The 69,544-nt window shown below is 51.8% G+C and overlaps 1 protein-coding gene across 3 annotated transcripts; it reads left to right on the top strand.

The window, feature by feature from the left end:
- Positions 1 to 13,117: 13,117 nt before the first annotated feature.
- On the top strand, positions 13,118 to 52,654 carry CCDC63 (coiled-coil domain containing 63). Of its 3 annotated transcripts, none has more exons than XM_079151788.1 (11): positions 13,118 to 13,224; positions 17,686 to 17,774; positions 18,171 to 18,340; positions 20,451 to 20,640; positions 32,763 to 32,882; positions 36,969 to 37,150; positions 39,569 to 39,750; positions 41,515 to 41,735; positions 44,334 to 44,408; positions 46,922 to 47,114; positions 49,764 to 50,135. In XM_079151788.1, exons 2-11 carry the CDS (start codon positions 17,766 to 17,768, stop codon positions 50,108 to 50,110), a joined length of 1,689 nt encoding a protein of 562 aa, XP_079007914.1. In that variant the 5' UTR covers positions 13,118 to 13,224; positions 17,686 to 17,765; the 3' UTR covers positions 50,111 to 50,135. The 3 variants fall into 3 exon arrangements, with proteins under 3 accessions (XP_079007914.1, XP_079007915.1, XP_079007913.1); XM_079151789.1 differs by lacking the exon at positions 13,118 to 13,224 and adding an exon at positions 52,417 to 52,654 and having other exon boundaries at positions 17,507 to 17,774; positions 49,764 to 49,964; XM_079151787.1 differs by lacking the exon at positions 13,118 to 13,224 and having other exon boundaries at positions 17,507 to 17,774.
- The last annotated feature ends 16,890 nt before the right edge of the window (positions 52,655 to 69,544 follow it).

Below are 69,544 nucleotides of genomic sequence, written 5' to 3'. Positions count from 1 at the left end.
CCTGGTCTCTACTAGACTGCCCCCTGTAACTCTGACTTTTGCTGATTTTAATCTGTGTCCTGTCACCGCGATAGACCAGGGCCAAATCTAGTCGCTTCTCTGACTCTCCTGAGTCCTCTCGTGGAATCGCGACACCCGAGACTGGCCTTGGTGGTCATCTTCAGAGAATACCCACCACGCAGGAAGCGAAGGCAGGCAGTTTTCTGCTCAGGCTGCTCTCCTTTTTGGGGGGACCCTGTGCAGACTTCTCTTTGTGCCTCGATTTCCTGGAGGCTCTGCTTAGATCAGAATAACCCACCCCCTGGTGGGTGTACTAGGGCTGGAGCAAAAGCAGGCTACAGAGAGGCAAGCAGCTCGCCCAGGTCCCCTTCCCACGGGGTGGGTGTGGCCCTCCCTTGGCAGATGAAGAAACTGAGGCCCAGAGAGGTGAAGTGCCTCGCCCAGGCTCTCGCGCTCTCCCTGACTCCAGAGCCTGGTCCTGAGGCGGAAATGTCTACCTCTGCACCGGACGCCTACAGACGGAGCCCCTGTGGAAAGGAGTCAGGCACCCAGGCTGCACTACAGAAGGCCCACGGAGGCAGGGGAAGTGGCCCCCTTTCCTCAGAGCTAGGCCCGTGGAGGGCTGGAAAAATCTCATTCCTCAAGAGAAACGACTTTAATGCTTCACTTTTTAAAGCAAAATCAGGAGTAGAACGTTGTTTTCCAGGTTGCCTGTGATTTGAACTGGCATACAAAAGGATTCCTGTTAGGGTAGAAACCACTTTCTTATTGAGGAAACCCTCTGGATGGGGCTTTTTCCTCCCCTGGTTCTCCTTGGGCTGGTCGAGAAGGATGAGGAGACAAACCTGGTGTGTTTACCAGGAGTTTGACTGAGGGAGGGGTCCAGGAGAATGAGAAGTGAGGACTCACGCACCTTGTGAGTGCTCACCCTGAGGCTTAATGAATTATCGTGCCTGGAACATAGTAATTGTGCAACTAATGTGACTATTTTTTATTACTACCATCATTATATTATGGAGGAAAGAGATTCAAGGTTGCTGCGGAGCAAGAAGTTATAGGGGTACAAAGGGATTGTGGCCTAAGGAGGAAGAGATTCCAGGGAGCCGCGTCCTGCAGGGAGGCTGGCCACAGAGCTTCCTGGCCTCACTCAGGAGTGGTTATGGAGGCCGCTCCATCTCCAACCTGAAGGAGAGGCTCCGAGAGACTCACGGCTCCTCTCATGCGGGCCTTGTGCTCCTCGTGGTCAGCAGGGGCTCCAGCCATCACATCCACAATTCAGGCAGGAAGAGGGATAATGGCGAAGGAAGAGCAGCCTGCGTGGCCCCTGCATCAGCAGGGAAGCCCCCAAGCCACAGCTCCAGATGCAAGAGATTTATTCAGAAAAAGCCCCCACAGGAAACTGTCAGGCAGGAAAGGAAGAAGCCAGGGTCCACGTTCGGGTCAGCTCAGCCCTGCCCTGTGGAGCTCAAGGTACACAGGACAGCACAGAGGCCGTGGCAGGGCATGGGATGGGAGATGCCCAGGTGGCTGGGAAGAAGACCTCCAGGAACCCGTCCCCACGCAGGCCGGTGGCACCAGAGCCCCATTCCATCCGGCGGGTGCTGGAGTGTGGGACTAGTCGGGGGTCAAGGCGCGGAGGTCACCAGCGATCTGATGCTGCCTCCAGTCGGGTGGCCGATGGTTCCCTGTGCCTCTCAACGGACGATGCGTCTGGGGCTCCCTCACCTGCCCTCCCCAGCCCATGCGCCCTCCGGATCCCCACTCACCACGGCCGGGGAAGCGGGGCTGTGACAGGCAGGGGCGGAGGGCACGAAGCGGGGGAGGGGAGCCCAGTTCTTGACTTTCTCAAAAAGGCGGCAGCATGTGGCCTGGCCCCAGGTGCTCTCTCAAAATTACTGCTGGCTGCCCACCCGGGCTGGTGCCCAGCACCGGCCTCAGGCAGTGTCCACTGCGCCGTGTCCAGGAAGGTCACAGGGAAGGCGAGGAGAGGCCGCGGGGGTCAGGAGTCCCAGGAGGACATGGACTCTGGTTCAACTGGTCAAGAGACTTTCAAGGAGGGTCAGAGGGTGGGCAGGGAACAGAACCCAGAGGCCGAGGCACAGAGGGAGGCCATTGCCCTGACAGGGACCAGAGGCTGCAGAAGGCCCAGGCAGTGGAAGGCCAGTGCGGGGCTGGCCTGAGGGGAGGGGTCACCATGAAGGAGGCTGGAGCTGTGGAGGCCGTGACCGCCCCAGAGGCAGGATGCCCAGGCCCAGAGGGGCTTGGAAGGCAGGTCCCACACACTGCATGGCTCTGCATGGCTCCCTGCCGGTCCCTCCCGTCAGCCAAACCCCACTGGAAGCCACGAGGCCAGGGAGTCCCTCTGGGAAGGGCCTCATCAGAAGTGCCAGGGCTGCACTAGCAGGGAATATACCCCACCTGAAGGCCACCACCCCTAGAGAGGCAGCTTCCTTGTGGAGCACTGTGCTATCAACTTCCTCCAAGACTTCAGCCTACTGAAGGCTAAGGGGGGATATACTAGAAATCTCCAGGGACATTGTAAGTCAATGGAGGAAATCTGCAATATCTCTGCGGTCCACTGATACCTGAACAATATGAGAAAAGGGAAGAAAATGCCCCAAACAAATCTAGATGTTACATCAATAAAACCCAATGACAGCATGGCAGAAGAAATGACAGAAAAGGAGTTAAGAATGTACATAATTAAAATGATCAGGGAAGCAAACGATGAGATGAAAGAGCAAATGCAGGCATTGAATGATGAGATGAAAGAGCAAATGCAGGCATTGAATGATCGCACCAATTGACAGTTAAAAGAGCAAATACAGGAAGCAAAAGATCATTTCAATAAAGAGTTAGAGATATTGAAAAAAAAACCAAACAGAAATCCTTGAAATGAAGGAAACAATAAACCAAATTAAGAACTTCATAGAAAGCATATCCAATAGGATAGAACACCTGGAAGACAGAACCTCAGACATTGAAGACAAAATATTTAACCTTGAAAACAAAGTTGAACAAACAGAGAAGATGGTAAGAAATCATGAACAGAATCTCCAAGAACTATGGGACATCATGAAAAGACCAAATTTAAGAATTATTGGGACTGAGGAAGGCTTAGAGAAACAGACCAAAGGAATGAACAATCTATTCAATGAAATAATATCAGAAAATTTCCCAAATCTGAAGAATGAAATGGAAAACCAAGTACAAGAGGCTTATAGGACTTCAAATACACAAAATTACAACAGACCCACACCAAGGCACATTATAATGAAAATACCTAATATACAAAATAAAGACAGAATTTTAAAGGCTGTGAGAGAAAAGAACCAAATTACATTCAGGGGGAAACCAATACGGATATCAGTAGATTTTTCAATCCAGACCCTAAAAGCTAGAGGGCCTGGAACAACATTTTTCAAGCTCTGAAAGAAAATGGATGCCAACCAAGAATCTTATACCCAGCAAAACTTACCTTCAAATTTGACAATGAAATAAAATCCTTCCATGATAAACAAAAGCTAAAAGAATTTACAAAAAGAAAGCCAGCATTACAGAACATTCTCAGCAAAATATTCCATGAGGAAGAAATGAAAGACAAAGAAGCAAATCAGCAAAGGGAGGAATTATCCTAAAGGAATTGTCAAATAAAGGAGGAACCAAGTCATGTCAAATAAATAAATAAATAAATAAAATTTAAAAAATGAACCAAATGACTGGGAAACCAAATCATATCTCAATAATAACCCTGAATGTTAATGTCCTGAATTCATCAATCAAAAGACACAGACTGGCAGATTGGATTAAAAAGAAAGATCGAACAATATGTTGCCTGCAAGAGACTCACCTCATAGAAAAAGATACCCATAGACTAAAGGTGAAAGGATGGGGAAAAACATACCATGCACATGGACTCAGCAAAAAAGCTGGAGTATCCATCCTCATTTCAGATAATGTGGACTTCAAGCCAAAGTTAGTCAGAAGGGATAAAGAAGGACATTTCATACTGCTTAAGGGAAGCATAAATCAGCAAGATATAGCAATCATAAACATCTATGCCCCAAACAGTGGCTCATCCATGTATGTCAAACAAATCCTTCTCAATTTCAGAAACCAAATAGACCATAACACAATAATACTAGGTGATTTTAACACACCTCTCTCACCACTGGACAGATCTTCCAAACAAAAATTGAAAAAAGAAACCATAGATCTCAATAACACAATCAATAATTTAGACTTAACGGACATTTATAGAATATACCATCCAACCAAGAGTGAATACACTTTCTTCTCAGCAGCACATGGATCCTTCTCTAAAATAGACCATATATTATGCCACAAAGCTAATGTTAGCAAATACAAGAAGATAGAGACACTACCTTGTATTCTATCAGATCATAATGGATTGAAGTTAGAAATAAATGAAAGAGTAAAAAACAGAAACTATTCCAACACCTGGAGATTAAACAATATGCTATTATATGATGAATGGATAACAGAAGATATTAGGAAGGAAATTAAAAAATTCTTAGAGGTAAATGAGAACAAAGAAATATCATATCAAAATCTCTGGGACACTATGAAAGCAGTACTTAGAGGGAAATTTATTTCATGGAGCGCATTTAATAAAAGAAGTAAAACTCAACAAATAAACGACCTAACACTACAGCTCAAAACCCTAGAAAAAGAACAGACCAGCACCAAAAACAGTAGAAGACAGGAAATAGTTAAACTCAGAGCTGAAATCAACGAAATTGAAACAAAAGAAACAATACAAAAAATTGACAAAATAAATAGTTGGTTCTTTGAAAAAATAAACAAAATTTGTTAGTGTGGTTCTTTAGCCACACTAACAAAGAGAAGACGAGAGAAAACCCAAATCACTAAAATTCGGAATGAACGAGGAAATATCACAACAGACACGATTGAAATACAAAACATAATTAGAAGCTATTTTGAAAATCTATACTCCAACAAAATAGAAAATTTTGAAGACATCAACAGGTTTCTAGAGACATATGAATTGCCTAAACTGAACGAGGAGGACATACACAATTTAAATAGACCAATTTCAAGTAATGAAATAGAAGAGGTCATCAAAAGCCTACCAACAAAGAAAAGTCCAGGACCAGATGGGTTCTCAGCCGAGTTCTACAAAACGTTTAAAGAAGAGCTCACTCCAATACTTCTCAAAGTATTCCATAAAATAGAAGAGGAGGGAACCCTCCCAAACTCATTCTATGAAGCCAATATCACACTGATACCTAAACCAGACAGAGACACATCGAGGACAGAAAATTTCAGACCAATATCCTTAATGAACATCGACGCAAAAATTCTCAACAAAATTTTAGCAAATCGCATACAAAAACATATTAAAAAGATAGTGCACCATGATCAAGTGGGTTTCATCCCAGGGATGCAAGGTTGGTTCAACATCAGGAAATCAATAAATGTAATTCACCATATCAATAGACTTAAAGTCAAGAATCACATGATTATTTCAATAGATGCAGAAAAAGCATTTGATAAAATACAGCACCCCTTCATGCTCAAAACACTAGAAAAAATAGGGATAGTGGGAACATTCCTTAACATTGTAAAGGCCATTTATGCTAAGCCCATGGCTAATATCATTCTAAATGGTGAAAAACTGAAAGCATTCCCCCTAAAAACTGGAACAAGGCAGGGATGCCCTCTTTCACCACTTCTATTCAATATCGTCCTTGAAACTCTAGCCAGAGCAATTAGACAGACCAAAGAAATTAAAGGGATACGAATAGGAAAAGAAGAACTCAAACTATCCCTATTTGCTGATGATAAGATTATATACTTAGAGGAACCAGGAAATTCCACCAGAAAACTTTTAGAACTCATAGGTGAATTCAGTAAAGTAGCAGGATATAAGATCAATGCACATAAATCTAATGCATTTTTATACATAAGTGATGAATCTTTGGAAAGAATAATCAGGAAAACTACCCATTCACAATAGCCTCAAAAAAAAAAAAATACTTGGGAATCAATCTCACAAAAGAGGTGAAAGACCTCTACAATGAGAACTACAGTACACTAAAGAAAGAAATTAAAGAAAACCTTAGAAGATGGAAAGATCTCCCATGTTCTTGGATAGGCAGAATTAATATTGTCAAAATGGCCATACTACCTAAAGTGCTATACAGATTCAATGCAATTCCAATTAAAATCCCAATGATGTACCTTACAGAAATAGAGCAAGCAGTCATGAAATTCATCTGGAAGAATAAGAAACCCAGAATAGCTAAAGCAATCCTTAGCAGGAAGAATGAAGCAGGAGGTATCACAATACCAGAACTTCAACTATACTACAAAGCAACAGTAACAAAAACGGCATGGTATTGGCACCAAAATAGACAGGTAGATCAATGGTATAGAATAGAGGACACGGACACAAACCCAAATAAATACAATTTTCTCATACTAGACAAAGGGGCCAAAAATAAGCAATGGAGAAAAGATAGCCTCTTCAACAAATGGTGCTGGGAGAATTGGAAATCCATATGTAACAGAATGAAACTAAACCCATATCTCTCACCATGCATGAAACTAAACTCAAAATGGATTAAGGACCTCGGAATCAGACCAGAGATCCTGCAAATTATAGAAGAAAAAGTAGGTCCAGATCTTCAACATGTTGGCTTAGGACCAGACTTCCTCAACAGGACTCCCATAGCACAAGAAATAAAAGCAAGAATCAATAACTGGGATAGATTCAAACTAAAAAGTTTTCTCTCAGCCAAGGAAACTATCAGCAATGCGAAGAAAGAGCCTACAGAGTGGGAGAAAATCTTTGCCAATCATACTTCAGATAGAGCACTAATCTCCAGAATCTATAAAGAACTCAAAAAACTCTACACCAAGAATGCAAATAATCCAGTCGACAAATGGGCTAAGGAAATGAATAGACACTTCACAGAAGATCTACAAGCAATCAACAATCATATGGAAAAATGTTCAACATCTCTAGTAATAGGAGAAATGCAAATCAAAACCACCCTAAGATTCCATCTCACCCCAATTAGAATGGCGATTATCAAGAATACAAGCAACAACAGGTGTTGGCGAGGATGTGGGGAGAAAGGTACACTTATACATTGCTGGTGGGGCTGCAAATTAGTGCAGCCACTCTGGAAAGCAGTGTGGAGATTCCTTAGAAAGCTTGGAATGGAACCGCCATTTGACCCAGCTATCCCACTCCTTGGCCTATACCCAAAGGACTTAAAATCAGCATACTACAGAGATACAGCCACATCAATGTTCATAGCTGCTCAATTCACCATAGCCAGATTGTGGAACCAACCTAGATGTCCTTCAATTGATGAATGGATAAAGAAACTGTGGTATATATATACAATGGAATATTACTCAGCCATAAAGAATGATAAAATTATGGCATTTGCAGGCAAATGGATGAAATTGGAGAATATCATGTTAAGTGAGATAAGCCAATCTCAAAAAACCAAAGGTCGAATGATATCGCTAATAAGTGGATGAGGACACATAAAGGGGGGAGGGAGGGGTTAGTGTTAGGGTTAGAGTTAGGGTTAGGGAGGGGGGCAAGAATGGAGGAAGGAAGGACTGTATAGAGGGAAAAGAGGGGTGGGAGGGGTGGGGGGAAGGGAAAAAATAACAGAATGAATCAAACAGCATTACCCTATGTAAATGTATGATTACACAAATGGTATGCCTTTACGCCATGTACAAACAGAGAAACAACATGTATCCCATTTGTTTACAATAAAAAAAAAAAAAGAAGTGCCAGGGCTGATGGACAATCACCGGAGAACCTTGTCCCTCAGCCCGGTGAGGAGGCAGAAGCTTTGCTGAGCCCTCCTCTCCAGGAAAACGAGATTCTTCTTCTTCTTTTGTTTTTAGGAGGAAGAGTTTACTGAGTGGGGTCACCATCTGGGAGTCTCAGTTCATGAACAGGCAGGCCCACTCCTTGGGGACCGAGGTGACGGAGGACATGGTGGCAGAAGGGCGGGGAGGAGGACATGGCAACTAGGAAGCAGAGAGAAGCTCAGCTCAGCTGGCCACACGCACAGCCCACAGGCGCCCCGTGACCCTCCCTCCGGCCACACCCCACCTGCCTACGGTGGCCACCCAGTTAACTCCCGTCAGAGGAGGAAAACCTGTGTGCTGGCTTCTAAAAACATAGGCGCGTTTTCCCGATTCTCTGCTGGTATGTAAAGGGCACCTTTCCTGCGAGCTGTTTGGGGTTTGGCTGCTTCCTTTCCACACACAGATCTCCTTGGTTTTTCCTCATTTCCACTTTTGGCAGGAGAGAAAGGTCGCAACGGGCATCTTGGTGTACATAGACCCCCTTTGCCTTACCTAGGAAGAGGTTCCAGATTAGGTTTTCCCAGTTGAAGGGTACAGACATTTTTTATAGCTCTTGCTGAGGCCAAAACGCTTTCTGAAGGATGCATCCATCCTTGTCCCTGCTCATCTCAGAAGTCTGTCCCTGAGGTTATAAAGGGTGACTCAAGCTTTCACTGGGAAAGAGGCCCAGAGGGGCCCAGATCTAGATCCCTCGGGCAGGAACCTGAGACTCGATGCTGAGAATTCCCGTCTCTGGGTCTGACGGTTCTTGGTTGCAAACTACAGACTCCTCTGCTGGGTTAGGTGGACCCGCAGTTTACCAAAGGCCAGTCCATGGGTTCCCTGGTGGGTTGGTGACTATGTGGCAGGATCAGAACTCCAGTTTATGCCAGGGACTCTGAGCACTGGACGTTCAGACAGCACCTCTGTCCCTAGACCTCCCGACGCACTTCCTCCGGTGCCTCATTGGCCACTCAGGATCTTGGTGGCTTCCGAGACCTTCAGATCTGCGTGATTCAGGGTTCTCCACTCAGCCCTGGAACCGCACTAGGCTGCTGTTAGCAAGGAAGACAGGAGGGAAGTTCTGAGCGGGGCACACAGTCCTCTCTCAGTGTCCTGGGGGACCCGTCAAGGAACCACTCCCCCTTCAAACAGCAAAATTCGTGATCTCAAGTCCTTCGTATAAAACGGGACGACGTTTGCACAAAACCTAGCTGTCCTCTCAGGTACTCAAATCCTCTCGATGGTTCGTAAGCCCTAATACAACGTCGACACTGCACAAGGAGTTGCTCACGTACTGCATAGGGAACGAGGGTCAGAAAAGAGTCTGTGTGTGCTCAGTACACAGGGGATTATTTTCTAGAACGTTTCCATCCACAGTTGGTTGAATCCCTGGATGCAGAGGTCTGGGGAACTTGGTGAGAAGTGGCCACCCTGGCCCTGACCACCTGGTCTCAGCTACAGGCGCCTCCTTACCTGCTCATAGTCCTTTGTGCCCAGGGGAGTTGTGTCCAGTACCATTTCAGGGAAAGAAGCTCTGATTGCTCGAACCTGGTGAGACCTTCTCTTCTCATCCAATCAGTCGCACCAGGAGCACAGACTGAGTGACATCACGGCCAGGACCCTGGAGCATGGGCTCCTTCAGGGCCCTTTGCTCTCCAGATGACCCACCTGAAAGGCAAACCCCAGGTCCCCACGAAGGAGGAAGCGGGAGATTGTCTCCCTCCCTCCCTCTCTTTCTTTTAAAATGATTGGTCACTTCATTAGCAAACGAGAGGACAGAAGTCAGAATCCAGTCAGACTGCCCGACATTTGTGTAATAAATGAAATAGATCAGTATGGCTTTTATTTTGAATAACATAGCACCACCTGAGGAGGTCCAAGGAGTTGCCGAGGAGAGGGGCCTCGACTCAGGAGGATGGGTGAGTGTGTGCATGTGTGTGTTTTGGTTTTGGTCATGAGGACCGAAACCAGGGGGCCCTACCAATGAGCCACCACCTCAGCCCTTTTCACTATTTTGAGACAGAGTCTCACAAAGTTACAGAGGCTGGTCTCTAACTTGTGATCCTCCTGCCTCAGCCTCCGGAGCCGCTGGGATTACAGGCGTACACCACCGCACCCAGCAAGGAATACACTTTCAAGAGAGAACACAGTCATCTTGAGATTGAGAGACCCTTTTGGGGTCCCAGTCTGTTTTTCTAAGGAGACTTGGTGAGGGGTGGACCTGGGTAGATATGTGCGGATGACATCAGTCGGGTGATCACAAGATAGTTGTGGGGTCTGACATCTCTCAAGGTCCTTAGGTTGACATCTCCATTATCTGATAGATAATTTTGGGAAAGTACCTGATCATAGGTTTTGTATCTTTCTTTGCTCAACCTACTCTGAAAATACATCTGTTCGTGGGATAATTAAGAGTGCACAGGGGAATTTTCACAAGTGGGTGAATTTTCAGTAGATTTAAGATTTTGAGTGAGGATTTGTAGGTTTCCTAGAAATCTAGGAGTGACAGTTTGGGGAGAGAGAACTGGTTTGGGAGTGAAGGTAGGAGGGCCAGGCTTTTGGATTAGAGTCTCCTTATCCTTCCTTTTGTCTCCGTCCTGTCTTTTTATTTATTCCACCTACCTCAGTAGGGGGATGACATATTTCATCATCTTTGTAGGTTTTAAAGTTCCCAACCTGATGCTGGCAGACTTGAGAAATTGAGGCTCAGAGAGGTTTACCAGTTTTCCAAAGGCACACAGCAAATCAGCAGCTGACTGAGGACTCGGTGCCCTCACCTCTACACAGTGCCCTTTACCTGTGCCTCCTTTTCTGACAATTATTTTCACATCCCCTAGTGGGGAGCATTTATGCTACATCACTGCTGGCCCCACATAATTGGGCCAGAATGTCAAATCTAGGTTGGTACCATTATATTCTCTTTCCCAGCAAGTCATGATTAAAATATTGATTTTTCTTTTTTACAAACTGGGATTAGAATGAAACTCATAAGAAATAAGCTGGGAGGCAGAGGGAAGGGCAGAGAAGATAATCTTTTCAAAAAGAGGCCAAGCTGAGAGACCAGGGAGGGGAGCTGGAAAGAGTTGCTGCTTTGGTTTCAGACAGTGTTCTCGCTGCTCCTAGGAATCTGCTTCTGTTTACCAGATATAACTCTAGAATCCATAAAATTCAGCATGGTTTTGGCTGCAAGAGGAATATGTGATCCAGTCTGGCTCAAACAACAAAAAAAAAACTTAGTAATTCTCATAAGAATTACTGGTGTGATCAGGGTTCAAAATACATTGTTCTGTCCTTCTCTCTAAGCACTTTCTTTGGCTTTGATCACACACTGGTTTTCCTCATGGTTACAAGAGGGCTGCCAGCAACAACAGCCACCACATACATCCATGGAGCCAGGAGAGCCTCTCCCTCCAACCCTGGACTACGCATCGTCCCTCCTTTCTTGTTGAATTAGGCCACTGTCAGTAACGTGCCTCTCCTGGACCGATGGCAGTCTCCAGCAGAACTCGGTGCACTGATTGGCTTGCACTTGCGTCCTTGGTCCAATCGTGGGCAAGGAGGATGGCTGGAGGGGCCGCTGACCAATGGGTTCCTGCTGGAGCTGTGCGTCAGAATCAGCTCCTGGACACACAGGTTAAAGGGGAGAGGGATGGTCACCCCAACGAACTGGAATCTGCTAGAAAAGGAGGAGGGAGAAGAGGTGCTGGGGAGGTTGAAAAGCTCATTTTGTGTCAGTTTGTGTGAGTTTCGGTCCTGGCGGGCAGAGAGTGGCTTGGGCAGTTTCCTGGTCTGTGTCCAGCAGCCTCTGTGGGGCCCTCTGCAGCCTGGCTGTGGTCCCCTCCACCCGGTCGCCAGTATTTCTTGCCGCTGGCACCTGGTTCTGCTCCAGGCCCGGCTGATGGATTCTGGCATGTTCTGATTTAAAAAGCCTCGCACTCCCCTGCAGGAGGCTGAGAGCTGTACCCATGAAGACAGCGTGAACTCTCCCCAGGAAGGCCTATTTTTAACCATTCCTGAGCCTAACTGAACCTAGTCACCTTTCAGCCGTTGACACTTGAAACGGGTGTGTCACACGCAGGCAGCTGAGGCCTGGAGTGGCTCTTTGTTCACGGAAGACGGCAGAGACCAGCCTTCACAGGGCTGCTCACACCCGGAGCCATGGTCAAGCAAGGAGCTTTCAAGACAGATGGCCCTGGGTTCAAATCCTGCTGCTCCATTCACTGCCTCAGTTTCCTCATTTTTAAAATGATGGTAACAAGTATCCATAACACCTTGTTTGATTATTTGGAGGCAAAGCCTAATGGGGGACTGTTGCTAATCTTTATTTATCCCACTGGTGTGAGTATTCATATGTCTCTTGGAAGAATCATTTGTGTGCTTGATCTAAAACCCTAAACCCACACTATCACACTAACTTCCCTCATGGTGACAACATGGTTGCCAGCAACATCAGAGACACCGTGATTCCTTGTGTGCCATATTACCTTTCTGAAACCAAAATTCAATAAGTTCCAAAACACATCCTGTCCCAGGAGTGCAGGGACAAGAGAGTAGGGAACTTTACTATGGTCCAGCTACCATTCACTCAGGGGGCTGGGAAGTGAAATGGAAATCGCATGGACTCAAAAAGTGCCCTAGAAAACCAGGACCCTCCATTATCTCCTGACAGCTCTGTGGTTATTGAATGTAGCCCCCGAGGAAGTGTTTTGGGGCCAACTGTACGAAAAGTGTTCATCTCTAAACTACCAAACTCTGTTAGCACAGTGGAATGCTCATGATTAATCACCCTTGACCTTGATCAGACTGGGCTTCCCTGTGTCATACAGGGGGCAGCAGAGGGGTGGTCCCCAAGGACCCAGCACTGGTGAATTTCTTTCTTTATAATCGATTTTTAAATTTTTTGCAGAGGAGCGGGCCTGGGGCTGAGTTCACTGCGGGTGCAGTCTGCCCGGCGGGGTCGCTGAGAGCGCGCGAGTAGGAAGACAGCGAATGGAGAGGCGCGTGGCCAAGGGCTGGTGATCAGCAGCAGGAGTGGCCAAGGACCAAGGCGGGGTCACTCCGGGCCAGGAGCGCCCCTCTGGATGGCTAGCCTGGCGAGGGGTCGCCGCAGGTCGCGGAGGAGCGTGTCCCCCTCCCCTCCCTCGCCGCAGCTGCGGGTCGTGCCGGAGGCCCGCGCCCCGCAGCGCCTTCCGGGGAGAACGCCGGCTGTGCGCGTCACAAGGGCGCGCGCTCCGGGCCGAGGCGGCCGCACTGGGACCGGGCTGGCGCCGCGCCGCCGTGCAGCAAGCGCTCGCGTCGTCGGACCCGCGGCCGGAGCCGCGCGCAGACCGGCTGCAACCGGGCAGCCGGCTGCCGGTGAGTCCCCCGCCCCGCCGCGCCGCAGCGCCACCTGCCGGGCAAAAGCAACGCTGGCGGCCGCCCGCAACCCCTGCAGACCAAGCGGCCCTCAGCCTGGACCGCCCGTTCCCCATCAAACCCGAGTGAAATACAGTGTGTACAGTAACTCCTGAAAAGCCCAACGCATTTCCAGTTTCCTCCCATAACGACCTTTTTTTTTTTTTTTTTTAATATACGTATGTCTTTCTGCATCCCTGCTTAGCTAGTCCCCAGACACATATTTAATTCCTGAGTTGTGCAGCCATGTCTCAGTCTAATCCACAAAGCTGCCTGACCCAGGGTCCCTGCAGAACCCTCCACAGGCCAGGCTTATCCTTTAAAGTCAGATTGTCAAAATTTGGAAGCAGAGAAGGGGTCAGCTAACTAAATATTAGATGGTGAAGGCGGCCCCTGCCTGGAGGGAAGGTCATCCGTTCAAACAGCGTATTTGCCAAGAGTTTACCCTGTGCCGGGGACTATGGTTGCAGCCTGGGGCCGACTGAGCCCCAGGGAATGGGAGGCCCTGACTTCTCAGCACTTTCCTCGGTTGCACACACTGCTCCCCAGAAGTGTGCCAGCTTGGGTGCCTCCCAGGACCTGTTGGCTCCAGGCAGTTATAGGGCACAAGGGAAGTGGGGAAGGAGCCTTTAGGCAGCAGGGAAGAGTGGAGCTTGTGGCCAGGAGAGAGAGCGCGGCCCACATTCATGTTTTGAAACTGTGAAGGAAGGCTGGTTGGGTTGGACCCTGAGACTGTGAGTTTGAGAACCTTGAATGAGAGGGTGGTAAGACCGGGACCAGGACACCGGGGGCATTCTCCAAAGACCCAGCTCTGAGGACAAGGGAGGATCTATCCCCAGGGAGTGGAAGGACCCACCCTTCCGTACCTCCTTCTGGGTACTGACCAGAGGAGGCCTGTGTTGGCCTCTGGAAGCTGAAGAGAAGCCAGGATCCTTGAGGAGCTGGTTCTGTGGCTGCGAGTATGTCTCAGCAAACAGCACCAGCTCCCAGGGAACGCCACTCAGCACACAGCCAGTGAGCTCAGGGACCCGCAGAGCCTGGCAGACAAGCTCCATCCATCCATCTCTGATCGGGCGTGTGCTAAGTACACACTACCCCAGGCTGAGACGTGGGCGTGGGTGTTCCCATTCTACAGATGAGGAAACCGAAGCTCAGAGAGGCCGAAGCACACTGCCCGTGGAAGGCACGTGCACCCAGTCCCGCTTTTAAGTCAGTGCTTGGCAGAACCACTTAGGACCCAAAGAGCCCCGGGACACAGGTGGGCTCCGGGACAACGGGAAACCGAGGCTGCACAGAGTCCCAGAGCTGAAAGTGGTCCCAGAATGAGTTTCCTCTGCCCAGACATTATCAGTGAGGGGCCTCCTGCTCAGTCAGCTTCCACCCGCATCCAGGGCTCCTCCAGAGACAACTGAGACATGGCCCATTCACTGCCCTTACCCGGCCTCCCTGCCTGTGGGAGTGTCCCAACACTAGATATTTTCCTTTAAACACCATTTATCAAAATTCAGTTGGCTTCCAAGCCTTCTAGAACAGAGAAAAGTCAGAGGTTCTTGGATTGCCAGCCACTATTGTCCCATTACCTATCAGGCTGAAAGTCATTTTCAAGGCAGTGGATCATGTAAGTTAGGAAGGCGTTAGGCTGTAGTGGACACATTACTTGATGAGACTGCCTTAAACAATAGTGACACCTGTTTCACTCAACAAGAAGCCTGGAGGTAGGCAGTTCCCAGGAGGGGCAACCGCAGAGAGTGTTAATAAGGGCCGGAAACGTCCCCCATCTTTCTCCTTTGTGCTCCTCAGTTTTACAGTAATATTTCTTCTCATGGTCATTGGATCGTTGCCACAGCACCAACCTTCACCGAACTTTCCAAAAGTAGACAGAAAGAGAAACATGGATCAATTTCTATTCGGTCACAAACAAATAGGAACAGACTTCTCCTTATGTCTCATTGGCCAGAGCTGGGGGCACATGCCCATCCTTAAACCAATCATTGACAAAGAGGGGCGGAGTTACCATGATTACTGGGAACCAATCACAATTCATCTTCCAGTACATTGAGGGGGCACAAAATCAACGTTCTGTTAAGAAGGAAGATGTTAGCTATAGTTAGCTCAGGTCATTCTAGCTGCTGTGACAAATAAGTCTCCACATAACATTGGCATGGTGCACGGAAGTTAGTTTCTCACTTATATGAGTCCTTTAAGGGTGTTCATGGTTGGCAGGTGACTTCTTCCATAATTTGATTTGGGAATCTGTCCTGTGGCTCAGCCTCCCATAAATGTCCATTGGGGAAGAGAGAATGGAAAAGTCACCTCATTTCTTTAAAAGGTGTGGTCCAGGAGTTGCTCACACACCATTGGTGAGAATTTGTCACTGGCTGTGCCTGGATGTAAGAGTAGCTGGGAAGCATAAGCTCTAGAAGCTTCCTCGGGGCCACTCTGAGCCAGGGGGAGGTAGGTGTTGAGGGGGCCAGGAACCGGATGGCTTCCAGGTTGGTCTTAGGACATCCTTGCTTTCAAAGCACAACCAGGCTTTTCCAGACCTCTTTCCCTGTCACTCCCCACTGGCTGTGGCCCCCTACACTCCACCCCCATCATCTCCTGAGCACGCTTTTTATTCATTTGCTTCTCGACCTTTGCCTGGGCCATTCTCTATGCCTGGAATTCCCTCTACACTTTCCCCCTCTGCTTGGGGAGGTCCTGTTCCTTCTTCCAAATCCAAATTAAAAGCCATCTCCTTTGTGGAGACTCTCCCACGACTTCATTCTCAGCTGCTTCAGCCACATTCTTTTTTTTATGTGTGTCTGCCAGGAATTGAACCCACTGAGCCACATCCCCAGCTCTAATTTTAATTTTGAGACAGGATCTCACTGAGTTGCTTAGGGCCTCGCTAATTTGCTGAGGCTGCCTTTGAACTTGTGATCCTCCTGTCTCAGCCTCCCAAGCTGCTGGGATTACAGGCGTGCACCACGCTCCCAGCCTATCCACAGCATCTTGAAGGCTGATTCACCACCAAATTCCCTATCATGTTTAGCACACAGTAGGGGCTCAGTGTTTGTGCTGGGTGGATTTAAGTACTTCAGGCATGAGAACTCTATGTAGATGCGAGTGATAGAAAACTCGGATTGCTTCATTGGACATAACCCAGTGGCATCTTCAGGCTTGGCTAAACTAGAGGCTTAAATGATGTTTTCAAGATTCAGTCTCTTTCCACATTAGCTTTATTCTCAGGTCCCCCTGCAGAGACCAGATGGTCGTCGGTCATTCCTAACCTCTTTCTCCTAGGTTCAAGTACAGGAGGAAGCAAAGTCTCTCTCTCCCTGAGGGTTCAAGCTTTGATTCCACTACTCATCTTCTTAGACTAGCCAGGGTCACATGACCATCCAGGGGCTAATCCTAGGCCAGATGGCTAGGATTATGCAGATTGGGCAGGGACCAGATTGGTCCATCTAGAGTCAGATGTTCCACTCCTGAAACTGGTGAGATGCAGTCATCCCTAGAGGAACAAGACCCAGGGGCAGGTTGTGGCTTCTCCATGGCCTCTCACAAGCACTTCAGGGCCTCCTCTCCAGGAGCTAAGGAATGCTGGACCCCGCAAACCCTCGGAGACATTCACCACCACACTTCACCATGTGGAATGACCTGTATTACACCAGCCACTGTTTACTGAGCACTTAATATGTGCCTGGGACAGTGCCTTACACATAATGTCTTGCAAGGTGGCTTCTAGAATTCTCCAGATGGTGAAACTGAGCCTCCACAGAACTGAAATGACTTGCCCAAGGCTAGTAAGTGGTTGTGGTGGAATTTGAGCTGAGATCTTGTGAAAAACACAACCACTGCTTTAATCCCCTGTATTTCCAGACCCCTCCTCAGTGGGTGACAAAGCTAGAATTGCTGCTTTAGGAATCTGGCCCCTGAGTCTGGGAGTGGGGACACAGCCACATGGGGCTTAGAGAGTCCATATCACCCCCTCCTCTGAGTAGGCCAGGTGAGGTTCAAGTGATGACCTGATAAAAATGTCACTTGGTGCCACTGGCTCTGCTCTGAAAGGAAGGGGTGCAGTCCACCCACCACTGTAACTGGGCACATTTTATTCTGGCTTTATCAGGGGACATGCCACCCCAATGCCACTTTGCCCCCTTTTCTTTGGGAACACTGGGAGCAGAAGGGTAAGTGACATGCTGGAACCATCTGCCCAACTCCTAATAATAAATCGTGAGAGGAACAAGTTCCGGGCAAACATTGCTTTAAAAGGGGGGGCTCTTCTCACACCCGGGCAGCCATCTGCCTGGTCCTCACGTGCCAAGCTGTGGGCGGAGGAAGGGACTGGGGAGAGTGGGCAAGCAGGGAGGGGTCACTCAGTCCTGCACCACCAGCAGGGTAGCTTACACGTTCTTTGCCTTTTGCCCCCATGGACAGGACATTGCTGAGACAGAGAGGTGTGCTCACTGGCTTCGACCTCCCAGTGTCTGAGCAGAGGAAAGTTCGAGTCCTTCACAATGCCGGTGGTAGGTAACCACGCTCCTGGGGAGTCGGGCACTCTGCTGTCCACTTCACAAGAATTAGCTCTTGCCATTTTTTTTAGATGGGAGGCTGGAAGCTCAGAGGCACCCAGTGACTCTCCCCAGGTCACAAAAGGTGGCAAAGCCAGGACTTGAACCCAGGGCCCCCAAAGAACACCCTCTTCCCAACATAGTAAGGCACCTCTTGAGTATGTGATATTGGAAGGAGCCGTCTGTCCACCCTGGCAGCCCAGGGCAGGGTTTCCATGAAGCAGACAAGTACTCGCCATCGTCCCAGGTGGCCTTTCCCTTCTAGCCCTGTCCAGGCAGTCATCCGCCCTTGAGCCAAGGGCGGGCTTCTCTGGTCACCTAACCCCTTGCTCTCTGCCCCATCACAACCAGTTGAAGAAGCACAGGAGAAAAAACTCAGAAAGCCTTCCAGAACCTTCAGAGAAGGTCAAGGAGCAGCTGGCAGAGGCCGAGCTTCGGAAGCTGAGGCAGCAGTTCCGCAAGATGGTGGAAAGTCGCAAGTCCTTCAACTTCGTCAGCCAGCAGAAGATCTCCGGCCAGCAGTAAGTGACGGCGGGGCTTCGGAGGACAGTGGGGTGGGCTTCACGGGCTCACCTTCTCAGGAACCCTGTCCTCATGGAAAGGCTCCACTTGCAAGAGAAACCCCCGAAGCAATGGTTGTCAGCATCCAGGGGTGTCGGGGACCGGGGAGCCAGCCACCCACAGCTCAGGGAGGTCCCTGAGTGAGGATTTCTGGGGTCTCTTTCTCTCTACCTGTGGTTCCTGTCCGCTCTCTGAATTTCAGCCCCTGCTGGAAGGAAATGACTGCCCCCAACTCTCGAGTCAGCCAGTGACCCAGGGCCGAGACTTGATCAGTCCCAGATTCCCAGGGGAGGGGGGCTGTGATTGGCTCAGCTTGGGTCAGGTGTCTACTCCTGGTCCAATCAGCTGTGGCGGGTGGGGCGGGGCCAGGGGAGGAGAAGTGGGCGTGGCTGCTCCTGCCCTGGAGGAGCCTTCTGGAAGTTGTTGGGGCTGCGGATTCCAATGGCTTTTGCGATGTGTGCGTCCTGGGAACTTCATGATGGAACCTGTGAAAGTGGTTACCCTAGAAATAATGATGTGTATATTTCTTTGGGTAACAGGTGTTCCCTGGAGTTGAATCAACAAAGTGTGAAACAGGAATTCTTAGATCCCTTCCAAGGGGATTTAATGCCTTAGCTACCTCCATAAAGTTTAGAGAAAGCTTACTGTTAGATAGTCTTCGTGTGGGGTGATGCATCAAGTTCAGGGGATGGAGAAAATGGTTCTTTAGGTTCCGGTGGATTCACTTCATCCTGGCCAGGGCTAATCCATATGGGACGGCCCTGGGAATTTTTAAGAGACATCCTTTCCCAAGACACTTTACTGCCATCTGTTGGAAAGATGATCATTATGTAGGGATTTTATTAGAATAAGCAAAAGTGTCTCCTAGGAAAGTGTAATAAATAAGGAATCTGTCGTGTTTTGTTGGCATCCCCCAGGGCGGTGCTGTCCATGACCTGCACATCCGTGCCTGGCCATCTGACTCCCAGCCAACGCCTGGTGGGCATTGAGAGATGCCCCCTTCCTGGCGTGTCTCTACATGGGCCCACTGGGTCCAGTTTCACTTTGGTGGAACTGAAGGGGCGGAGTGTAGGTTCTTTACAGTGAACGCCTATCAATAGAAGCGAAACTGAGGAGAGGTCCCTGGGGCACTTTTTCCAAGTGCCCACCCCTCCCTTAAACTACCCTCAGAGTGAGCACCCCTTAAATCTAGGGGTGCCTCCCTCCCTTACTGTCTAAGGGCTGCCTACAACAAACCTTCCTTTTGCTTTAATCGCCCCACCAAATGGCTAATCAGGTGCAGCTGTCTCTCTTTTCTCTCCACCTTTACAAAGACCCCCTTCCCGGAGAGACTGAAGAAGAGGAGAAAAGTCCAGTTGCAAGTTGAGAAGACTCGGTGCGCGGGTCCCTATCCCTGTGTGGCTATTGAAGTTGTGACTGATTAAATGAAACAGAAAATAGGATTCTTTTTTGGCCCGCAGCCACGCCTATTAGATTATTGCCTGAGGTCACTTTTTGGCTCTGCTGCGAGGATTCCGAGGTTTCAAGAGGGGACCCAATGGCTCACAAAGCCTAAATATGTACTCTCTGGCCTTTTATAGAAGGTTTGCTAACCTCTACCCTAGAACATTCTTTAGCATTCTAGAGCCCTGCTTCAGTGAGTCTGTGGAACACTGGAGGAGCTTCTGATCCACTCGGTCCCAGGTTGGGGCCTGAGGTTCTGCATTTCTCCAAAATGCAGCTTCCAAAAGACACTGAGGCATCGGGCCCCCAAAGCACACCAGCAGCAGGAGCCGGGGATCCAGACTCTGCCAGAAACTCGGCCTTTGTGCCCTTTCTCGTTGTTCAGCTGCACAGCCCCCACCAGCTCTGCTCCAGAGTGGAGAGAAGAAAGACCCACGTCACTTTAGTGCATCACTGACCTTCCCAGGAGAGAAACGGGGTCTCAGGCGGTCGGGGTGCTAGGCCCAGATCTCAGTCCCCAAGGTGGGAGGACGTCTGCCAGGCTCCTTTCAGGGCTCAGGTACCTGGAATATTCCTTGGAGGTAATTTCTGAGGTTCTGGGTTAACTGCAGGCCGCTTTCCCAACAGCAAGGAAATCCAGGCCCTCCAAGCAGAGCAGAATGAGATCGCCCTGGTGCTGGGTCTCCTGAAGTCCTCCAGGAACTTGGATCTGAATCAGAAAAACTACATAGAGCTGCGTTTCCTGTTGCAGGCCAAGGAGGACTACGAGGGCCTGATCAAGTCCATGAAGGGGTTGCTGGCGGAGCTGGACGAGAAGGTGCGGCCTCCAGGGGAAGCAGCGGGCATCCCCAGGACGCCCTAGGCAGACCTGGCTGTCCTCCCCCTCCGCTTCCCGGAATGCCGCCACCCGTGTGCCCACGGGGCTCCCAGGGTCTGCGCTCAGTCCCATTGCTTCCCGTGCTCCCCAGGGCGCTGCAGTCCTTGGCACATCAGCCAGGGGCAGTGACCGCCACCCCTTCCCCAGCCTCCAGCCTTATAACAAGGAAGGCCTCTTCCTGGTTCATGATGCAGATCTGCCATGGGTGGCCAGGGCAGAATGGCGTCCATCCAGAACACTGCCAGGTATTACGCCAGGGAAAAGGAGAGTTCTGGAGGGCCTCACGCTGGCCCTTGAACACCCATGTCACGTCTGCTCATGACTTGTTGGCTCAGGAGAGTCATGTGACTCACCCATCCACACGGGGGTCCAGGAAGTGCAACCCTACCATGCATCCAAAGGTGGAGAGCTAAGATTTACTGGGTGGCATTAATGATCTTGTCCCTGGTAGGTATTGAAGGGCCCCGCGTGGTTCAGCCCCTGCCCACCTTTCTGGCTCACCTCAGGGCCTTTGCACATGCTCCCTGTCACCACCCTGATTGTCTTTCAGGTCTCAATTTTTATGTGACTTTTTTTGGGGGGAGCTGTTATGTGTCCTGTCTCCAGTGTACGTAGCTCCTTCTCCCATTCAGGCTGCTGTCCAGGAGCAGGTAGCACCCTCTGCAGCGGGCGTGGAGTCAGGTCGAGGGAGGGACTGTTTACAGTGAGAATCTGTAGGACAGCAACGGGGGCACGTGGTGTGGCCCTGGAGAGCAGGAGGCAGCCAGAGGAAGGGAGGACCCCACTGTGATCCTCCCAGGTCAGCCTCTGCGTGGAGCGGGGCCGGGAGTCCATCCGGGGGCTGCATGGCCCCCACCCTCGTCCACGGCACCCACGGCTCCTTCCTAGCTCTTCTCAGGGTGGCCATTCCGCCTGGAGGCAGCGCGGCTTCCGTCTATCTCCAGGTCCGCTGCTCCAGGAGGCTAGGGCTATGTCCTCTTGGTCCCCGTGCCTGCCGCCTCTGCCCTAGGCAGTGTCGGGCACACGGCAGGTTCTCAGTGCACATCCATTTCATCTTGCCTCTGCCTCAGACTCTTCCGTGGCCTTCTGCTGTCTTTTCCCTGAAGGCCACATGCTCTTGTGGGCACGGTCTTGCTGCCCTGTGACCCTCCTGCCCGCTCCTGGGTGTTCCGTCCTCCTGGCTTTTGAACCCACAGTGCCGTCCTTCCTGTGAGGCCTCTTCCTGGGCTGTTCCCCCTGCTTGGTGAGCTCCTCTTCATCCCTGAGGTCCCAGCTCAAAGGCTATTTCCTGTCCCCGCTCAATGTCTCCAACTGAGCCTGTCCCCTCTCCCGAGGCTTCGCCCTGCACGGCTCACTGCCAGGCTGGATTGTAAGTCTCCGAGGGCAGGGACCTCTGTCCTGCTGACCGCATTCTCCTGCCTGGCGCGGGAACAGGTGTTACTAGGCACGAATGGATGAGTGAGAGAGGCAGGAAACCAGAGGGATGGGGACGTGGGTCTTGATAAGCACTCAGCGAGGACAGCCTAGTGTGGGATCCTCCACAGATCATGGCACTCACTGCCCGGTGCAAACCCTCTGGGCTATGTTTTGCCCCAGGCCAGGCAGCTCCAGAGTGCCTTCTGGTGCCCCCCACACCCGAACAGCAGTCCCTCACCTCATGGTGAGCCACAGGAGGGAGAGGAAGGGGCTGGGTCCTCTTCAGGTGGCACAGCTTCCTAACAGCACCTCCCTGGGGAACAGGTCTTTGCACACGGGTCTTTGGGGAAACATTCCAGATGCACACTACAGCACTCTGCCAACCTGTTTTATTTGGGGCGGGGATTGAACCCAGGGGTGTCTACCACTGAGCCACATCCCCAGCCCTTTTAATTTGAGACAGGGTCTAAGTTGCTTAGGGTCTGGTTAAGTTGCTGAGGCTGGCCTTCAACTTGCGATCCTCCTGCCTCGGCCTCCTGAGAGGCGGGGATTACAGGTGTGCACTGCTGCACTCTCCGTTGTGTCTTAGTTGGCTCATTTTACTATTTTATGCCAGCCACCTATCTATAGCTTGCAACTGCAGGCATAGATTTTTCTTTCTGTATCCCATGGTAATGGCAGGGACTGTGCTACAGAGACTTCGTGAAGATGTGGGGATCAATGAAGGGCCTTGAAACTCAGGGGTCCCGGCACAACTGCTCCCAGGATTCAGCAGCCCAGGCGTGGCTCAGGGGCCTGTGACCCCCAGCCAGAGGCAGACTCAGTGTGGGTGACAAGCTTTGCCTCTCACTGAGGCACCAAGTCCTCCTTCACCTAGGACCCCTGAAGCCCAGAACAAGAGCTGAGCTTCAGCCCGTCCTCCCAGGTGAATCCCAGCCGCCGCCTCTAGACAAACAGGAACACACCAGGGTGCTTAAGTGCAGTGTCCCCTTCATTGCCCTGCTGCCTTTACGCCCAGGGTCTCCCTGGAATGCCTCACCTCTTAGTCGCAGCCCAAACCTCAGAAGAGGAAGTGCCCCTGTTACAGTTAGTACCTGGTCCTCGCAGTCTCCAGGGGTGCTCTTCTTCAGAGGACATTGGCAGGCTGGCCTGGGTCTCCTGGGACTTTGCTCAAGCTGCTGCTTCTCGGTGGGGCTGAAGGACGGGTGGAGAAGGGGGAGTTTACCCCCGCGTGGACTAAGCCCCGACTCTGCAGCCGGCTACGCTCGCTGCCGGCAGAGGGTGGAGATGGCAGCTGTGGAGTGAGGTTTAAGGGACAGTGACCAGGTGGCATTTGGGTAGAGAGAGACATGTAAATTCTTTTCTGCCAGCTGTGGGGGGGTGTGTTTCACTTATCTGAAACCAGAGTCAGTCCATTATCCTAATAGGGAAAGTGGGGTAGGCAAGCTTTGGGCTGCAAGTAACGTAGTATCTAACCAAGAGGCTCGAATCAAAGGGTATTTATTTATCTATTATTTTTTAAGTAGACTTTGTATTTTGGAATAATTCTAAATACACAGAAAAGTAACAAAGCTAAGACAGAGGCTTCCACAGGCCCTTCACCCTGCTGCCCTAAGAAGGGGATCATCTTAGGTTACTTTTGGACACTCATCAGGACCAAGAAATTCACCTTGGTACATGACTGTGAACTGGCCTACCATCTTTTTTTTTTTTAATTTATTTTTATTATAAACAAATGGGATACATGTTGTTTCAGTTTGTACATGGAGTAACAGCATACCATTTACATATTCATACATTTACATAGAGTAATGATGTTTGATTCATTCTGTTATTTATTTTCCTTCCCCCCCACCCCTCCCACCTCTTTTCCCTCTATATAATCCCTCCTTCCTCCATTCTTGTCCCCCTCCCACCCCACATTATGTGTCATCATCTGCTTATCAGTGAGATCATTCGCCTTTTGGATTTTTGAGATTGGCTTATCTCACTTAACATGATATTCTCCAATTTCATCCATTTGCCTGCAAATGCCATAATTTTATTATTCTTTATAGATGAGTAATATTCCATTGTATATATATATATATATATATATATATATATATATATATCACAGTTTCTTTATCTATTCATCAATGGAAGGGCATCTAGGTTGGTTCCATAATCTGGCTATTGTGAATTGAACAGCTATGAACATTGATGTGGCTGTATCTCTGTAGTGTGCTGATTTTAAGTCCTTTGGGTATAGGCCAAGGAGTGGGATAGCTAGGTCAAATAGTAGGTCCATTCCAAGTTTTCTAAGGAATCTCCACACTGCTTTCCAGAGTGGCTGCACTAATTTGCAGCCCCACCAGCAATGTATGAGTGTACCTTTTTCCCCACATCCTCTCCAACACCTATTGTTGCTTGTATTCTTGATAATTGCCATTCTAATTGGGGTGAGATGGAATCTTAGTGTAGTTTTGATTTGCATTTCTCTTATTACTAAAGATGGTGAACATTTTTTCATATATTTGTTGATTGCTTGTAGATCTTCTTCTGTGAAGCTTCTGTTCATATCCTTAGCCCATTTGTTGATTGGGTTATTTGTATTCTTGGTGTAGTTTTTTGAGTTCTTTATATATTCTGGAAATTAGTGCTCTATCTGAAGTATGAGTGGCAAAGATATTCTCCCACTCTGTAGGCTCTCTCTTCGCATTGCTGATAGTTTCCTTTGCTGAGAGAAAGCTATTTAGTTTGAATCTGTTCCAGTTATTGATTCTTGCTTTTATTTCTTGTGCTATGGGAGTCCTGTTAAGGAAGTCTGATCCTAAGCCAACAAGTTGAAGGTTTGGACCTACTTTTTCTTCTATAAGATGCAGGGTCTCTGGTCTGATTTCAAGGTCCTTGATCCATTGTGAATTGATTTTTGTGCAGGGTGAGAGGGGTTTAGTTTCATTCTGTTGCATATGGATTTCCAATTCTCCCAGCACCATTTGTTGAAGAGGCTATCTTTTCTCTGTTGCATATTTTTGGCCCCTTTGTCTAGTATGAGAAAATTGTATTTATTTGGGTTTGTGTCCGTGTCCTCTATTCTGTACCATTGATCTACCTGTCTATTTTGGTGCCAATACCATGCCGTTTTTGTTACTATTGCTTTGTAGTATAGTTGAAGTTCTGGTATTGTGATACCTCCTGCTTCATTCTTCCTGCTAAGGATTGCTTTAGCTATTCTGGGTTTCTTATTCTTCCAGATGAATTTCATGACTGCTTGCTCTATTTCTGTAAGGTACGTCATTGGGATTTTAATTGGAATTGCATTGAATCTGTATAGCACTTTTGGTAGTATGGCCATTTTGACAATATTAATTCTGCCTATCCAAGAACATGGGAGATCTTTCCATCTTTTAAGGTCTTCCTTAATTTCTTTCTTCAATGTTTTGTAGTTTTCATTGTAGAGGTCTTTTACCTCTTTGGTTAGATTGATGCCCAAGTATTTTATTTTTTTATTTTTGAGGTTGTTTTCCTCATTTCCCTTTCAGCTGTTTTGTCATTTGCATATAAAAATGCTTTAGATTTATGCATGTTGATTTTATAGCCTGCTATTTTGCTGAATTCATTGATGAGGTCTAGAAGTTTTCTGGAGGAGGTTTTTGGATCCTCTAAATATAGAATCATGTCATCCGCAAATAGTGACAGCTTAAGTTCCTCTTTTCCTATTCGTATCCCTTTAATTTCTTTGGTCTGCCTAATTGCTCTGGCTAGAGTTTCGAGGACAGTGTTGAATAGAAGTGGTGAAAGAGGACATCCCTGTCTTGTTCCTGTTTTTAAAGGGAATGGTTTCAGTTTTTCTCCATTAAGAATGATGTCGGCCATGGGCTTAGCATAAATAGCCTTTACAATGTTCAGATATGTTCCTACTATTCCTATTTTTTCTAGTGTTTTCAGCATGAAGGGGTGTTGTATTTTGTTGAACGCTTTTTCTGCGCCAATTGAAATAACCATTTGATTCTTATCCTTAAGTCTATTGACATGATTGATTACGTTTATTGATTTATGAATGTTGAACCATCCTTGCATTCCAGGGATGAACCCCACTTGATCATGGTGCACAATTTTCTTAATATGTTTTTGGATACGATTTGCCGATATTTTGTTAAGGATCTTTGCATCTATATTCATCAAGGATATTGGTCTAAAATTTTCTTTCCTTGATGTGTCTTTTCCTGGTTTGGATATATTAGGGTGATATTAGCTTCATGAAATGAGTTTGGTAGGGTACCCTCCTTTTCTATTTCCTGGAATACTTTGAGAAGTATTGGAATGAGTTCTTCTTTGAAGGTGTTGTAGAACTCAGCTGAGAATCCGTCTGGTCCTGGGTTTTTCTTGGATGGTAGGTTTTTAATGGCTTCTTCTATTTCATTGCTTGATATTGATCTGTTTAAATCGTGTATGTCCTCCTCGTTCAGTTTGGGAGGAGCATATGCCTCTAGAAATTTGTCAATGTCTTCAGTAGTTTCTATTTTGTTGGAATACAGATTTTCAAAGTAGCTTCTCATTATGTTCTGTATCTCAGTGGTGTCTGTTGTGATATTTCCTTTTGCATCATGTATTTTAGTAATTTGAGTCTTCTCTCTCCTTCTCTTTGTTTTAGTGTGGCTAAGGGTTTGTCTATTTTGTTTACTTTCTCAAAGAACCAACTTTTTGTTTTGTCAATTTTTTGAATAGTTTCTTTTGTTTCAATTTCATTGATTTCAGTTCTGATTTTAATTATTTCCTGTCTTCTACTACTTTTGCTGTTATTCTGTTCTTCTTTTCCTAGGGCTTTGAGCTGTAATGTTAGGTCATTTAGTTGTTGACTTTTCATTCTTTTCTGGAATGTGCTCCATGCAATGAATTTTCCTCTTAGTACCGCTTTCATAGTGTCCCAGAGATTTTGATATGTTGTATCATCGTTCTCATTGACCTCTAAGAATTTTTTAATCTCCTCCCTGATGTTTTCTGTTATCCATGTTTCATTCAATAGCATATTATTTAGTCTCCAGGTGTTGGAGTAATTTCTGTTTTTTATTTTGTCATTGATTTCTACTCTCAGTCCATTATGATCTGATAGAACACAAGGCAGTATCTCTATTTTTTTGCATTTCCTAAGGGCTGCTTTGTGGCATAACATATGGTCTATTTTCGAGAAGGTTCCATGTGCTGCTGAGAAGAAAGTGAATCCGCTCGTTGATGGATGGAATATTCTATATATGTCTATTAAGGCTAGGTTATTGATTGTGTTATTGAGTTCTATGGCTTCTTTGGTTGGATTTTGTTTGGAAGATCTATCTAGTGGTGACAGCAGTGCATTAAAGTCACCCAGAATTATTGTGTTGTGGTCTATGTGATTCCTGAAATTGAGAAGGATTTGTTTGATGTACAGGGGTGCACCATTGTTTGGGGCATAAATATTTACTATCGTTATGTATTCCTGATTTATGGTTCCCTTAAGCAGTATGAAATGTCCTTCCTTATCCCTTCTGACTAACTTTGGCTTGAAGTCCACTTTATCTGATATAAGGATGGAAACCCTCACTTTTTTACTGAGTCCATGTGCGTGGTAGGTTTTTTCCCATCCTTTCACCTTTAGTCTGTGGATATCTTTTTCTATGAGATGAGTCTCTTGCAGGCAGCATATTGTTGGGTCTTTCTTTTTAATCCATTCTGCCAGTCTATGTCTTTTGATTGATGAGTTTAGGCCATTAACGTTCAGGGTTATTATTGAGAAATGATTTGTATTCCCAGTCATTTGGCTTATTTTTGGTTTTTAAGTCGGCTTGGTTTCTCCTTTGAGTGGTTTTTCTCTAAGGTAGTTCCTCCCTTTGCTGACCTCCATTGTTGTTTTTCATTTCCTCCTCATGGACTATTTTGTTGAGAACATTCTGTAGTGCAGGCTTTCTATTTGTAAATTCTTTTAACTTATGTTTATCATGGAAGGATTTTATTTCATCTTCAAATCTGAAGGTTAGTTTTGCTGGGTATAGGATTCTTGGTTGGCAACCATGTTCTTTCAGAGCTTGAAATAATATGTTGTTCCAGGCCTTTCTAGCTTTTAGAGTCTGGGTTGAGAAGTCGGCTGCTATCTGTATTGGTCTCCCCCTATATGTAATCTGATGCTTTTCTCTCGCAGCCTTCAAAATCCTATCTTTATTTTGAATGTTAGGCATTTTCATTATAATGTGTCTTGGTGTGGATCTGTTGTGATTCTGTGCATTTGATGTTGTGTAAGCCTCTTGTATTTGATTTTCCATTTCATTCTTCAGGTTTGGGGAACTTTCTGATATTATTTCTTTGAATAGGTTGTTCATTCCTTTGGTTTGTATCTCTGTGCCTTCCTCAATCCCAATAATTCTTAAATTTGGTCTTTTCATGATATCCCATAGTTCTTGGAGATTCTGTTCATGATTTCTTACCATTGTCTCTGTTTGGCAACTTTATTTTCAAGATTAAATATTTTGTCTTCATTGTCTGAGGTTCTGTCTTCCAAGTGGTCTAGTCTGTTGGTGATGCTTTCCATTGAGTTTTTTATTTGGTTTATTGTCTCCTTCATTTCAAGGATTTCTGGGTTTTTTTGTTTGTTTGTTTGTTTGTTTGTTTGGTTTTTTTTTTTTTGGTTTTTTTGAGAATCTCTATCTCTTTGTTGAAATGATCTTTTGCTTCCTGCAGGTGCTCTTTCAGCTTATTGGTATTATCATTCGTTGCCTGCATTTGCTCTCTTATCTCATCCTTTGCTTCGCGAATCATCTTAATCATATATAATCTGAAGTCCTTTTCTGACATTTCTTCTAACATACTGTCATTGGATTCTATTACTATAGAATCTAGATTTGTTTGGATCATTTTCTTCCCTTGTTTTTTCATGTTGTTCATGTATCTTCCCCTATAGCAGTGCTGATCTGGGGTATTGCAGATTTCCCCCCATAGGCTTATAGTGACCCTATAGGTTTCCAAAAACCTTTCTTTAAGGGGAGATCAATATTAGCAGTGCCCAAATCAGACACTATGCAATCCTAGACCAAATAGCCCCTATGGGGACAATAACAAAAGTGTCATAGTAAACAAAATGAGTTCAAATATTATCTTCAATAAAACAAACAGGTTTGCAATAAGGTCTGCAGTTTCTAATGGAGGACAAAGAGGATGCAGAGGGATGTAGAATGTAGCTATTAATGGGATAAGAAAAGAATATACAGAAGTTCTAGAAAATAGGGTGAGAGTGTAATCAAACGAAATTGGATATTAGCATGCAAAAAAGGGAGAAAGAGACTCTGAGGGAACAGGTAAACAAAAGGAAAAGAGAACAAGAAAAGTAAAGAAATAAAAACTTAAATATTTTTAAAAGGAGAAAAAAGAAAATCTACTGTGTAACAGTCCTATACTAATGAAACCTCCCAGTGTTCAGTAGCCTGATGCATGAGAGGTACCTGACAATGAGCTTTAAGCCTCCAGCAGGCGTCTCAGGATGGGCTTTGCCTCACCCAAAGATCAGAGCTAAGGCTTCCAGGATTATCCAAGATGGCCACTCTGGCTTTGAAATGTGTTGGCAAATGGGGAGCTGCAGCTCAGGGGTGGATGTGGTCAGCTGGAGGTCTTGGAGACAGGATGCAGTTGGTCCAGCAGGGGTCCTGGAGGTCGGGTGTGTTTGGTGTGGTTGTGGGATCCTGGAGGCCGGGTGCAATCAGTTGGTCTGGGGTCCCGGTGATAGGGAGCAGTCAGTCGATGTGAGGGCCCCAGAGACAGGGAGTGATCAGATGGGCTGAGGAATCCTGGAGACGGGGCTCAGTCATTCTGGCCAGGGGTCCTACGGGGCCTGGCTGTTATCTCAAAATGGCGGCAGCCTGTGTAATCAAACCTGCAGGTACTGTAACAGTGAACTTCCAGGCGACAGCAGGCAGCTGGTGCTCCACTGGTGGTAGACAATCAGTTTGCTGACTGTTGTTGGAGGATCGGACGATCGGGAGGTGAACCTCGTGCGTTGTGTGATGGATAGGTGTAAGGCAGGCGATGGACAGGCGAGAGGCAGGCAAATGGGGGATGATAGACGCCTGACAGTGAGCAATCTGCACTCTAAAAAGGTGTCGATATGCTGGCAGACTGCAGGTCATCACAGCAGACAAATGGGGTAAAGAGCAGGGGATCGATAAGCAGCAAAAACTGCCTCACCGAGAAACAGATATCCTCTGCTTGAAACCGGAGTTACAGAGCGACAAGGAACGCAGCCTCCCTCTAGTCCGCCATCTTGGATCTTGGACTACCGTCTTTATTGGGATTTCACTGGGTTTCCCATTCATTCGTGTCCTTTTAGTGTCCCAGGAGTCTGTCCAGGACACCACAGTGCATTTGTTTGTTTTTACTTAAAAAGAAGTCCCCTGGACAGAGGTGGCCTCTGTACTGATTGTCTGATGTCAAGATTGTGGCAGCCAGGCCTTCCTGTGTCTCCCCCATGTCCCTCCACCCTGGGCCACGTGTGTACACTTCAGAGGAGGAGGTGTCCCCTGTCCTTCTGCAGGACTGAGTCTCCCGGGCAAGGTCTCCCCAGCCCCTTGTACCCTGGAGACCTTGCCTTGGAACATCTGCGCCCTTGCCTCCACCCACCCTCTCTTTCTCCAAGGGGTCCCTCTCTTCCCTCCTTCAAATAACCTGAAAACCAAGCAAATCACAAAACATAACATTCCTGGGATTCCGGGTGACCATCCACATCCCCCCTTTCTAGAAGTTTCTGGGAGGGTTTGTCTACCTTCTCTGCTTCCCTTTCTAGGGTAGGGGGCTGTCTCCACTTCTCCCCCCAGTGTTTGGAGTGACATCCCCTCTACCAAAATGGCTTTCTCCAGCTTCGTCAAGGAACTTGACTTCTCTGAAACTGGGACCCTGCCTCAGCTTCCAGGCAGGGACTGAATCTGGGAATATCGAACTCTCCAGCGGGAAGGGGACTCTCAAATAGAAGACCGATGCGGATCCCTTTAGGATAGTGGGGCTTTTTACCTGCTGCTCCCGTCCCTGGTTCTTTCCCTTTCTTTCCGCCTCCCTCCCTCTGTCCCTCTACTGAGTTAATTGCACACAGTCAAGGTCTTGTATCTTATGGGTATAGCCTGATAAATGTTCACGTAGGTATATATCCCTGCAACCCTCACCAGTACCAGGAGAGATCATTCCAGAGCCCAGAAAGCTCCTTGATCCCCTTCCACTAACTACCCCCAAGGAACCCCTGTCCCAACCTCCAGCATCATGGGTTTATTCTGCCTGCACATGGAACTGCCCGTAAATGACCACTTTCAAAGTATGTCTTTATGTCCGGTTTCTTTCATTCAACATCTTTCGCTGATACCCCTTTTCGGCTATAAATAAACACTTTGTTATGATTCATAGATGATATGAAGTTATGCTTACTTCTCTTTTAAATCAACGTGATACCCTAATTATAATATAAAGAAGAAATAAAAGCTATTTCCACTACAATTAAATGTAATTCCATATGTGAATGTTCTCGTGTGATATATCTGGAACAGGGCCAGGAAACTCATTTTGTAAAGGACCAAACAGTAAATATTTAGGCTTTGTAAGCCACATGCTCTCTTTTGAAACTACTTCACTCTGCCCATATAGCCTGAAGGCAGTTGCCTTAAACAATACCTAAGTGAATGGGTGAGGCTGTGTCCCAGTAAAACTTTATTAATAAGAACAAACAGTGGGCTGGATCTGGCTGAGGGCTGCAGTCTTCATACCCCTGGTCTGAAAGATGTAGTCAGGAGGGCGTCTAGCTATGTAGACTCACCAAAGATTCTACAGCCCAACTGCCGACTGATGCTTCTCCCATGCAACACAACCTGGGTGCTGCTGGCGAAATGAGCTCTAAAATAGTAAATTCCAGCACAATCTTTTTTTTTATGCTGCAATGTAACCCAGTGCCCCCCACAGGCAAGCAGTCTGCCACTGAGCTATAGCCCCAGCCCAATCACCTTCTCTTGATGTAAACAGTCGCTTTGTTCCTGGAGTCTGTGTATTTACATAGAAAAGACCATTCAGGGCAACCTGCTACAGACCCCCTCTCACCCTGCTGAAGCTCTGTCCATCCTTGAATAAATCCTACTCCTCTCACTCTTGCAAAAACAAACAAAAACACAGTTCCATCGGAGGTGCAGAAGGGGATAAAAGGTCTGTCATGCGTCGTGTCCAGGTGTTGAGAAGTCCCTGGGGACGAGAGACACATCTTGAATGCCGGATGCTGTCTCACAAGTCACAGTATGTGCGACATTTTGTGACCAACCCATTAAATGCCCACAGTACCCTTGTTTTGCAAGGGTCAAGTAACACCTGTGCAAGGTTACAGACGGCCCCTTGGGGGACGGTCATTCGGGCTAGAGACCATGGCTTAGGGGGGCAGTCTTTATATCCATAGGTGAGTGAAATTCACATGCACAGGTGAGATCCCAAACTCTAAATTGCCTCATTTTACCCCAAACTGACTAAGATTAAGTTGAACTCAGCAGACATTCAAGAGATAAGATTTAATTCACATGACAAGAAAGACTATGGCCGTCCTTGCTTTTGTCCACTCCAATGAGTAGAATTTATACCTCTATGGATGTTAACTTTCTCTTTCTCACTCTCTCTCTCCCTTGCAGATTGTTCATATGGAGAAAAAAATCACCAGTCAAAAACAGATCTTCGCAAAAATGCAGGAGGCCAATAACCCACGGAAACTGCAGAGACAGATCCGCATTCTGGAAAGCCGTTTGAATCTTGTATGTAAGGTGTCCCCTCTGCTCCCCGCCCCCTTTGCTAAGGGTAAAGAAGGACGTCCTCTGAGCCATTAGCAGACCACGCCCGTTCCCTTGGTGGACTCAGGAGGTGGTGGACTAACGGTGGGCACACAGGCCAGGAAGCATTCTCGAATCTGCCATCCGCTGCTCTGCACTCTGTCCCGTCTACCTTAGCACATGCTGCTGTCCCCCACCCCAGCCCCCACCTACCCTGTGGTCCCTGCTTGGTTTCCAGAAGCAGCTCAATCGCCCCTCAGCAAGCAGAATTAGCCCTCCTGTGTGGCAGTGAGCTGGTGCTTCTGTCATAGACCGTGACCCATTGTGGTCCTGCTGAATGGTGTCATCCCGTGAGCTATTAGGCCCAGACATGCATTACCTGATGGCCAGAAAAGTGATGTTTTCTGATCACCCGCTACTCACAATGCCTTTTGTGTTAAGTGGGATTCTATAAATGGCTAACTGACTTAAATAAACAAACAAAACCCCCAAAGAACAATGACAAAAGCCAAAGCATTGGTCCCACAACTGAAAAATTCAGAGGTAGAAGCAGGGCCTTCAGGCATGGCTGGATGCAGGTGCTCTAAACATGCTCTTTGGACATCTTCTCTGTCCATCTCTCCCCAGGGCAAACTTCATTCTTGGGAAGCCCCTGACATGAGCAAACGCCCGCAGAAAGGGAGCATCTGTTTCCTAAGTGTTTAATATGCCTGTGGGGTGGGGGTTCCCACTGAACCAACTCGGGTCTGGCGCCGCCCTCCCACCATCCCCCACCCGCCAATCACTGTGGTCAGAGGAATGGAATCCAGGGACCTGAGTCATGTGACTCCTCTCGGATGGCTTTCTCTCCCTCAGAGTATCAGCAGAGATTGGTGACAGTGCCATCTAAACTACGTGAACTGAGAGTGGGGACAGGTGGTTCCCCCAGAGAATCAAGAAAGCAGAGAAATGCTGGGTGGGTCCTGTTCACAGCCAGCTGGGCTCGTGATGCTGCAGCTCCTGTGGCCTTGGTTTGGAGGGAGGCTGGTCCTCGCCTTCCTGCACAAGACTCCAGCCCTCCCCCAAACCCGGGCCTCCAGGCTTTATCCAGGCGCTCTGGAGAGCTGCTCGCGTCTCCCCAGGAAGCAGCCTGGGGACGGGAAGGCTTTTTAACACTCAGCCATCTAAAACATAGATTCCCAGATCCCCTGCGGAGATGGCACCTCTGAGCCTCCAGGGCTTAGGCCAGGCACAGGCACTGCTGCCAGCAACCCCGGAGGGTCCCTCTGGTCACACCTGAGAGCATTGGTGTCCGCAAGGTGCAGCCTCCCTGATGGATCGGATGAACTGATGGACGAATGCGTGACTGGGGGAAGACGTCTGCGGGGCTCTGTCTGTGCAGGTCTATTCCAATCCCTGTGCTTCTCGCGTCGGTTTCCACAGTGCGGCTCCTTCTAAGAACTCGCCCGCGGATCTCACTCTGCGCTGTCCACTCGTTCCTGGAATACTCATGATTCTTTCCTCCCCCAGTGACGTCTGTGGCTAGTCCCCTCTTGCGTTCCCTCTTCCCCTCACACCTCACAGGTCTGGCGGTGCATTTTCGTGGATCAGGGGCCATCTCCAAAGGTGACTCAGGATCCCAGGGTACCCGTGACCCTGAAATCTCCTCCACCCACTCAGAGAGCCTGAGAGCCCTCCCAGTGGCCGGCAGGTCCTGGAGTGAGGGCCAGCAGGTAGAGTGGAGTGAGAACACAGGGAGACCGAAAGAGTCCTGGGTCTCAAGTTTAAGGAGGCGCTCTCGCTCCGGCTTGTGGAGATGGCCTGTGGACACTTGGCGGCAGGGGCTCCCTTAAATCTTGTGGCCTCGACCCTGTAGAAACCTAACATCTCTCAGAACTCTGATGGGATCAAGCCCTTTCTGCCCCGAATCTTTTCGGTAGTTGTTTCTTTTCTGTGTCCATGGAGAAATTTGCCCCAGCCCTTCATAGTTTTTATTTCAAGACAGGGTTTCACTAAGTTGCTTCGGTCCTCTCTGAGTTGCTGAGGCTGGCTTTGAACTTGCAATCCTCCTGCCTCAGCCTCCAGAGTCGCTGGGATTAGGCATGCGCCCCCTTGCCCGGCTCACATCATTAAAAAAAAAAAAAAAAAAAAAACAACTCATTTTTTTTTCTTGTATACATGAGCTATTTTTTAAAATTATTTTTTAAAATAAGTTTTATCATGTATATTTAAGGCGTAGTTGGTGGTGTTCTGGGAAAGACGTGGAGAGTAAAATGGTGACTGTCTGAAGGGAATGAACACATCCCTCACGTCACACAGCTACACGTATTTCTGTGGCAAGAGCAGCTACGTCGGGCTTCGCGGGGACTCCAGACACATTAGTTGGGTTTTACTACCTGTCGTCCTCGGGGCGATCAGGGCTCCGCGTCCCCTCACCTGAGCCCCCGCCCAGCCCCGGAACCGCTGCTTCACTCTCTCTGTGGACCTGGCTGCTCCTCTCCAGTCGGCCCTACATGTAAGGCAGACGTGGTACTTGTCTTTTCATGTCTGGCTTAGTCCGCTGAGCGTGATCCACCCTGCCGTGGCAAATGGTAGGACCTTTAAGGCTGAATAACGATCAAGCGTGTGTGCATGTGTGTGTGTGTGCACGCGCGTGTGCTTGTGAGTTTCTTGATCCTTCGCCGGCCAGGGAACACTTGGTGTTGCTGTATCTCAGCGACTGTGAACGCTGCTGTCCACACACGGCTGCCAATCACATTTCCTCTGGCTTCACACCAGAAGAGGGTCATAGGGTAATTATTTTATTTTTTAGGTGTAGGTAGACATAATACCTTTATTTTATTTCTCTGTGGGGCTGAGGATCAGACCCAGGGCCTCACGTGTGCTACCACTGAGTCCCAGCCCCAGCCCCATATTTTTAATTTCTTAGGAACTTCCATAAAGTTTCCCATGGGCCTGCACCAACCTATATTTCCATAGCGTAACCCACATCATTTTTTTTTTAAACTAAGAAAATTTATTAAGAGGTACAAAAAACGGAGAGACTACACTAAGGAACACCGGGCACGGATCACTTGACCTGGGGTCGCTGGCGCTTTGCCTTCATTGCTTCCCTGCTCTTCGCCTGCGGTGTTTCCCAGTGCGTTGGTTGCAGGTATCCGGTGTCTCAGCCCTGATTTCTCCAGTGTCATCTCTTACAATTAAATGTGCTTTTTCATGATTGCAACGCCAGCATCGCGTCCCACAAAGTGAGCACTTCCTTCACGTGACCCAGCACCCCGGCCTTATTAAAATTTCTCTGGTTGAACCAAAAATGCCTTTGAAAGGTTGGTTCCGTCAAAGTACACATGATTGTTAGGTTCTTTTAAGTTCTTTTAACCTAAAATAGTGACTCTTAATCAGGGATGATTTTGCCCACAAAGGACCATGGCCTTCTGAGGGACACAGTCTGGCTTGTCACAGCTGAATTGGGGGCAGGCAGAAGTGATATTGAACAAGCCAAGAAGCACAGCACAGCCCCTGCCACAGAGAATCATCTCGCCCGAAGCACCAGGGCTGCTGAGTTTGAGAAGCTCTTTGTTTCCCGCTATCAATTTGTCAAGAGTCCAAAACTGCTGCCTGTAGGAAGTTCTAGTTTTGGATTTGACCAGTTACTTCCTTTTTTATTTTGCTGCCATTTGTTTTTGTTTTATGAGACAGGGTCCTGCTAAGGTGCTGATTCTGGCCTCAAACTTGCAATCCTCCTGCCTCAGCCCCCCGGGTTACTGGGATCGCAGGCGTGCCCCACCACAGCCGGCTTGGCCCGTTATTTCTACTGCTGTCATTTAACGTGTTCCTGTCTGCCATGTCATGATGGAAAACTGGAAATCAGGTCTAAAAGTCATTGAGGAATTTGAAATCCAGAGAAAAGAACCCAGCAAAGGCCACCAAGCCAGCTGGTGGCCCACTCCACGGTCACCCAGGCTCTGGTGGTGGCTGGGTGGCCTGGGATGTGAGGCAGCGTGGGGGACCTTAGAACCTCCGCCTGCCTTCGGGACGCTCGACTTACAGCCCAGAAAGGAGCCCTGTCTTGAAACACAGCCCTCCCAACAGGTCACCGTCCACTTTGATAAGATGCTGACCAACAACGCCAAGCTCCGGAAGGAGATTGAGGACCTGCGGTTTGAGAAGGCCGCTTACGACCACGTCTACCAGCAGCTCCACCAGCGCCTGCTGATGCAGAAGAAGACCATGAACTTGGCCATCGAGCAGTCCTCTCAGGCCTACGTGCAGAGGTGTGCTGGGGAGATGCCCAGGGCTGCTTCCCACTCAGTGTGTGGGGAACCATAAGCCATGAATCCAACCACTCTGAGCACTGGCTGCGTGCCCAGCAGAGGCAGGTGCCCTCCAGCCGCCCTAGGAGTTACTGTCCCCATTTACAGACAGGACAAGGAGGCTTCGAGATGCTAAAATGCTTACCTGAAGTCCAGGTCAGTGGCCGGTGTGCTGGAGTTGATACTCAGACCTCTGTTCCATACCATTCCCACCAGGTGCCCCCGCCTCAGCCCTGAGGGACTTTCTCAGTGCACATCGCTCGTGGCCTGTAGTTGGGCTGTGCGGAGAACAGGTTTTAGGGCCAGATGTGTCTGGATTTGAATCTTCACTCCATCCCTTCACATTGTTATAGGATCTCTTTAGGTGGGAAAGAGGAGTGGGTAAGACACAGGAGTAAGGGAGTGCCCGGGACACAGGTTGACAAGTGGTGATGGTGGTGATGGTGATGGATTTGATGGTGATGGAGGTGATGGTGATGATGTTATGGTGGTAATGGTGATAGTGGTGATGGTAGTGATGATGGTGATGGTGGTGGTGGTGATGGTGGTGATGATGGTGATGGTGATGGTGGTGATGGTGATGGTGGTGATGGTGATGATGATGGTGGTGATGGTGGTGATGGTGATGATGATGGTGGTGATGGTGGTGATGGTGATGGTGATGGTGGTGATGGTGATGGTGGTGGTGGTGATGGTGATGGTGGTGGTGGTGATGGTGGTGATGGTGGTGATGATGGTGATGATGGTGATGGTGATGGTGGTGATGGTGGTGATGGTGATGGTGGTGATGGTGGTGGTGATGGTGATGATGGTGATGGTGATGGTGATGGTGGTGATGGTGATGGTGGTGATGGTGATGGTGATGGTGGTGATGGTGGTGATGGTGATGGTGGTGATGGTGGTGATGGTGATGGTGGTGATGGTGGTGATGATGGTGATGATGGTGATGGTGATGGTGGTGATGGTGGTGATGATGGTGATGGTGGTGATGATGGTGATGGTGATGGTGGTGATGGTGGTGGTGATGGTAGTGGTGATGGTGGTGGTGGTGATGGTGGTGGTGATGGTAGTGGTGATGGTGGTGGTGGTGATGGTGGTGATGGTGGTGATGATGGTGGTGGTGATGGTGGTGATGGTGGTGATGGTGGTGGTGATGGTGGTGATGGTGGTGATGATGGTGATGGTGGTGATGATGGTGATGGTGATGGTGGTGATGGTGGTGATGATGGTGGTGGTGATGGTGGTGGTGATGGTAGTGGTGATGGTGGTGATGGTGGTGATGGTGGTGATGGTGGTGGTGATGGTAGTGGTGATGGTGGTGGTGGTGATGGTGGTGATGGTGGTGATGATGGTGGTGGTGATGGTGGTGATGGTGGTGATGGTGGTGGTGATGGTGGTGATGGTGGTGGTGATGGTGATGGTGGTGATGATGGTGATGGTGATGGTGGTGGTGATGGTGGTGATGGTGGTGATGGTGGTGGTGATGGTAGTGGTGATGGTGGTGGTGGTGATGGTGGTGGTGATGGTAGTGGTGATGGTGGTGGTGGTGATGGTGGTGATGGTGGTGATGGTGGTGATGATGGTGATGATGGTGATGGTGGTGATGGTGATGGTGGTGATGGTGGTGATGGTGGTGATGGTGGTGATGGTGGTGATGATGGTGGTGGTGATGGTGGTGATGGTGGTGATGGTGGTGATGATGGTGGTGATGGTGGTGATGGTGGTGGTGATGGTGGTGATGGTGGTGGTGATGGTGATGGTGGTGTTGGTGGTGATGGTGGTGATGGTGGTGATGGTGGTGATGGTGATGGTGATGGTGGTGATGATGGTGATGGTGATGGTGGTGGTGATGGTGGTGATGGTGGTGATGGTGGTGATGGTGGTGATGATGGTGATGGTGATGGTGGTGATGGTGGTGATGGTGGTGGTGATGGTGGTGGTGATGGTGGTGGTGGTGATGGTGGTGATGGTGGTGATGATGGTGATGGTGGTGTTGGTGGTGATGGTGATGGTGGTGATGGTGATGGTGGTGATGGTGATGGTGATGGTGGTGATGGTGGTGATGGTGATGGTGGTGATGGTGGTGATGGTGGTGATGGTGATGGTGATGGTGGTGATGGTGGTGATGGTGATGGTGATGGTGCTGGTAGTGATGATAATGATGAGACAGAAGATGACAATAGGACAAAAACCACTTCCTGGGGCACGACCTCGTGCTTGCAGCTCCAGCTGTTGAGTAGGTCGGCTGTTCTACACTCCTAGGAACCTGGCTCATTCAGAGACCTGGTGGCTCCTGGCCAGGCAGGAAGTCCCTGGGCTGGCAGGGAGAGGGGAGGAGGAGGAAGGAGGCTCGGACACCAGCCTGTGCGCCCCTCGCAGGCTGGAGGCCATGGCACGCATGGCCGCCATGAAGGACCGCCAGCAGAAGGACACCTCTCAGTACAACCTGGAGATCCGCGAGCTGGAGCGGCTCTACGCCCACGAGTCCAAGCTCAAGTCCTTCCTGCTCATCAAGCTGAACGACCGCACGGAGTTCGAGGAGCAGGCCCGAAAGGAAGAAGGTACGGCCCGGCACTGGCGCTCTGTGCCCGGGTCTCCCCGCGGTGGACTCGCCGAATACAAGATGCCTGGTTAGGTTCGAGTTTCAGGTGGACCGTGAGTGCCTGAGAAGCCATCCCACGCGGTGTCCGTGGGTCGGTCTCCTAGACCACGCTGGCTCTGCCACTCACTGAGGGGACCCCAGGGACTCTGCAGAGTCACACAGGCATGGCTGTGATGTGTCACAGTGAAAATCAACTGGGGGCAGAGGCACAAGGGGTGGAGGCCCAGGCGCGTGCTTCCTGGCCAGCCACGCAGGCTCTGACCCTGGGGCGTCAGTAGGCTCCCGGTGCCCAGCACACGGCACGCTGCAGGCTTCCAGGGGACAGGCGGGGGCAGCGCGGGCCAGTGAACCCTCCTTTCCATTTAGGGCAAGTGCAGGGAGCTGATCACCCTCCCCGGCAGGACCCGGTGGGGAGGGAGGCCTGCTGGCTGACCTGCCGAGAGCCCACATGGCCACAGCCACGTTGGTTTTCACTGTCTTCGGCGCTGGGCTGCACCCTGGCCCCTAGATCCAGCCTTCCGCTGCTTCCGCCTGTCCCTGCTTATCATGGGGACGGTTGCCAGGAGTTTCTGAGGAGCTCCGTGTCTTACTCCAAAGTAACAAGAGCCACCGAGCATCTTCACCTTTGCATCTGGGTCCTCCCACCTGCACCCGCCCATGCAGTCACCGTCCATCGCCCCCCTACCCGTTCACCCTGTCCACCTCCAGTCATCCAGCCAGCTACGGAGCCACCAGCTTGCCCAGGCGTTGCTCCTAGGTGCGTGGCATTGTGAGTGCCATGTGACAACACAAGAAGTGGCATCGTCACGAGCCCCCAAGGTCCACAGCACTGTGAGTGGCAGGCCCAGGACCCCATCCCAGATGTGTCTGCCTCCCCTCACTTAGTCCAAGGCACAGCTCCGGACCCCAGCCCGCAACCGCACCCCACACCGCAACCGGGCAGCAGGTCCCGCTCCCTGCCAACCCCCTCGATCCTTTGACTCCCGGCCCCCTTCTCCTCTCCCACCTCCAGGAGGAGGAGACCAGATCATAAATGATGCTGAGAAACTTCAGCAAGACCCCCAGGGCCACGGAGAGCCACATGTCACATGGCCTGATGTGCCCAGAAAGATCTAGAGAGCACCTCTGATTGCTATGTGGAGGCCAAATCAGACAGAAAAGGCTGGGTTCAGGATAGTCAGGGCTTTTGTAGTTTCCAGGCTACCAAGAACAAGGCCCAGAGGAGAACCTCCTTGAAGGTGCTCATTCCTTGAACTCGCCAAGCTCTGGGTCCTCCTAAGAATCCTCTAGCCCCAGCCTTCCTTGGACACTGCCTTGACCTTCATTCTGCCCAAGTGTCACCTCTACAGAGAGGCCTTCCCTGGCTACCCACCTAACACAGGACCCCCGTGTCTTCTTCCAGCCGCAATGGCAATAAGCAGGTTTCTTCTTCTGTTTACTTGGATATCTTTTCTTTCCTCTCTTTGTCTGATTCCTCCACACAAAGCTCCTTGGGGCAGGGATTTGGTACCAGCAGAGCCTGGCCTGGTGTCTGGCACCTAATAAATGTGAATTAGGTATTTGCGAAGTGGACAACAAGTGGAGCTTCTGACCCATCTGTTGGAAAAACCCAGCCCCTTCCCCAGGACCGGGTAACCATGCCGTTGAGCATGTGCTATCTGCCCGGCTAGGAGCACATCGGCTTCTCTTTTAGACTCACTGTCACCGTGTCTGTCTGCTCTAGCTCTCAAGACAAAAAAGCATGGGACGAAGAGCAAAGGAGAGAGTTTTGAGAGCTACGAGGTGGCCCACCTCCGTCTGAAGAAGCTGGTGGAGGACGGGAACCTGAACAAGCTCATTGAGGAGTTTCTGACCAAGGAGGAGAAAAACTTTGCTCGGTTCACTTATGTCACGGAGCTCAACAACGACATGGAGATGATGCAGAAGAAGACCCAGAGGATCCAGGTGGGGACTGTGCTTGCTTGCCCAGGCCTGGGACCACCTGCTCCCAGAGCAGGCTCCCGGGACGTTCCACACATGACAGTAAAGAGGGCCTCAAAATCACACCCACTTAGCAAACGTTGCTGTGCGCCCCTGCATCCCCCCTACAATTTAACTTCCCTGAAACTGGCAGTGGTCGTTCAATTGGTATGTCCATTCAACGTGTTCAGGTCCCTCTGGCTTAAGTAGTGACATTTATAATCCATGGCACATTTTCTAATCCAGAGAGATGCAAAGTGTAAAGTATTGACCCTCTGGCCCTGGCCCTTTGCTTTAAGTCTCCTGACCCTTGTTAGACCACGGCTTCAGAGAACTGAGGAAGGATGTGTAACTCTCGTCTTGGAGAGACCCAACAGACCTGAGCATGGTAAAGGCTCTGACAAGTCCTGCAGGGGGAAAAAAAAAAAAAACCTGTTTACCTTTGTGGAAGGCATAATTTCCCAAACTTAATTGGCTCCCCTGGTTACTTACTCCCCAGAACATAAACAAACATCCCTTGGAACTGCCTGCACCGAATCAAGTCTAAATCCCTCAGTGCCACACTTTGGTCCTGTCCAAATTTGGCCCTGCAGGCTCAGGTCCATTGCCACCCCCAGGGTCTGCTGCAGCTGGTCCCGGCTGTCCCTCCTCTAATGTGTCTCTCCTGTGGCCCCCTTGCCCTCTTCTGATGACATCTTGCTCATCAGTGCAGTCCCTGCACAGATGTGCACAAATGTCACCACCTCTGGGAATTCATTACTCCTTCCACGGAGGCCTCTGTCCTCTGATGATGTGGCCAGAGCAGCGCCCTCTGCTCCACAGTATGTCCCAAACGCAGGGTGAGTGCTCCAGCTGAGTGCAAACAGCTCACACCTCTAACATGGGTGACAACATTTAAGCTTCCTAGTGACAGATGATTTTAACGAGCATAGGGAAAGTTGGTTTTAATGAGCACATTTGTGACTTCATGGATATCTTTGGTAGGAGGTAAGTCAGAACCATGTCAGGCAACAAATAAGAAACAGCAAAATAACCAGTACTGGCCGTCGCCAGGGAAGTGCTGAGTAAGGAGCAAGAGACACGAATTGTCCAGCACCAAAGGGCCCAGCGGTGATTCGGCCAGGCAGCCTCAGGGGTAAACCCAGCTCAGTGTTTTAAAAGGGACGATAAACGAAGGTCTAAGGATGGACCTCCCGTTCCCATTCACCCTTTGGTCCTGCAAAAATGCCAACCGTGTTGTGATGGAGCTCATATTAAACGGAGCAGCCCGGTGAGCTGGGACGTCCAAAGCAGTTCAGCAGAGGTCGCTCGCCCAAGCCCCGCGGGCGACGCGGGTTCGGCGCGTCGCCACTGCCCCCTGGTGGCCACGTGCCGCATGGCAGGGGTCGGCGGGCGGAGGGACAGCGGCCGGGCGGGGGTTCTCTCTGTGCGGGAGGGCGCATCTTTCTAGATCCAGCGGGACAAGGACAAACCCTAGAAAACGGGACGTGAGGACGCCAGTTGGATACTCTGGTCTCTCCAGGAAATGTTCCTGAACAGGACTGACCTTGGGCGTCCCAGCATACGTCCCCTCTCCGTGAGAAAAGATTTCTGGGGGCGGAGTTGCTTGTAGGGTTGGGACCGTGCTAGCCCAGTGGCGATTTTTTTGTTTTGTTTGTTTTGTTTTGTGTTTGTACTGGGGATTGAACCCAGGGCACTCCACCACCGAGTCACATCCCCCGCCCTTTTTATTTTATTTTAGTCTTGCTAAACTGCCCAGCTTGTAATCCTCCTGCTTCAGCCTCCCAAGTCACCAGGATCACAGGCACACACCACAGTGCCCGGTTTCCCAGTGGTTTTTGAAGCTGGGAACTTGTTAGAAATGCACATTCTTGGATTCAGAAACTCAGGACCAGTGATGTGCCTTTTCACAAGCCTCCAGGGAATTTTTTCTAGATTCTGAGAACTTTTGCTCCAGAGCTGCGCAGACCAATGCAGTAGCCACTAGCCAAGTGTAGCTGTTTAATTTTAAATTCACTGCAATTAAATAAAATTGAAAAACCAGTTCCTCAGTGGCACTAGCCACACTCCAACACCCACATATGTGACCACAGTCGGTATTACTGTGGGCAGAGGGTCCCCACCATTGCAGAAGATGCTGGTGACTGTCCCCTTAGATGATTCTCCAGAAAGGACGCACCCTCCTGGTCATCATTCTACTCTTCATTACGAAACCCCAGAGAGAACCTCCCCAGCCCAGGAGGGGCTCCGAGGTTCTGGGACTCTTGTACTGATCCTGACCGGGCCAGGCACAGTGGGGCACGCCTGTAACCTCAGGGACTCAGGAGGCTGAGGCAGGAGGATCCCAAGTTCAAGACCAGCCTCAGCAACTCAGCGAGGTTCTAAGCAACTTAGTGAGACCCTGGCTCAAAATAAAGAAGGAAAAGGGCTGGGGATGCGGCTCAGTGGTCAGGCGCCCCTGGGTTAAAAAATAAAATAAAATTAAAACACCTCATGGGCCCCTGGAGGCTCAGGCTGGGTTTGAGGTGTGGTGGGGGCGGGGAGCCCTGCTTTCCCTCATGGTCCGACTCTCTCCGGGGACAGGACGAGATCGTCCTCCTGAGATCCCAGCAGCAGTCCTCGCATGATGACAACCGCTTTGTCCTGAGGCATCTGGAGGTGAGCCGGGGGCCGAGCGGGGGACGTGGGGCCTCTGCTGTCTGTCGGCCAGGCGGCCCGTCAGTTGGAACCTGGAGCCATTCCAAAGGCTCCCCGTTTCCGAGGGTGGCGCCCAGGACTGTACTTCGTCCCAGGGGCTCAGTCCAGACAGATCCGCACTGCAGCCTTTTCCTCTGTTCCCCCTTGTCCTGGCTGCTCGCCGGCCTTGATCAATCGCAGCAGGCTCGAGGGTTTCTTGAGCAGGTACTTCGTGCCCGGCACTGGACTCAGTGCTTGGAAGTGGATGCTGTTGATCTCTCCATCTTACAGAGGAGGAAACTGAGGTTCACAGAGGTAAAAGCACTTGACCAACCTTGAGGAGCTGGGATGCTTTATGACCTTCGAGTTGTTCTTGGCAGCTAATGACAGGGACCCAGGACAACAGTGGCCTAAGCAAGATAGAAGCTGATTTGCGAAGTGGCACTTCAGGGCCGGCATGGCACCATCACCGTGCCGTCCACGGCCCAGGCTCCTCCTAGCTTTCTAGTTCACCATTCTTGGTGTGTGTGGCTGACATCCTCAATGTGCCCTGTGGTTCCATCATGGCTTCCACAGGTCCAGCCATCACAAACACATTCCAGGAAGGGAGAAGCCCGGGAGTAAACAGGCATAAAGGGTGTGTGGGGGGGTCTTGCTCGCTGAGTCAACCAGCTTAAGTTACTTTCCAGACATCTTGGCCAAATGATTTCTGTATTTGCATCTCACTGACCGTCCATGTTGCAAGACAGGTTTGGAATGTAACTTAGCTTCTCCAAGGGCCTAACCAAAGTCCTCTTTTTATGAGTAGTCCCTGGCCCAGGACCTGCTCTCCTGGGGTGTTCCCCATTCCTCCTCCGTGGCCTGTGTCCCTGGGTCCCTGGTCCACAGGGATGAAGGTGCCATCCTCCGACTGGCCACTGGAGGGCAGCAGAGCACGTGCTGCCCACAGAGGCTCTTGGGCTCAGCCAACGCTCCAGGTGCTGGGAAGAGGACACTGCAGACCCCCAGGCAGGGTCCAGGTCTTAGGAGGCCCCCCAAAATAACCCCACCAGAATATTTGCCTGTGCTCCCACATCCTCGCTTGGGGCCATCCAGAGCCCAGACTCTTATTTGGGGTGGAGGCAGGCATTGCTCTGTACTGGGAGTTTAGAAGGCCCAGGAGAGGCTGCTGGGGGTGGTGGTGGGGCCCTCTCTGCCTGAGGTCCCTGCATTAGCTCTTTGTTCCTTAGGCTTCAGCATGACCTTGGGGACTTCTTTTCAAGAGCAGATATCTAAGGGGGAGAATTCGTCTTAATAGCAATAGGCTCACAGGTCATCCTATTTCTCCATTTCACCAGCTTCTGTTTCTTGGGGAGAAGGGGTGAGCCCACTCCCCTGCTGGGATCCTGGGTAGACTCAGTTACTTCCTAGCTGCATGACCTGGGAATAGTGACTCAACCTCTCTGAGCCTCAGGTTTCTCATCTGTAAAATGGGGGGAATCATCCTACCTGCTGCTCCCCCTGCCGTGAAGACCGTTAATATCCTGACTCATGGGTGTGACCACCAGACCCTCTAGGTGCAGAAAGCTGGAAACAGTAGCTGTCGCTTTTGTTGTTTTGTGTAGGCTGAAAACCTAAATCCCCCTCACCTGGTGACCAAAGATCAGGTCCTGGGATAAGTTCAAGCGGGCAGGCTGGAGGAAGGCCCCTCTTCTTCTCCGAGCTCGGTACTCCCTGCCTGAAACCTGGGCGCCGGGGAAGATGAGTCGGGCCGTGTCCGGACCTGGGTGCGGGCAGCCTCCTCCGCCGGGCTGCCTTTGTGGTCGATCACGTGACCTTCCTTTAGTGCCCGGCATCTCGTGCACCTGGGGGTCGTGCACCTGGGGGTCCCGGTGGCTCTGTCTCTCCTGGCTGGCAGGTTCTCCAGGTGCTTCTCTCGGCCAGGTCTGCGCGGCCGCCCAGGACTCGGGAGGGGGAGGGGAGAGGGGAGGGGGAGGGGAAGTGGGGAGGGGGATGGGACTCGGTGACTCTCATTTCCAGCCGCAGGTCCGAGTCCCTGGGGGCTTCCTTGCTTTGCTCGGGTCGCACCTGGAGCCAGTGGAGTCTGACCCAGAGGGTGGAGCTCAGGCTGCAAATATAGAGTTCCCAGGTGACACCCGTGTCACCCAAGCTGAGACACATGGGGCTCGCAGAGGGTCTTGAACGTCACCGTGCCTCCGCCCGATCCCGCAGGTCTGGGTGGGCCCCGGAACTCGCACGGGCACGCGTTCCCAGGCGGAGTGCCGTCGCTCGGTGGTGTGCGGACCCTGAGCCGGTCTGCGCCCGGCTGCGCCTCCGGGGAGCACCGAGCACCTGCGGGTTGGGATGCACCGCCCTGCGCCCCGCACCCTGGTGCTTCCTGTTCCCTTTTTACGTGTCAAGGTCTTGCGCCCTCAGGGGGCGGAGGCCCTGTGGTTCGGGGATCCCGGCCCCAGAGGGTGGCGGCCGGCTGACCCTGGGCCCCGTGTCGCCCACAGGAGAAGCTGAAGAGGACCACGGAGGAGGCCAACAAGTTCGAGGACAGAAACCGCGAGCTCAGCCAGACGCTGGAGCAACTCAAGGGCGCGGTGGAGAGGCTGTTTAAGAGGATCCACTGCGACGCCACCAAGATCCTGGTGCGGCTGGGGGAGACCGGGAAAGTCACCGACGCCAACCTGCCCCAGTATTTCTGTGAGTGGCGCTGGGGCCTCGGGCTCTCGCGGGCTTTCCGGGGCTGGCCATGACCCGGGTCCACAGGTGGCCAGCCTGGTGGTGAGGCTCCCTGCGCCAGAGCCCTCCGCCTGGGCTCACGTCTTGGTTGTGGGCTGACCAGCCATGTGACCGGGGGAGGGTTTTGAGAGCTCTTGGTTGTGGCTGTTCTTTTTAGTTGCACACCACGGTGGAGTGTCTTTTGATGTCCACACACACCTGGAGTAGGACTTCCTGTCCTTGTGGTTGAACGTGATGTGCGTCCACTGGTCGAGTGTCACATATGTGCCCAGGACAGTGAAATAGTTCATCCCACTGTCTTTCCCATCCCCATCCCCTCCCGTGAACTTCCGTTCTCCCCACCATTGGGAGTTAGCATCCACGCACCAGAGAAAACTTTCAGCCTGTTTTTTTTGGGGGGGATTGGCTTATTTCATTTAGCATATATAGTCCTTCATTTACTGGCAAATGCCATCATTTCATTCTTTAAGGCTGAGTAATATTCCATTGTGTGCATGTACATTTTATTTATCCATTCATCTGTTGAAGTTTGGCTCTGTAGTTTAGCTATTGTGAATTGAGCTGCTATGAACATCGATGTTGCTGCATCACTCTAGTATGCTGATTTTAAGTCCTTTGGGTATAAACTGAGGAGTGGGAGAGCTGGGTCAAATGGTGGTTCCATTCCAAGTTTTCTGAGGAATCTCCACACTGCTTTTCGAGTATTTGCACCAATCTGCAGTCCCACCAGCCATGTATGAGAGTACCTTTTCCCCACATCCTCACCAACATTTATTGTTGCTTTCATATTCTTCTGGGCAAGTTTTTGAACATCTCTGTGCTTCCATTTCTCAATCTTAAAAAACAAAAACGTGGGGTTAAACCCTGCAAAGTTGTTTGGCGGACTAAATAAATGGATAGTTCTTTGAGGAAAAACTTCAGGCACATTGCAATAGATGCAGAAAAGAGCACTTAGTAAAATACAATATCCCTTCCTGATAAACACTCCCAACAAGGTAGAGCTAGAAGGGAACTTTCTTAACGTGATAAAGAAATGCACGCTCAAAAAAACCCCACAGTTAACCTTGTACCTAATGGTGGAAAGCTGGGTACCTTTCTTCTAAGGTCAGGAGCAAAGCAAGGGCTTCTACATGCTCTGCACCTGTTCAGTGTGGTGAAGGAGCCTGAGCCCATGCAAAAAGGCAACAAAAAGAAACGAAAGGCTCCCCGGCTGGAAAGGAGGAAATGACATGCTCAGAACGGCACCTGGTGTGGCAGACGCCTGGAGGCTGTTGCCCACCTTTCTGGGCAGGGCCCTGAGCTGGGGGGTGCTCCCAGCCAGATGGGGTCAACGTGGAGTGAACAGCTGTGCTGTTCCTGGAGTTGACCTTGAGAGTCTGCATCCAGTCTGGCTGGTGGTGGGTTGGGCGGCTTCGCGGCCCAGCCATCAGTGGTACTCATGGTCCCACTCGGTCTCGGTGACCAGGTTCTGGTCAAAGAAAGTTCAGAAACCACAGGACCCACCCCATGCACGCACAGTCCAGGGAGCCACTCTGACCAGGTCCTGGCCTGGGAACTTTCTTGATATCCAAGTTCCCAGATGCTGGCCAAGGAGAGAGGCCTGGGCATGCTCTGTGAACCCCCTTCTGTACACAGCCTCCGGATTCTTTGTCACCGGGCTCCTGCGTGTGTTTCTCCTCCCCTCTCCCATTCACCTCCAGCCACATCCTTTCATCTGTTCCTCCAACACCACCTCACCAGCACACCTCAGTCCTGCCCCAGGGCCTTTGCACTGACTCTTCCTGGGAGACTGGTCCACGGGCTAGTTCCTCCTCATACTCACACCTCAGCCTGTGTCCTTTCTGCCATGAGGCCCCCCTGCACCGCCCCCCTCGGAAGCTGCCCTGTTGCCTCCGCTCCTGGCAGTCCTGAGATTTGACATTTCCCATTTGTCTCCAAGTAGGGGACGCTTTCTCTACCTGAGCTTCTGAGGTCTCTGAGCGCTGATAGCAAAGTTCAGTTGCAAATATTTCTGCTCTCCGGTTTTCAGGTAGAACGGTAACAGTTTGCAGGGTGTGCTATTTTTTAGGTGCTCCAAATTCAGTAGTTTCTGAGTTTGGAGAAGGCGCTTCTTCCCCCTCGATGACCAGGTCCCCGGCTGTGTCCTCCCTGCAAGTGGAGGGAGGGGCGGCTCCCCGGAACTCTTCAGACTCCAGGCAGGTCGCTCAGGGAGGGCTGTAGGGAACAGCATCCCAGGCAGAAGGAACAGCATGAGCCAGGGCCCAGCGGCCTTCACAGAGTGCAGATGGAGGAAAAGACAAGCATTTAGGGCTGGGCTATCCCCGAGCCCAGTTCCCAATCTTTACTGTGACTGGGGTGTCTCAGCCCTCCTTTCCTGTCCTCCCCTAGCGCCCTCAGGATGCTCCGTCCCCAGATCTGCATGCCCCTGTGTCCAGGCACCCGTGTGTCCCTCTGTGCCTCAGGAGTCAAAGCTTCTGCTTGGGCCTCTCCCGAGGGCGCACCAGGTCCTGGGGGCTCAGGCGCGTGCCCATGTTCCCGCTCCCTCCCTGGCGCTCCGGCAGGGCGTGGACAGGTGCCCTGCAGCCACTGCCCGGGCTTGCTGTCTTCCAGCCCTCATCGAGAAGAAGGCCAGCGACCTGCTGCTGCTGGAGTCCTACAGGCGGATGCAGGAGGTGGACGCAGACACTGAGATGCCCCTGCCCTTCGTCAACCCCTTCTGGGGCGGCTCTGCCCTCGTGAAGCTTCCAGAGCCCGTCAAGGTCACCCCGCCCTTGCTGGGGACCGACCCCTTCGGGGACAAGCTGGACGAGGGTGAGTGCCCGCCCTCGGAGTGGCCGATGCCCGGGGGTCAGCAGTGCCCGGCTCTCCCCCGGGTGCACTCCAGGTGGCTTTCTGGGGACAGTCCTCCTGTGCCTCTGGACGACGTGGCCACAGGTCTCCGAGTTCAGTGCTTTTGAATATTTCAAAAGTCACAAGTACCTTGTGATCATTTAAAACGAACCTTAAACACATGCGAGTTTGGCGAGCGGAGTGCTCACGGCCCAGGGTCTTGGTCTGCCACGGCCTCGCTCCCCTACCCTTCCGCTCCGGGGACGCCCTCCGTGGTCCCGCCCCTCTGTGACCCGTCCCCTCCTGGTCCCTCCCCTCCGTGGTCGCTCCTCTCCGTGGTCCCTCCCCTCCTGGTCCCTCCCCTCCTGGTCCCTCCCCTCCTTGGTCCCTCCCCTCCGTGGTCCCTCCCCTCCTGGTCCCTCCCCTTCTTGGTCCCTCCCCTCCGTGGTCCCTCCCCTCCTGGTCCCTCCCCTCCTGGTCCCTCCCCTCTTGGTCCCTCCTCTCCGTGGTCCCTCCCCTCCTGGTCCCTCCCCTTCTTGGTCCCTCCCCTCCGTGGTCCCTCCCCTCCTGGTCCCTCCCCTCCTTGGTCCCTCCTCTCCGTGGCCCCTCCCCTCCGTGGCCCCTCCCCTCCTGGACCCTCCCCTCCTGGTCCCGCCCCTCCATGGTCCCTCCCCTCTGTGGTCCTGCCCCTCCTGGTCCCGCCCCTCTGTGGTCCCTACCCCCTTGGTCCCGCCCCTCTGTGGCCCCTCCCCTCCTGGTCCCTCCCCTCCTTGGCCCCTCCCCTCCTGGTCCCTCCCCTCCTTGGTCCCGCCCCTTCGTGGTCCCTCCCCCCCTTGGTCCTGCCCCTCCATGGTCCATCCCCTCCGTGGTCCCTCCCCCCCTTGGTCCCGCCCCTCCATGGTCCATCCCCTTCGTGGCCCCTCCCCTCCTGGTCCCTCCCCTCCTTGGTCCCTCCTCTCTGTGGTCCCGCCCCTCTTTGGCCCCTCCCCTCCTGGTCCCTCCCCTCCATGGCCCCTCCCCTCCTGGTCCCGCCCCTCCTTGGTCCAGCCCCTCCGTGGTCCCGCCCCTCCATGGTCCGTCCCCTCCGTGGTCCCGCCCCTTCATGGTCTCTCCCCACCTTGGTTTCTCCCCTGGTGACAGAAGCATGGCTCATGTGGGAAGTGAGACTCTTAGCCGTGGCTTCGGGGCACCCATGCCTTGGCCCTCTGCACTCCCGACCCGCCCGTCACAGCGGAGCCGGTCATCTCCCCACCCAGGGACACGAATCAACCCCACTTGCCGTTGGAGGGCAGTTTTGCAACACGTATGGGAATGGACCCAGGGTCCATTCTCCTGGGTCAGAGATGAAGTGGAAGGATGTTCACTGCCCCCCAAACCAGAAACAAGTGAAGCCCACCCCTGCGGGCCTGGTTAGATATGTTAGGGCTTATGTATGTACACAGCTCTCGGGAGTACTGTGCAGCCGCTAAAAAGAACACCAGGGGTCAACACAAGTGGATGTGGGAAGATCCCTTGGTAACATTCAGACCTAAAGAAAAAGCCAGTAAGTTGCACAGCAGTATGTGTGTCCTGAGCCCATCGTCCTCAAGAAATCACCTCCGCATGACTGAGGGCCTCGCCGAGCTGCAGGGTCCAGCCTCGAACTCAGCCCCCAGCACCGCCGGGGTTTCAGGGGCACACCACATACATGTGTGACCAAGTGCACACACATGCACAGGCACACATGTGCATGCACACACACATATGTACACACACACACTCCCACACGTGTGCACACACACGCTCGCACACGCGCGCACACACACACACTGAGGCAGCCAAGCTCAGCAGGGGCGGAGCAGGCCAGGCGCCACCCCTTCAGCACAACTTCCTGAGCCCTTAGTTCCTGGCGTGGGGCACGGCGACGGGAAGCCCAGTCCTCAGAGGCCAGGAACTTACAAATGAGGTCATCTCTGTCCAAGGGAGTGTGGATGCACGTGGCATCTCCCCACCCACAAGCCACTCTGCACCAGGGGTATGAATTAGACGGGGCACCACTTCTGGGCAGGTTAATCTGGGAAAGGACCCCGGGGTAGAAACGACCTGACAGTCGGATAGGGGTTGAACTACAGCCCGTCCATTCACCCTCTCCTCTTCAAGCAGTGCACATCCTGAACAACTGCACATGACAGCCTTGTCTCCTTGATATTAAGCCAAACACCTTTGCGTTCTTAACTGGGAGGAAAAGCAGTGACCGCCTGGACCTCCCTGGGAGAAACCTCTGCCCACCCCCTCCTGAGCCTGAGGATTTTTACGCCCCACTCCCCAAGTGATAGGGGGACTGGCCATGCTTGGGCGTCCTGCTAGGGTGGCCATGAGCAGGACAGGGCCACACTGTCCCTGGAGGGAAGCCCGTGGAGGGACCTGGCTGGCTCACCGTGTCCCCTCTGCACAGTGGAGCATCCCCTGGACCACAGCAGCCTGCGGCAGCTGGTGCTGGACACTTACACCCAGAAGGACATGCGCCAGCGGGACGTCCACTTGGACAGCATCGTGAAGCGGCCAACCAGCTAGGCCAGGGCGGAGTCACGGCCGGGGCCGGGGCCACCGTGGTACCAAACCAGAGAATAAAGGTTTTGTTCCCAACCGCGGCGCCTCCTCGTTCTCAGACCCAGGAGGGGTGCTGAGCCCAGGGACGGGTGGCGGAGAGAGGGCGGGACTGAGGGCCACTGGGCAGGAGGGACTGAGGGCCAGTGCACCAGGGGCCAAGAATCCATGTCTGTGGCTCTGTGTCCGTGTCTGTGACTCTGTGTCCCTGTCTGTGACTCTGTGTCCCTGTCTGTGGCTCTGTGTCCCTGTCTGTGGCTCTGTGTCTCTGTCTGTGACTCTGTGTCTCTGTCTGTGGCTCTGTGTCTCTGTCTGTGACTCTGTGTCTCTGTCTGTGGCTCTGTGTCCCTGTCTGTGACTCTGTGTCCATGTCTGTGACTCTGTGTCTCTGTCTGTGGCTCTGTGTCCCTGTCTGTGGCTCTGTGTCCCTGTCTGTGGCTCTGTGTCCCTGTCTGTGGCTCTGTGTCCATGTCTGTGGCTCTGTGTCCATGTCTGTGACTCTGTGTCCCTGTCTGTGGCTCTGTGTCCCTGTCTGTGGCTCTGTGTCCCTCTCTGTGACTCTGTGTCCCTGTCTGTGACTCTGTGTCCATGTCTGTGACTCTGTGTCCCTGTCTGTGGCTCTGTGTCTCTGTCTGTGACTCTGTGTCTCTGTCTGTGGCTCTGTGTCCCTGTCTGTGGCTCTGTGTCCCTGTCTGTGGCTCTGTGTCCATGTCTGTGGCTCTGTGTCTCTGTCTGTGACTCTGTGTCCATGTCTGTGACTGTGTGTCCTTGTCTGTGACTCTGTGTCCCTGTCTGTGGCTCTGTGTCCCTCTCTGTGGCTCTGTGTCCCTGTCTGTGGCTCTGTGTCTCTGTCTGTGGCTCTGTGTCCCTATCTGTGGCTCTGTGTCTCTGTCTGTGACTGTGTGTCCCTGTCTGTGGCTCTGTGTCCCTGTCTGTGGCTCTGTGTCCCTCTCTGTGACTCTGTGTCCCTCTCTGTGGCTCTGTGTCTCTGTCTGTGACTCTGTGTCCCTCTCTGTGGCTCTGTGTCTCTGTCTGTGGCTCTGTGTCCCTGTCTGTGGCTCTGTGTCCCTCTCTGTGACTCTGTGTCCCTGTCTGTGACTCTGTGTCCATGTCTGTGACTCTGTGTCTCTGTCTGTGACTCTGTGTCCCTGTCTGTGGCTCTGTGTCCCTGTCTGTGGCTCTGTGTCCATGTCTGTGGCTCTGTGTCTCTGTCTGTGGCTCTGTGTCCATGTCTGTGACTCTGTGTCTCTGTCTGTGACTGTGTGTCCCTGTCTGTGGCTCTGTGTCCCTCTCTGTGACTCTGTGTCCCTGTCTGTGACTCTGTGTCCATGTCTGTGACTCTGTGTCTCTGTCTGTGACTCTGTGTCCCTGTCTGTGGCTCTGTGTCCCTGTCTGTGGCTCTGTGTCCATGTCTGTGGCTCTGTGTCTCTGTCTGTGGCTCTGTGTCCCTGTCTGTGGCTCTGTGTCCCTGTCTGTGGCTCTGTGTCCATGTCTGTGGCTCTGTGTCTCTGTCTGTGACTGTGTGTCCCTGTCTGTGGCTCTGTGTCCCTGTCTGTGGCTCTGTGTCCCTCTCTGTGACTCTGTGTCCCTGTCTGTGACTCTGTGTCCATGTCTGTGACTCTGTGTCTCTGTCTGTGGCTCTGTGTCTCTGTCTGTGGCTCTGTGTCCCTGTCTGTGGCTCTGTGTCTCTGTCTGTGGCTCTGTGTCCCTGTCTGTGGCTCTGTGTCCATGTCTGTGACTCTGTGTCTCTGTCTGTGGCTCTGTGTCCCTGTCTGTGGCTCTGTGTCCCTGTCTGTGGCTCTGTGTCCATGTCTGTGACTCTGTGTCTCTGTCTGTGGCTCTGTGTCCATGTCTGTGGCTCTGTGTCCCTGTCTGTGGCTCTGTGTCCATGTCTGTGGCTCTGTGTCCATGTCTGTGACTCTGTGTCCCTGTCTGTGGCTCTGTGTCCCTGTCTGTGGCTCTGTGTCCCTCTCTGTGACTCTGTGTCCCTGTCTGTGACTCTGTGTCCATGTCTGTGACTCTGTGTCCCTGTCTGTGGCTCTGTGTCCCTGTCTGTGACTCTGTGTCCCTGTCTGTGACTCTGTGTCCATGTCTGTGGCTCTGTGTCCATGTCTGTGGCTCTGTGTCCATGTCTGTGACTCTGTGTCCCTGTCTGTGACTCTGTGTCCATGTCTGTGGCTCTGTGTCCATGTCTGTGACTCTGTGTCCCTGTCTGTGACTCTGTGTCCCTGTCTGTGACTCTGTGTCCCTGTCTGTGACTCTGTGTCCATGTCTGTGGCTCTGTGTCTCTGTCTGTGGCTCTGTGTCCATGTCTGTGGCTCTGTGTCCCTGTCTGTGACTCTGTGTCCATGTCTGTGGCTCTGTGTCTCTGTCTGTGGCTCTGTGTCCATGTCTGTGGCTCTGTGTCCCTGTCTGTGGCTCTGTGTCCATGTCTGTGGCTCTGTGTCTCTGTCTGTGGCTCTGTGTCCATGTCTGTGGCTCTGTGTCCCTGTCTGTGACTCTGTGTCCCTGTCTGTGACTCTGTGTCCATGTCTGTGACTCTGTGTCCCTGTCTGTGACTCTGTGTCCATGTCTGTGACTCTGTGTCCATGTCTGTGACTCTGTGTCTCTGTCTGTGGCTCTGTGTCCATGTCTGTGGCTCTGTGTCCCTGTCTGTGACTCTGTGTCCATGTCTGTGGCTCTGTGTCTCTGTCTGTGGCTCTGTGTCTCTGTCTGTGGCTCTGTGTCCATGTCTGTGGCTCTGTGTCCCTGTCTGTGACTCTGTGTCCATGTCTGTGACTCTGTGTCTCTGTCTGTGACTCTGTGTCCCTGTCTGTGGCTCTGTGTCCTTGTCTGTGACTCTGTGTCCCTGTCTGTGGCTCTGTGTCCCTGTCTGTGATTCTGTGTCCCTGTCTGTGGCTCTGTGTCCCTGTCTGTGGCTCTGTGTCCTTGTCTGTGACTCTGTGTCCCTGTCTGTGGCTCTGTGCCCCTGTCTGTGACTCTGTGTCCCTGTCTGTGGCTCTGTGTCCATGTCTGTGACTCTGTGTCCATGTCTGTGACTCTGTGTCTCTGTCTGTGACTCTGTGTCCCTGTCTGTGGCTCTGTGTCCCTCTCTGTGGCTCTGTGTCCCTGTCTGTGACTCTGTGTCCATGTCTGTGACTCTGTGTCTCTGTCTGTGACTCTGTGTCCATGTCTGTGACTCTGTGTCTCTGTCTGTGACTCTGTGTCTCTGTCTGTGGCTCTGTGTCTCTGTCTGTGGCTCTGTGTCTCTGTCTGTGGCTCTGTGTCTCTGTCTGTGACTCTGTGTCCCTGTCTGTGACTCTGTGTCCATGTCTGTGACTCTGTGTCCATGTCTGTGACTCTGTGTCTCTGTCTGTGACTCTGTGTCTCTGTCTGTGGCTCTGTGTCTCTGTCTGTGGCTCTGTGTCTCTGTCTGTGGCTCTGTGTCCATGTCTGTGGCTCTGTGTCCCTGTCTGTGACTCTGTGTCCATGTCTGTGACTCTGTGTCTCTGTCTGTGGCTCTGTGTCTCTGTCTGTGGCTCTGTGTCTCTGTCTGTGGCTCTGTGTCTCTGTCTGTGACTCTGTGTCCCTGTCTGTGACTCTGTGTCCATGTCTGTGACTCTGTGTCCATGTCTGTGACTCTGTGTCTCTGTCTGTGACTCTGTGTCTCTGTCTGTGGCTCTGTGTCTCTGTCTGTGGCTCTGTGTCTCTGTCTGTGGCTCTGTGTCCATGTCTGTGGCTCTGTGTCCCTGTCTGTGACTCTGTGTCCATGTCTGTGACTCTGTGTCTCTGTCTGTGGCTCTGTGTCCCTGTCTGTGGCTCTGTGTCCCTGTCTGTGATTCTGTGTCCCTGTCTGTGGCTCTGTGTCCCTGTCTGTGACTCTGTGTCCCTGTCTGTGGCTCTGTGTCCCTCTCTGTGGCTCTGTGTCCCTCTCTGTGGCTCTGTGTCCCTGTCTGTGACTCTGTGTCCATGTCTGTGACTCTGTGTCTCTGTCTGTGACTCTGTGTCCCTGTCTGTGACTCTGTGTCCATGTCTGTGACTCTGTGTCTCTGTCTGTGACTCTGTGTCTCTGTCTGTGGCTCTGTGTCTCTGTCTGTGGCTCTGTGTCCATGTCTGTGGCTCTGTGTCCCTGTCTGTGGCTCTGTGTCCCTGTCTGTGACTCTGTGTCCATGTCTGTGACTCTGTGTCTCTGGCTGTGACTCTGTGTCCCTGTCTGTGGCTCTGTGTCCCTGTGTGTGACTCTGTGTCCCTGTCTGTGGCTCTGTGTCCCTGTCTGTGATTCTGTGTCCCTGTCTGTGGCTCTGTGTCCCTGTCTGTGGCTCTGTGTCCTTGTCTGTGACTCTGTGTCCCTGTCTGTGACTCTGTGTCCCTGTCTGTGGCTCTGTGTCCTTGTCTGTGACTCTGTGTCCCTGTCTGTGACTCTGTGTCCCTGTCTGTGACTCTGTGTCCCTGTCTGTGACTCTGTGTCCCTGTTGTGGCTCTGTGTCCCTTCTGTGGCTCTGTGTCCTTGTCTGTGACTCTGTGTCCCTATCTGTGGCTCTGTGTCCCTCTCTGTGGCTCTGTGTCTCTGTCTGTGGCTCTGTGTCCATGTCTGTGGCTCTGTGTCCCTGTCTGTGGCTCTGTGTCCATGTCTGTGACTGTGTGTCCTTGTCTGTGACTCTGTGTCCCTATCTGTGGCTCTGTGTCCCTCTCTGTGGCTCTGTGTCTCTGTCTGTGGCTCTGTGTCCCTGTCTGTGGCTCTGTGTCCCTGTCTGTGGCTCTGTGTCCCTCTCTGTGGCTCTGTGTCCCTCTCTGTGGCTCTGTGTCCCTGTCTGTGACTCTGTGTCCATGTCTGTGACTCTGTGTCTCTGTCTGTGACTCTGTGTCCCTGTCTGTGACTCTGTGTCCATGTCTGTGACTCTGTGTCTCTGTCTGTGACTCTGTGTCTCTGTCTGTGGCTCTGTGTCTCTGTCTGTGGCTCTGTGTCCATGTCTGTGGCTCTGTGTCCCTGTCTGTGGCTCTGTGTCCCTGTCTGTGACTCTGTGTCCATGTCTGTGACTCTGTGTCTCTGGCTGTGACTCTGTGTCCCTGTCTGTGGCTCTGTGTCCCTGTGTGTGACTCTGTGTCCCTGTCTGTGGCTCTGTGTCCCTGTCTGTGATTCTGTGTCCCTGTCTGTGGCTCTGTGTCCCTGTCTGTGGCTCTGTGTCCTTGTCTGTGACTCTGTGTCCCTGTCTGTGACTCTGTGTCCCTGTCTGTGGCTCTGTGTCCTTGTCTGTGACTCTGTGTCCCTGTCTGTGACTCTGTGTCCCTGTCTGTGACTCTGTGTCCCTGTCTGTGACTCTGTGTCCCTGTTGTGGCTCTGTGTCCCTTCTGTGGCTCTGTGTCCTTGTCTGTGACTCTGTGTCCCTATCTGTGGCTCTGTGTCCCTCTCTGTGGCTCTGTGTCTCTGTCTGTGGCTCTGTGTCCATGTCTGTGGCTCTGTGTCCCTGTCTGTGGCTCTGTGTCCATGTCTGTGACTGTGTGTCCTTGTCTGTGACTCTGTGTCCCTATCTGTGGCTCTGTGTCCCTCTCTGTGGCTCTGTGTCTCTGTCTGTGGCTCTGTGTCCCTGTCTGTGGCTCTGTGTCCCTGTCTGTGGCTCTGTGTCCATGTCTGTGGCTCTGTGTCCATGTCCGTGGCTCTGTGTCCATGTCTGTGACTGTGTGTCCCTGTCTGTGGCTCTGTGTCCATGTCTGTGACTCTGTGTCCCTGTCTGTGGCTCTGTGTCCCTGTCTGTGACTCTGTGTCCCTGTCTGTGGCTCTGTGTCCATGTCTGTGACTGTGTGTCCCTGTCTGTGGCTCTGTGTCCCTGTCTGTGGCTCTGTGTCTCTGTCTGTGACTGTGTGTCCCTGTCTGTGGCTCTGTGTCCCTGTCTGTGGCTCTGTGTCCCTCTCTGTGGCTCTGTGTCCCTGTCTGTGACTCTGTGTCCATGTCTGTGACTCTGTGTCTCTGTCTGTGGCTCTGTGTCCCTGTCTGTGGCTCTGTGTCCATGTCTGTGACTCTGTGTCTCTGTCTGTGGCTCTGTGTCCCTGTCTGTGGCTCTGTGTCCATGTCTGTGACTCTGTGTCTCTGTCTGTGGCTCTGTGTCTCTGTCTGTGGCTCTGTGTCCATGTCTGTGACTCTGTGTCTCTGTCTGTGGCTCTGTCTCCCTGTCTGTGACTCTGTGTCCCTGTCTGTGGCTCTGTGTCCATGTCTGTGGCTCTGTGTCTCTGTCTGTGACTGTGTGTCCCTGTCTGTGGCTCTGTGTCCCTGTCTGTGGCTCTGTGTCCCTGTCTGTGGCTCTGTGTCCCTCTCTGTGACTCTGTGTCCCTGTCTGTGACTCTGTGTCCATGTCTGTGACTCTGTGTCTCTGTCTGTGACTCTGTGTCCCTGTCTGTGGCTCTGTGTCCCTGTCTGTGGCTCTGTGTCCATGTCTGTGGCTCTGTGTCTCTGTCTGTGACTGTGTGTCCCTGTCTGTGGCTCTGTGTCCCTGTCTGTGGCTCTGTGTCCCTCTCTGTGACTCTGTGTCCCTGTCTGTGACTCTGTGTCCATGTCTGTGACTCTGTGTCTCTGTCTGTGACTCTGTGTCCCTTCTGTGGCTCTGTGTCCCTGTCTGTGGCTCTGTGTCCATGTCTGTGGCTCTGTGTCTCTGTCTGTGACTGTGTGTCCCTGTCTGTGGCTCTGTGTCCCTCTCTGTGACTCTGTGTCCCTGTCTGTGGCTCTGTGTCCCTGTCTGTGACTCTGTGTCCCTCTCTGTGACTCTGTGTCCCTGTCTGTGACTCTGTGTCCCTGTCTGTGACTCTGTGTCCATGTCTGTGACTCTGTGTCTCTGTCTGTGACTCTGTGTCCCTTCTGTGGCTCTGTGTCCCTGTCTGTGGCTCTGTGTCCATGTCTGTGGCTCTGTGTCCCTGTCTGTGGCTCTGTGTCCCTCTCTGTGACTCTGTGTCCCTGTCTGTGACTCTGTGTCCATGTCTGTGACTCTGTGTCTCTGTCTGTGGCTCTGTGTCCCTGTCTGTGGCTCTGTGTCCCTCTCTGTGACTCTGTGTCCCTGTCTGTGACTCTGTGTCCCTTCTGTGGCTCTGTGTCCCTGTCTGTGGCTCTGTGTCCATGTCTGTGGCTCTGTGTCCCTGTCTGTGGCTCTGTGTCCCTCTCTGTGACTCTGTGTCCCTGTCTGTGACTCTGTGTCCATGTCTGTGACTCTGTGTCTCTGTCTGTGACTCTGTGTCCCTTCTGTGGCTCTGTGTCCCTGTCTGTGGCTCTGTGTCCATGTCTGTGGCTCTGTGTCTCTGTCTGTGACTGTGTGTCCCTGTCTGTGGCTCTGTGTCCCTCTCTGTGACTCTGTGTCCCTGTCTGTGGCTCTGTGTCCCTGTCTGTGACTCTGTGTCCCTCTCTGTGACTCTGTGTCCCTGTCTGTGACTCTGTGTCCCTGTCTGTGACTCTGTGTCCATGTCTGTGGCTCTGTGTCCCTGTCTGTGGCTCTGTGTCCCTGTCTGTGACTCTGTGTCCCTCTCTGTGACTCTGTGTCTCTGTCTGTGGCTCTGTGTCCCTGTCTGTGGCTCTGTGTCCCTGTCTGTGGCTCTGTGTCCCTGTCTGTGGCTCTGTGTCCATGTCTGTGACTCTGTGTCTCTGTCTGTGGCTCTGTGTCCCTGTCTGTGGCTCTGTGTCCCTGTCTGTGGCTCTGTGTCCATGTCTGTGACTCTGTGTCTCTGTCTGTGGCTCTGTGTCCCTGTCTGTGACTCTGTGTCCATGTCTATGACTCTGTGTCTCTGTCTGTGGCTCTGTGTCCATGTCTGTGGCTCTGTGTCCCTGTCTGTGACTCTGTGTCCATGTCTGTGGCTCTGTGTCTCTGTCTGTGGCTCTGTGTCTCTGTCTGTGGCTCTGTGTCCATGTCTGTGGCTCTGTGTCCCTGTCTGTGACTCTGTGTCCATGTCTGTGACTCTGTGTCTCTGTCTGTGACTCTGTGTCCCTGTCTGTGGCTCTGTGTCCTTGTCTGTGACTCTGTGTCCCTGTCTGTGGCTCTGTGTCCCTGTCTGTGATTCTGTGTCCCTGTCTGTGGCTCTGTGTCCCTGTCTGTGGCTCTGTGTCCTTGTCTGTGACTCTGTGTCCCTGTCTGTGGCTCTGTGTCCCTGTCTGTGGCTCTGTGTCCATGTCTGTGACTCTGTGTCCATGTCTGTGACTCTGTGTCTCTGTCTGTGACTCTGTGTCCCTGTCTGTGGCTCTGTGTCCCTGTCTGTGGCTCTGTGTCCTTGTCTGTGACTCTGTGTCCCTGTCTGTGGCTCTGTGTCCCTGTCTGTGGCTCTGTGTCCCTGTCTGTGACTCTGTGTCCATGTCTGTGACTCTGTGTCTCTGTCTGTGACTCTGTGCCCCTGTCTGTGACTCTGTGTCCCTGTCTGTGGCTCTGTGTCCATGTCTGTGACTCTGTGTCCATGTCTGTGACTCTGTGTCTCTGTCTGTGACTCTGTGTCCCTTCTGTGGCTCTGTGTCCCTGTCTGTGGCTCTGTGTCCATGTCTGTGGCTCTGTGTCTCTGTCTGTGACTGTGTGTCCCTGTCTGTGGCTCTGTGTCCCTCTCTGTGACTCTGTGTCCCTGTCTGTGGCTCTGTGTCCCTGTCTGTGACTCTGTGTCCCTCTCTGTGACTCTGTGTCCCTGTCTGTGACTCTGTGTCCCTGTCTGTGACTCTGTGTCCATGTCTGTGACTCTGTGTCTCTGTCTGTGACTCTGTGTCCCTTCTGTGGCTCTGTGTCCCTGTCTGTGGCTCTGTGTCCCTGTCTGTGGCTCTGTGTCCCTCTCTGTGACTCTGTGTCCCTGTCTGTGACTCTGTGTCCATGTCTGTGACTCTGTGTCTCTGTCTGTGGCTCTGTGTCCCTGTCTGTGGCTCTGTGTCCCTCTCTGTGACTCTGTGTCCCTGTCTGTGACTCTGTGTCCATGTCTGTGACTCTGTGTCCCTGTCTGTGACTCTGTGTCCATGTCTGTGACTCTGTGTCCCTGTCTGTGACTCTGTGTCCCTGTCTGTGACTCTGTGTCCATGTCTGTGACTCTGTGTCTCTGTCTGTGGCTCTGTGTCCCTGTCTGTGGCTCTGTGTCCCTCTCTGTGACTCTGTGTCCCTGTCTGTGACTCTGTGTCCCTGTCTGTGACTCTGTGTCCATGTCTGTGACTCTGTGTCTCTGTCTGTGACTCTGTGTCCCTTCTGTGGCTCTGTGTCCCTGTCTGTGGCTCTGTGTCCATGTCTGTGGCTCTGTGTCCCTGTCTGTGGCTCTGTGTCCCTCTCTGTGACTCTGTGTCCCTGTCTGTGACTCTGTGTCCATGTCTGTGACTCTGTGTCTCTGTCTGTGACTCTGTGTCCCTTCTGTGGCTCTGTGTCCCTGTCTGTGGCTCTGTGTCCATGTCTGTGGCTCTGTGTCTCTGTCTGTGACTGTGTGTCCCTGTCTGTGGCTCTGTGTCCCTCTCTGTGACTCTGTGTCCCTGTCTGTGGCTTTGTGTCCCTGTCTGTGACTCTGTGTCCCTCTCTGTGACTCTGTGTCCCTGTCTGTGACTCTGTGTCCCTGTCTGTGACTCTGTGTCCATGTCTGTGGCTCTGTGTCCCTGTCTGTGGCTCTGTGTCCCTGTCTGTGACTCTGTGTCCCTCTCTGTGACTCTGTGTCTCTGTCTGTGGCTCTGTGTCCCTGTCTGTGGCTCTGTGTCCCTGTCTGTGGCTCTGTGTCCATGTCTGTGACTCTGTGTCTCTGTCTGTGGCTCTGTGTCCCTGTCTGTGGCTCTGTGTCCCTGTCTGTGGCTCTGTGTCCATGTCTGTGACTCTGTGTCTCTGTCTGTGGCTCTGTGTCCCTGTCTGTGACTCTGTGTCCATGTCTGTGACTCTGTGTCTCTGTCTGTGGCTCTGTGTCCATGTCTGTGGCTCTGTGTCCCTGTCTGTGACTCTGTGTCCATGTCTGTGGCTCTGTGTCTCTGTCTGTGGCTCTGTGTCTCTGTCTGTGGCTCTGTGTCCATGTCTGTGGCTCTGTGTCCCTGTCTGTGACTCTGTGTCCATGTCTGTGACTCTGTGTCTCTGTCTGTGACTCTGTGTCCCTGTCTGTGGCTCTGTGTCCTTGTCTGTGACTCTGTGTCCCTGTCTGTGGCTCTGTGTCCCTGTCTGTGATTCTGTGTCCCTGTCTGTGGCTCTGTGTCCCTGTCTGTGGCTCTGTGTCCTTGTCTGTGACTCTGTGTCCCTGTCTGTGGCTCTGTGTCCCTGTCTGTGGCTCTGTGTCCATGTCTGTGACTCTGTGTCCATGTCTGTGACTCTGTGTCTCTGTCTGTGACTCTGTGTCCCTGTCTGTGGCTCTGTGTCCCTGTCTGTGGCTCTGTGTCCTTGTCTGTGACTCTGTGTCCCTGTCTGTGGCTCTGTGTCCCTGTCTGTGGCTCTGTGTCCCTGTCTGTGACTCTGTGTCCATGTCTGTGACTCTGTGTCTCTGTCTGTGACTCTGTGCCCCTGTCTGTGACTCTGTGTCCCTGTCTGTGGCTCTGTGTCCATGTCTGTGGCTCTGTGTCCATGTCTGTGACTCTGTGTCTCTGTCTGTGACTCTGTGTCCCTGTCTGTGGCTCTGTGTCCCTCTCTGTGGCTCTGTGTCCCTGTCTGTGACTCTGTGTCCATGTCTGTGACTCTGTGTCTCTGTCTGTGACTCTGTGTCCCTGTCTGTGACTCTGTGTCCATGTCTGTGACTCTGTGTCTCTGTCTGTGACTCTGTGTCTCTGTCTGTGGCTCTGTGTCTCTGTCTGTGGCTCTGTGTCTCTGTCTGTGGCTCTGTGTCCATGTCTGTGGCTCTGTGTCCCTGTCTGTGACTCTGTGTCCATGTCTGTGACTCTGTGTCTCTGTCTGTGACTCTGTGTCTCTGTCTGTGGCTCTGTGTCTCTGTCTGTGGCTCTGTGTCTCTGTCTGTGACTCTGTGTCCCTGTCTGTGACTCTGTGTCCATGTCTGTGACTCTGTGTCTCTGTCTGTGACTCTGTGTCCCTTCTGTGGCTCTGTGTCCCTGTCTGTGGCTCTGTGTCCATGTCTGTGGCTCTGTGTCTCTGTCTGTGACTGTGTGTCCCTGTCTGTGGCTCTGTGTCCCTCTCTGTGACTCTGTGTCCCTGTCTGTGGCTCTGTGTCCCTGTCTGTGACTCTGTGTCCCTCTCTGTGACTCTGTGTCCCTGTCTGTGACTCTGTGTCCCTGTCTGTGACTCTGTGTCCATGTCTGTGGCTCTGTGTCCCTGTCTGTGGCTCTGTGTCCCTGTCTGTGACTCTGTGTCCCTCTCTGTGACTCTGTGTCTCTGTCTGTGGCTCTGTGTCCCTGTCTGTGGCTCTGTGTCCCTGTCTGTGGCTCTGTGTCCCTGTCTGTGGCTCTGTGTCCATGTCTGTGAATCTGTGTCTCTGTCTGTGGCTCTGTGTCCCTGTCTGTGGCTCTGTGTCCCTGTCTGTGGCTCTGTGTCCATGTCTGTGACTCTGTGTCTCTGTCTGTGGCTCTGTGTCCCTGTCTGTGACTCTGTGTCCATGTCTGTGACTCTGTGTCTCTGTCTGTGGCTCTGTGTCCATGTCTGTGGCTCTGTGTCCCTGTCTGTGACTCTGTGTCCATGTCTGTGGCTCTGTGTCTCTGTCTGTGGCTCTGTGTCTCTGTCTGTGGCTCTGTGTCCATGTCTGTGGCTCTGTGTCCCTGTCTGTGACTCTGTGTCCATGTCTGTGACTCTGTGTCTCTGTCTGTGACTCTGTGTCCCTGTCTGTGGCTCTGTGTCCCTGTCTGTGACTCTGTGTCCCTGTCTGTGGCTCTGTGTCCCTGTCTGTGACTCTGTGTCCCTGTCTGTGGCTCTGTGTCCCTGTCTGTGGCTCTGTGTCCTTGTCTGTGACTCTGTGTCCCTGTCTGTGGCTCTGTGTCCCTGTCTGTGGCTCTGTGTCCATGTCTGTGACTCTGTGTCCATGTCTGTGACTCTGTGTCTCTGTCTGTGACTCTGTGTCCCTGTCTGTGGCTCTGTGTCCCTGTCTGTGGCTCTGTGTCCCTGTCTGTGACTCTGTGTCCCTGTCTGTGGCTCTGTGTCCCTGTCTGTGGCTCTGTGTCCCTGTCTGTGACTCTGTGTCCATGTCTGTGACTCTGTGTCTCTGTCTGTGACTCTGTGCCCCTGTCTGTGACTCTGTGTCCCTGTCTGTGGCTCTGTGTCCATGTCTGTGACTCTGTGTCCATGTCTGTGACTCTGTGTCTCTGTCTGTGACTCTGTGTCCCTGTCTGTGGCTCTGTGTCCCTCTCTGTGGCTCTGTGTCCCTGTCTGTGACTCTGTGTCCATGTCTGTGACTCTGTGTCTCTGTCTGTGACTCTGTGTCCCTGTCTGTGACTCTGTGTCCATGTCTGTGACTCTGTGTCTCTGTCTGTGACTCTGTGTCTCTGTCTGTGGCTCTGTGTCTCTGTCTGTGGCTCTGTGTCTCTGTCTGTGGCTCTGTGTCTCTGTCTGTGGCTCTGTGTCCATGTCTGTGGCTCTGTGTCCCTGTCTGTGACTCTGTGTCCATGTCTGTGACTCTGTGTCTCTGTCTGTGACTCTGTGTCTCTGTCTGTGGCTCTGTGTCTCTATCTGTGGCTCTGTGTCTCTGTCTGTGGCTCTGTGTCTCTGTCTGTGACTCTGTGTCCCTGTCTGTGACTCTGTGTCCATGTCTGTGACTCTGTGTCCATGTCTGTGACTCTGTGTCTCTGTCTGTGACTCTGTGTCTCTGTCTGTGGCTCTGTGTCTCTGTCTGTGGCTCTGTGTCCATGTCTGTGGCTCTGTGTCCCTGTCTGTGACTCTGTGTCCATGTCTGTGACTCTGTGTCTCTGTCTGTGGCTCTGTGTCCCTGTCTGTGGCTCTGTGTCCCTGTCTGTGACTCTGTGTCCCTGTCTGTGGCTCTGTGTCCCTGTCTGTGACTCTGTGTCCCTGTCTGTGGCTCTGTGTCCCTCTCTGTGGCTCTGTGTCCCTGTCTGTGACTCTGTGTCCATGTCTGTGACTCTGTGTCTCTGTCTGTGACTCTGTGTCCCTGTCTGTGACTCTGTGTCCATGTCTGTGACTCTGTGTCTCTGTCTGTGACTCTGTGTCTCTGTCTGTGGCTCTGTGTCTCTGTCTGTGGCTCTGTGTCTCTGTCTGTGGCTCTGTGTCCATGTCTGTGGCTCTGTGTCCCTGTCTGTGGCTCTGTGTCCCTGTCTGTGACTCTGTGTCCATGTCTGTGACTCTGTGTCTCTGTCTGTGACTCTGTGTCCCTGTCTGTGGCTCTGTGTCCATGTCTGTGGCTCTGTGTCCCTGTCTGTGGCTCTGTGTCCCTGTGTGTGACTCTGTGTCCCTGTCTGTGGCTCTGTGTCCCTGTCTGTGATTCTGTGTCCCTGTCTGTGGCTCTGTGTCCCTGTCTGTGGCTCTGTGTCCTTGTCTGTGACTCTGTGTCCCTGTCTGTGACTCTGTGTCCCTGTCTGTGGCTCTGTGTCCTTGTCTGTGACTCTGTGTCCCTGTCTGTGACTCTGTGTCCCTGTCTGTGACTCTGTGTCCCTGTCTGTGACTCTGTGTCCCTGTTGTGGCTCTGTGTCCCTGTCTGTGGCTCTGTGTCCTTGTCTGTGACTCTGTGTCCCTATCTGTGGCTCTGTGTCCCTCTCTGTGGCTCTGTGTCTCTGTCTGTGGCTCTGTGTCCATGTCTGTGGCTCTGTGTCCCTGTCTGTGGCTCTGTGTCCATGTCTGTGACTGTGTGTCCTTGTCTGTGACTCTGTGTCCCTATCTGTGGCTCTGTGTCCCTCTCTGTGGCTCTGTGTCTCTGTCTGTGGCTCTGTGTCCCTGTCTGTGGCTCTGTGTCCCTGTCTGTGGCTCTGTGTCCATGTCTGTGGCTCTGTGTCCATGTCCGTGGCTCTGTGTCCATGTCTGTGACTGTGTGTCCCTGTCTGTGGCTCTGTGTCCATGTCTGTGACTCTGTGTCCCTGTCTGTGGCTCTGTGTCCCTGTCTGTGACTCTGTGTCCCTCTCTGTGGCTCTGTGTCCATGTCTGTGACTGTGTGTCCCTGTCTGTGGCTCTGTGTCCCTGTCTGTGGCTCTGTGTCTCTGTCTGTGACTGTGTGTCCCTGTCTGTGGCTCTGTGTCCCTGTCTGTGGCTCTGTGTCCCTCTCTGTGGCTCTGTGTCCCTGTCTGTGACTCTGTGTCCATGTCTGTGACTCTGTGTCTCTGTCTGTGGCTCTGTGTCCCTGTCTGTGGCTCTGTGTCCATGTCTGTGACTCTGTGTCTCTGTCTGTGGCTCTGTGTCCCTGTCTGTGGCTCTGTGTCCATGTCTGTGACTCTGTGTCTCTGTCTGTGGCTCTGTGTCTCTGTCTGTGGCTCTGTGTCCATGTCTGTGACTCTGTGTCTCTGTCTGTGGCTCTGTGTCCCTGTCTGTGACTCTGTGTCCCTGTCTGTGGCTCTGTGTCCATGTCTGTGGCTCTGTGTCTCTGTCTGTGACTGTGTGTCCCTGTCTGTGGCTCTGTGTCCCTGTCTGTGGCTCTGTGTCCCTGTCTGTGGCTCTGTGTCCCTCTCTGTGACTCTGTGTCCCTGTCTGTGACTCTGTGTCCATGTCTGTGACTCTGTGTCTCTGTCTGTGACTCTGTGTCCCTGTCTGTGGCTCTGTGTCCCTGTCTGTGGCTCTGTGTCCATGTCTGTGGCTCTGTGTCTCTGTCTGTGACTGTGTGTCCCTGTCTGTGGCTCTGTGTCCCTGTCTGTGGCTCTGTGTCCCTCTCTGTGACTCTGTGTCCCTGTCTGTGACTCTGTGTCCATGTCTGTGACTCTGTGTCTCTGTCTGTGACTCTGTGTCCCTTCTGTGGCTCTGTGTCCCTGTCTGTGGCTCTGTGTCCATGTCTGTGGCTCTGTGTCTCTGTCTGTGACTGTGTGTCCCTGTCTGTGGCTCTGTGTCCCTCTCTGTGACTCTGTGTCCCTGTCTGTGGCTCTGTGTCCCTGTCTGTGACTCTGTGTCCCTCTCTGTGACTCTGTGTCCCTGTCTGTGACTCTGTGTCCCTGTCTGTGACTCTGTGTCCATGTCTGTGACTCTGTGTCTCTGTCTGTGACTCTGTGTCCCTTCTGTGGCTCTGTGTCCCTGTCTGTGGCTCTGTGTCCATGTCTGTGGCTCTGTGTCCCTGTCTGTGGCTCTGTGTCCCTCTCTGTGACTCTGTGTCCCTGTCTGTGACTCTGTGTCCATGTCTGTGACTCTGTGTCTCTGTCTGTGGCTCTGTGTCCCTGTCTGTGGCTCTGTGTCCCTCTCTGTGACTCTGTGTCCCTGTCTGTGACTCTGTGTCCATGTCTGTGACTCTCTGTCCCTGTCTGTGACTCTGTGTCCATGTCTGTGACTCTGTGTCCCTGTCTGTGACTCTGTGTCCCTGTCTGTGACTCTGTGTCCATGTCTGTGACTCTGTGTCTCTGTCTGTGGCTCTGTGTCCCTGTCTGTGGCTCTGTGTCCCTCTCTGTGACTCTGTGTCCCTGTCTGTGACTCTGTGTCCATGTCTGTGACTCTGTGTCCCTGTCTGTGACTCTGTGTCCATGTCTGTGACTCTGTGTCTCTGTCTGTGACTCTGTGTCCCTTCTGTGGCTCTGTGTCCCTGTCTGTGGCTCTGTGTCCATGTCTGTGGCTCTGTGTCCCTGTCTGTGGCTCTGTGTCCCTCTCTGTGACTCTGTGTCCCTGTCTGTGACTCTGTGTCCATGTCTGTGACTCTGTGTCTCTGTCTGTGACTCTGTGTCCCTGTCTGTGACTCTGTGTCCATGTCTGTGACTCTGTGTCTCTGTCTGTGACTCTGTGTCTCTGTCTGTGGCTCTGTGTCTCTGTCTGTGGCTCTGTGTCTCTGTCTGTGGCTCTGTGTCTCTGTCTGTGGCTCTGTGTCCATGTCTGTGGCTCTGTGTCCCTGTCTGTGACTCTGTGTCCATGTCTGTGACTCTGTGTCTCTGTCTGTGACTCTGTGTCTCTGTCTGTGGCTCTGTGTCTCTGTCTGTGGCTCTGTGTCTCTGTCTGTGACTCTGTGTCCCTGTCTGTGACTCTGTGTCCATGTCTGTGACTCTGTGTCTCTGTCTGTGACTCTGTGTCCCTTCTGTGGCTCTGTGTCCCTGTCTGTGGCTCTGTGTCCATGTCTGTGGCTCTGTGTCTCTGTCTGTGACTGTGTGTCCCTGTCTGTGGCTCTGTGTCCCTCTCTGTGACTCTGTGTCCCTGTCTGTGGCTCTGTGTCCCTGTCTGTGACTCTGTGTCCCTCTCTGTGACTCTGTGTCCCTGTCTGTGACTCTGTGTCCCTGTCTGTGACTCTGTGTCCATGTCTGTGGCTCTGTGTCCCTGTCTGTGGCTCTGTGTCCCTGTCTGTGACTCTGTGTCCCTGTCTGTGACTCTGTGTCTCTGTCTGTGGCTCTGTGTCCCTGTCTGTGGCTCTGTGTCCCTGTCTGTGGCTCTGTGTCCCTGTCTGTGGCTCTGTGTCCATGTCTGTGAATCTGTGTCTCTGTCTGTGGCTCTGTGTCCCTGTCTGTGGCTCTGTGTCCCTGTCTGTGGCTCTGTGTCCATGTCTGTGACTCTGTGTCTCTGTCTGTGGCTCTGTGTCCCTGTCTGTGACTCTGTGTCCATGTCTGTGACTCTGTGTCTCTGTCTGTGGCTCTGTGTCCATGTCTGTGGCTCTGTGTCCCTGTCTGTGACTCTGTGTCCATGTCTGTGGCTCTGTGTCTCTGTCTGTGGCTCTGTGTCTCTGTCTGTGGCTCTGTGTCCATGTCTGTGGCTCTGTGTCCCTGTCTGTGACTCTGTGTCCATGTCTGTGACTCTGTGTCTCTGTCTGTGACTCTGTGTCCCTGTCTGTGGCTCTGTGTCCTTGTCTGTGACTCTGTGTCCCTGTCTGTGGCTCTGTGTCCCTGTCTGTGATTCTGTGTCCCTGTCTGTGGCTCTGTGTCCCTGTCTGTGGCTCTGTGTCCTTGTCTGTGACTCTGTGTCCCTGTCTGTGGCTCTGTGTCCCTGTCTGTGGCTCTGTGTCCATGTCTGTGACTCTGTGTCCATGTCTGTGACTCTGTGTCTCTGTCT

The sequence above is a fragment of the Sciurus vulgaris genome (genome assembly GCF_902686455.1).
Source record: "Sciurus vulgaris genome assembly, chromosome: 8".
Taxonomy (NCBI): domain Eukaryota; kingdom Metazoa; phylum Chordata; class Mammalia; order Rodentia; family Sciuridae; genus Sciurus; species Sciurus vulgaris.
This window is presented reverse-complemented; position numbering and strand designations above follow the sequence as displayed.

Excerpts from the sequence above, each read along its gene's own strand:
- CCDC63 (XM_079151788.1), top strand. Across the intron at positions 18,341-20,450 it reads CAGAAGATCTCCGGCCAGCA|CAAGGAAATCCAGGCCCTCC; the intron begins GTAAGTGACGGC and ends CTTTCCCAACAG. Across the intron at positions 20,641-32,762 it reads TGGCGGAGCTGGACGAGAAG|ATTGTTCATATGGAGAAAAA; the intron begins GTGCGGCCTCCA and ends TCTCCCTTGCAG.